Source organism: Salmo salar, chromosome ssa12, assembly GCF_905237065.1.
Source record: "Salmo salar chromosome ssa12, Ssal_v3.1, whole genome shotgun sequence".
NCBI lineage: Eukaryota > Metazoa > Chordata > Actinopteri > Salmoniformes > Salmonidae > Salmo > Salmo salar.
This window is the reverse complement of record NC_059453.1, coordinates 84,191,604-84,262,596: the sequence shown is the minus strand read 5'-3', so window position 1 is coordinate 84,262,596 and position 70,993 is coordinate 84,191,604. Positions and strand designations below refer to the sequence as shown.

Genomic DNA, 70,993 nt, shown 5'->3' with positions numbered 1-70,993 from the left:
TGCAAGATCTCATCTCGTGGAGTTGCAATAATCATGAGAACAGTGAGGAATCAGCCCAGAACTACACGGGAGGATCTTGTCAATGATCTCAAGGCAGCTGGGACCATAGTCACCAAGAAAACAATTGGTAACACTACGCCATGAAGGACTGAAATCCTGCAGCGCCAGCAAGGTCCCCCTGCTCAAGAAAGCACATATACATGCCTGTCTGAAGTTTGCCAATGAACATCTGAATGATTCAGAGGACAACGGGGTGAAAGTGTTGTGGTCAGATGAGACCAAAATAGAGCTCTTTGGCATCAACTCAACTCGCCGTGTTTGGAGGAGGAGGAATGCTGCCTATGATCCCAAGAACACCATCCCCACCGTCAAACATGGAGGTGGAAACATTATGCTTTGGGGGTGTTTTTCTGCTAAGGGGACAGGACAACTTCACCGCATCAAAGGGACGATGGACGGGGCCATGTACCGTCAAATCTTGGGTGAGAACCTCCTTCCCTCAGCCAGGGCATTGAAAATGGGTCGTGGATGGGTATTCCAGCATGACAATGACACAAAACACACGGCCAAGGCAACAAAGGAGTGGCTCAAGAAGAAGCACATTAAGGTCCTGGAGTGGCCTAGCCAGTCTCCAGACCTTAATCCCAAACAAAATCTGTGGAGGGAGCTGAAGGTTCGAGTTGCCAAACGTCAGCCTCGAAACCTTAATGACTTGGAGAAGATCTGCATAGAGGAGTGGGACAAAATCCCTCCTGATATGTGTGCAGACCTGGTGGCCAACTACAAGAAACGTCTGACCTCTGTGATTGCCAACAAGGGTTTTGCCACCAAGTACTAAGTCATGTTTTGCAGAGGGGTCAAATACTTATTTCCCTCATTAAAATGCAAATGAATTTATAACATTTTTGACATGCGTTTTTCTGGATTTCTTTGTTGTTATTCTTTCTCTCACTGTTCAAATAAACCTACCATTAAAATTATAGACTGATCATTTCTTTGTCAGTGGGCAAACGTACAAAATCAGCAGGGGATCAAATACTTTTTTCCCTCACTGTATGCATTAGGGCGTCCACCCATCAGTAAACAAGGGATATTGGTAAAATGAGACACATTTGCGTGTCCTTAGAAACAGCCTGTAAGAAGTTACAATAACACTATTCCTTGTGGTCCGATATGTAGAATAGGCAAAACTTTATAGACACATTTTTTATTGTTTTTTCCTTTCCTAAAACAATAATTGCCCACCTCATAGTGCTGAGCAATTCATCGAAATGTCAGTAATTTTTAGTTTTTTAAACTAAACAGACAAAATCTGTTAAATTATTTGAATTCCATTTAGTTGCTTTTTCTTTCTGTGAGCTCAATGTGCACATTGCACAGTTTCTCTAGAGATAAATCAGATCCAAGCCTGAACTGTGTGATGATGTAGGGAGTTGTAGTTTCCAACAGGCCAATAGTCTACATAGTTTAGAGCATAAAATGTGGTAAATAACTACAATGACCATAATCCAATGTGCATCTATTTGTCCGGTTCTCTGTTTCTTTTAGGCCTGCTACAGAAGAGACAGAAGAATGTGTGATCATGAGTTGATATGGAGAGAAGCTGTTGCTTCGCAAGGTATCTCTACCTGAAAAGAGTTGTTGCCAGAGATTTGAATGTTAATTTCTCTACCATAAGCCGCCTCCAACGTCGTTTTAGAGATTACACTGCTGCTACTCGCTGTTTATTATCTATGCATAGTCACTTCACCCCAACCTAAATGTGCAAATTACCTCGACTAACTTGTACCCCGCATATTGACTCGGTACCGGTACCCCCTGTATATAGCCTCATTATTGTTATTTTATTGTGTTACTTTTTATTATTTTTAACTTTTGTTTTTTTTGGTAAATATTTTCTTAACTCTTTCTTGAACTGCGCTGTTGGTAAAGGGCTAGTAAGTAAGCATTTCACGGTAAGGTCTACACCTGTTGTATGTGACAAATAAAGTTTGATTTGATTCTCATCGTATTTGCCGGTCCGAGAAAAAATATCCTCTTATAAACATTTAATGCAATTCTATGTCATTTTACATATTAGCTGAATATTTTTTAATACCACACTAATTACAGGACAGAGAGATCTTGGTGTGTCTTGGTTTTAACGAAACTGTCCCTGTTTGCAAATAATAAAATCTGAGACGTCATTAGGAATCTGAGCACGGTACTTTCAAAAGTTAGCCCTACCTTTCTATCTCAGACATAGTAGGCCTACTAAGCTTTAACTGCTGGCTACTCTTCTTCCGTGGCTTAACCCAACGAGAGGTGTTTCCCTAAAAGATGTATGGGTGTAAACATATTTTATTGTACATAAGTGAATAGCTTAATCAATTGATAGTGACAGAATTGACTGGTTCCCCCACAGCAACATGGCATGAAAAGGTCTTTTAGTGGACAGGTGGAGACGAAATGACTAGTAGTCCCGCAATACAGGCAGCTCTTAGTGTGAAGCCTGTATAACCATTCAGCTGGAGACAGCCTAGCTGCATGGGCTCGGGAAGAGGTGAATCGGAAGTCTTCGGAGGCTACCACACTGCAGTGGCCCAGGCGAGTGCCCTCCCGGACATCAGCATTATGATGTACGCTATCCTTGAGTGGTCCGATGGGAACGAAGAAGGCTGCAGCTCAAATGAGGGAGCACTGGGAGAGAAAAGCACGGCAGGTTCCGAAATCTCCAGCGTATCGCTCCGGAGGAGGTAAGCGGGGTTCTCCGGACACTGGGGTAGGCTGGAAGATTGCGGGTGTGAACCTCTGCCCAGTGGGGAATCTGTGGAATTGCTTCCGCAAGGTATCGAATGCCTGGTCATGGCGTTCTGTCAGGGTAGGCCTACACAAGACCGTAAAAGTAACTCCTCGTGTCTTCCAAGGATGGCTCCTTGCAGGGAGACAGCATTGTGGAGCTTGTCTGAGTCTGTTGGGTCAGTCATAACCAGTTCGTACTATCAGGTTTCAGGTATGACCCAGATGCAGACAGTGTCGAAGAAACAAAAGTGTATTTCTAGTACAGGGACAGGCAAACAACAGGTGAAAGGCAGGCAGAGGTCAGTAACCCAGAGAGGGTGCAAAAGGTCCAGAACGGCAGGCAGTTTCAGGGTCAGGACAGGCAGGGGTCAATAATCCAGTGAGGTGGGGCAAGGTATAGAACAGCAGGCAGGCTCAGGGTCAGGGCAGGCAGAACGGTCAAAACCGGGAAGGACTAGAAAACAGGAGCGAGAACATACAGGTGCAGGGGAACAAACGCTGGTAGGTTTCTTGAAACAAAACAAACTGGCAACAGACAGAGAACACAGGTATAAATACACAGGGGAATATGGGTGAGACCAGCAGGGGGGCGGAGACAAGAACAAAAACAGTTGCTGTCACACCCTGATTTGTTTCACCTATCTATCTACTAACCCTAACCTTAACCCGTATCCTAACCCGCCAGCAGTACTGTATCATTTTAGTCAATAACATTTTTGCAACGTAAGCTTAACTTCCTGAACATTCGAGACGTGTAGTCCACTTGTCACTCCAATCTCATTTGCATTAGCGTAGCCTCTTCTGTAGCTTGTCTACTATTTGTCTGCCTATCCCTGTTCTCTCTCCTCTGCACAGGCCATACAAACGCTCCACACCGCGTGGCCGCTGCCACTCTAACCTGGTGGTCCCAGCGCGCATGACCCACGTGGAGTTCCAGGTCTCCGGCAGCCTCTGGAACTGCCGGTCTGCGGCCAACAAGGCTGAGTTCATCTCAGCCTATGCTACCCTCCAGTCCCTAGACTTCCTGGCGCTGACGGAAACATGGATCACCACAGATAACACTGCTACTCCTACTGCTCTCTCCTCGTCTGACTACGTGTTCTCGCATACCCCTAGAGCATCGAGCCAGCGGGGTGGTGGCACTGGAATCCTCATCTCTCCCAAGTGGACATTCTCTCTTTCTCCCCTGACCCATCTGTCTATCTCCTCATTTGAATTCCATGCTGTCACAGTTACCAGCCCTTTCAAGCTTAACATCCTTATCATTTATCGCCCTCCAGGTTCCCTTGGAGAGTTCATCAATGAGCTTGACGCCTTGATAAGTTCCTTTCCTGAGGATGGCTCACCTCTCACAGTTCTGGGTGACTTTAACCTCCCCACGTCTACCTTCGACTCATTCCTCTCTGCCTCCTTCTTTCCACTCCTCTCCTCTTTCGACCTCACCCTCTCACCTTCCCCCCCTACTCACAAGGCAGGCAATACGCTTGACCTCATCTTTACTAGATGCTGTTCTTCCACTAATCTCATTGCAACTCCCCTCCAAGTCTCCGACCACTACCTTGTATCCTTTTCCCTCTCGCTCTCATCCAACACTTCTCACTCTCCCCCTACTCGGATGGTATTGCGCCGTCCCAACCTTCGCTCTCTCTCTCCCGCTACTCTCTCCTCTTCCATCCTATCATCTCTTCCCTCTGCTCAAACCTTCTCCAACCTATCTCCTGATTCTGCCTCCTCAACCCTCCTCTCCTCCCTCTCTGCATCCTTTGATTTCCTCTGTCCCCTATCCTCCAGGCCGGCTCGGTCCTCCCCCTCCTGCTCCGTGGCTCGACGACTCACTGCGAGCTCACAGAACAGGGCTCCGGGCAGCCGAGCGGAAATGGAGGAAAACTCGCCTCCCCTGCGGACCTGGCATCCTTTCACTCCCTCCTCTCTACATTTTCCTCTTCTGTCTCTGCTGCTAATGCCACTTTCTACCACTCTAAACTCCAAGCATCTGCCTCTAACCTTAGGAAGCTCTTTGCTACCTTCTCCTCCCTCCTGAATCCTCCTCCCCCTCCCCCCTCCTCCCTCTCTGCGGATGACTTCGTCAACCATTTTGAAAAGAAGGTTGACGACATCCGATCCTCGTTGCTAAGTCAAACGACACTGCTGGTCCTGCTCACACTGCCCTACCCTGTGCTTTGACCTCTTTCTCCCCTCTCTCTCCAGATGAAATCTCGTGTCTTGTGACGGCCGGCCGCCCAACAACCTGCCCACTTGACCCTATCCCCTCCTCTCTTCTCCAGACCATTTCCGGAGACCTTCTCCCCTACCTCACCTCGCTCATCAACGCATCCTTGACCGCTGGCTACGTCCCTTCCGTCTTCAAGAGAGCGAGAGTTGCACCCCTTCTGAAAAAACCTACACTCGATCCCTCCGATGTCAACAACTACAGACCAGTATCCCTTCTTTCCTTTCTCTCCAAAACTCTTGAACGCGCCGTCCTTGGCCAGCTCTCTTGCTATCTCTCTCAGAATTACCTTCTTGATCCTAATCAGTCAGGTTTCAAGACTGGGCATTCAACTGAGACTGCTCTTCTCTGTGTCACGGAGGCTCTCCGCACTGCTAAAGCTAACTCTCTCTCCTCTGCTCTCATCCTTCTAGACCTATCTGCTGCCTTTGATACCGTGAACCATCAGATCCTCCTCTCCACCCTCTCCGAGCTGGGCATCTCCGGCACCGCGCACGCTTGGATTGCGTCCTACCTGACAGGTCGCTCCTACCAGGTGGCGTGGCGAGAATCTGTCTCCGCACCACGTGCTCTCACCACTGGTGTCCCCCAGGGCTCTGTTCTTGGCCCACTCCTATTCTCGCTATACACCAAGTCACTTGGCTCTGTCATATCCTCACATGGTCTCTCATATCATTGCTATGCAGATGACACACAATTAATCTTCTCCTTTCCCCCTTCTGACAACCAGGTGGCGAATCGCATCTCTGCATGTCTGGCAGACATATCAGTGTGGATGACGGATCACCACCTCAAGCTGAACCTCGGCAAGACGGAGCTGCTCTTCCTCCCGGGGAAGGACTGCCCGTTCCATGATCTCGCCATCACGGTTGACAACTCCCTTGTGTCCTCCTCCCAGAGTGCTAAGAGCCTTGGCGTGACCCTGGACAACACCCTGTCGTTCTCCACCAACATCAAGGCGGTGACCCGATCCTGTAGGTTCATGCTCTACAACATTCGCAGAGTACGACCCTGCCTCACACAGGAAGCGGCGCAGGTCCTAATCCAGGCACTTGTCATCTCCCGTCTGGATTATTGCAACTCGCTGTTGGCTGGGCTCCCTGCCTGTGCCATTAAACCCCTACAACTCATCCAGAACGCCGCAGCCCGTCTGGTGTTCAACCTTCCCAAGTTCTCTCACGTCACCCCGCTCCTCCGCTCTCTCCACTGGCTTCCAGTCGAAGCTCGCATCCGCTACAAGACCATGGTGCTTGCCTACGGAGCTGTGAGGGGAACGGCACCTCCGTACCTTCAGGCTCTGATCAGGCCCTACACCCAAACAAGGGCACTCCGTTCATCCACCTCTGGCCTGCTCGCCTCCCTACCTCTGAGGAAGCACAGTTCCCGCTCAGCCCAGTCAAAACTGTTCGCTGCTCTGGCACCCCAATGGTGGAACAAGCTCCCTCACGACGCCAGGACAGCGGAGTCAATCACCACCTTCCGGAGACACCTGAAACCCCACCTCTTCAAGGAATACCTGGGATAGGATAAAGTAATCCTTCTAACCCCCCCCTTAAAAGATTTAGATGCACTATTGTAAAGTGGTTGTTCCACTGGATATTATAGGTGAATGCACCAATTTGTAAGTCGCTCTGGATAAGAGCGTCTGCTAAATGACAAAAAAATAAAAAAATGTAAAAATGTAACCCTACACTTAACCTTTACCCTAGCCCTAACCCTAAACTTAAGCTTTACCCTAGCCCTGACCTTAACCCTTACTCTAACCCTAACCTTAGCAAGCAGTTGCTTATCAACAGATAGTTTGTTTATAGTATGATCATCTGTCATATGACCATATGGACTTTCCAGACTATCAAATAAAGTGTGACCAATAATGCTTATTTAAGCATTAAGGCATGAGGGGGTGTGGTATATGGCCAATATACCACTGCTAAGGGATTTTTTTATTTAATTTTTTTATTTCACCTTTATTTAACCAGGTAGGCAAGTTGAGAACAAGTTCTCATTTACAACTGCGACCTGGCCAAGATAAAGCAAAGCAGTGTGACACAGACAACAACACAGAGTTACACATGGAGTAAACAAACAAGCCAATAACACAATAAACAAGTCAATGATACAGTAGAAAAAATAAAGTCTATATACAGTGTGTGCAAAAGGCATGAGGAGGTAGCAATAAATAGGCCATAGGAGCAAATAATTACAATTTAGCAGATTAACACTGGAGTGATAAATAAGCATATGATGATGTGCATGTAGAGATATAGGGGTGCAAAAGAGCAGAAAAGGAAATAAAAGGGAAACAGTAAGGGGATGAGGTAGGTCGATAGGGTGGGCAATGTACAGATGGACTATGTACAGCTGCAGCGATCGGTTAGCTGCTCAGATAGCTGATGTTTAAAGTTGGTGAGGGAAATAAAAGTCTCCAACTTCAGCCATTTTTGCAATTCGTTCCAGTCACTGGCAGCAGAGAACTGGAATGAAAGGCGGCCAAATGAGGTGTTGGCTTTGGGGATGATCAGTGAGATATACCTGCTGGAACGTGTGCTACGGGTGAGTGTTGTTATTGTGACCAGTGAACTGAGATAAGGTGGAGCTTTACCAAGCATAGACTTATAGATGACCTGGAGCCAGCGGGTCTGGCAACGAATATGTAGCGAGGGCCAGCCGACTAGAGCATACAGGTCGCAGTGGTGGGAGGTATAAGGTGATTTGGTAACAAAATGGATGGCACTGTGATAGATTGCATCCAGTTTGCTGAGTAGAGTATTGGAAGCTATTTTGTAGATGACATCGCCGAAGTCGAGGATCGGTAGGATAGTCAGTTTTACTAGGGTAAGTTTGGCGGCGTGAGTGAAGGAGGCTTTGTTGCGAAATACAAAGCCGATTCTAGATTTGATTTTGGATTGGAGATGTTTAATATGAGTCTGGAAGGATAGTTTACAGTCTAGCCAGACACCTAGGTATTTGTAGTGGTCCACATATTCTAGGTCGGAACCGTCCAGGGTGGTGATGCTAGTCGGGCGGGCGGGTGCGGGCAGCGAACGGTTGAAAAGCATGCATTTGGTTTTACTAGTGTTTAAGAGCAGTTGGAGGCCACGGAAGGAGTGTTGTATGGCATTGAAGCTCGTTTGGAGGTTAGTTAGCACAGTGTCCAAGGAAGGGCCAGAAGTATACAGAATGGTGTCGTCTGCGTAGAGGTGGATCAGGGAATCGCCCGCAGCAAGAGCGACATCATTGATATATACAGAGAAAAATGTTCTTATGCACGACGCAACATGGAGTGTCTGGATACAGGCCTTAGGCATGGTATATTGGACATATACCACAAACCCCCGAGGTGCCATTTTGCTATTATAAACTGGTTAACAAATGTAATTAGAGGAGTAAAAATGAGTGTTTTGTCATACTCATGGTATACAGTCTAATATACCACGACTGTCAGGCAATCAGCATTCAAATTATATTTTAATGGTGTCACCATTAATTTTATTTCCATTAATTTTGGAGTATTCAGTACGAAGAAAAACATAATGCAATGTTCAATTAAACCTAAACGGTGCTGTCCTGAACGACCAGTTTAAAAACGGGGAGGGGCCACACCTACCACATGGAGTAAACGTAGGCTATCTCAAAGTCTGTTCAAGAACGTTGAAGAAAGTTTTGGGGAAACGTGTCGTTCAGTACAAGCCGTTACACAACATAGTAAACATTCAATCAAACCCCAGAACTGACCTTCTCACAGTCGTTCTTCAAACAAATTGCCAAATGTGGTTACTTTCTGAGCTGTTAAAGTAGACCAACAGTTTAAAGTAATACAGAAATGATTGGTATTTCAGTTGTGGTTGGGATATATTGACCAAATTATCAGTAAAGTTTATGATTTCACAGCTATTTCTTTAAAAACATATCTCACGGGGGGTATTGCTCCAGACCCCCCTAGAAGGGTGATGACCCCGGAAACCCTTTGACCCCGACCCCCCCAATATGCAACACAAAGTTACACCCTCAAGCTTTTGGTCCTGTGGATACCACGCTGTGAACAGTTTGAAGCAAACCTGTGCACATGCGAAGATACAGTGTGTGACTGTGTGAGTCTCCCTTTAATTTGGCCAAAGAAAATGGCTCAACAGAATGAGACAAAACACTTGCTAGCTGGTTTAAACCTTCACAAATGCTTTCAACAGGATATATTGCAGCAATTACCAAGAAAGGCTAGTACCTACCATACTGAACAAATTACAGCAATAGGCTAATGATATTTATTTTACAACAAGCCAACTAATAACCTATCTTAAACTAAATACGGAGCACACAATTAAAAAGACAGATCGAACTTAATTTAGCAAACGGAAATGTCTCAACAGAATAAAACAAAACACGTTATGCTTATTTAAAACTTGTTTAGATTAATAAATAGGCCTACAGTAATAACAATGATATACAGCAGTGGTCACCAACCGGTCAATCGCCAAGGCATTCCTAGTTGATTACCAAACATTTCTGTAAAAAAACAACTACAAGGCTTTCGTTCCTATTTGTTTTTTATTCGTCTCACGCTGTTTGTGTTAGGTGCACCCGACATATTCCCATTGTGAACCATTTTCATATCTCTGAAGGTACAAACTCTGCCTTCCCGGGGGGAGCAAATCAAGTGCGCTATAGGCCTACCACTGGCCAATCGGATGGTTCAGATTAACATGTCTGCAGTAATGTAGCAGGCGTAAAAGAAAGCTACAGCAAAGTTGATACTGTGAGATTTCTAAACTTTTAAAACCATGACTAGAGAGAGACTGTCAATGAATAGAGCAAAGAGCTGCTGTTTTTATGACTGAGTTCATGTTTAAGATTTTACTCAGCACTGTCAACACTTTGTATTCAACACTTTTATAAGCTATAAAATGCGCGTTCTTCCTACTTCCACTCGCACTACAACCAGCACTGCAGCTGCAATGAATGACTCGAAAAGTGTATCGATAGGCTTGCGTTGTTATTATTAGCAGATTGGGTCTTTTTTAATATCGAGGAATGTTTCACTTTCTCTGGTCATAGGAGTAACAACATGAATTTGTGCATGAGGCAGAAATAATGCGGTGTGATTTGAGTTTTGCCATTAGCTGGAAGACGGTGTCCATTTTTGGTCAGTGTCAGCGGAGGAAAGGGAGAGTGGTGGGACGTTGACTGACCATCAGATGCAGGCTCCATCAGCACAGTAAAATGAAAAAAGTTCATTATTATTATTATTATGCTCACTCAGCTGTGCCTCACAAGTAATACAACAACTGATCTATTACCAGTGTGATCATATAGCCTACTTCAAATGTTGAAATATAATTTTAATAAAATGGTTAGAGAAGTACAAAAATGCATTGGCAGGGCAATTCAAGCAAAGCCAATATGCGGTGATAATGTTTTGGGCCTATAGCTTACTGCATAGGTTAATGTTGCATAGACTTACGTTATTTAAGTAATGTTAAAAAAAAATCTGAACTGTAGATCTCGGCTTGCATTTTGACTCAGAAAGTGATGTTGACTCAAAAAAGGTTGGTGACCACTGATATACGTTAATAATAATGATAATACAAATTATTATAAATACTATTTTTTTTTTTTTCTCCAAAATTGCATCCTACCTGAATAGCGAGTTGCACAGTAGCCTGCATTTGGTCGTACCAACTTTCTTCTCATCTTTGTCCACTACAATACTAAAAGTTGTCCATACGGAGGACATTCCTCTGGTAGGCTTTTCATTGTAGACATACTCTCTAACTTTCCTTTAACTTTTGCTCCTCTCTCTCCTCAGCAGCAGATACATGCTGATACTAGATATTAGATACTACTGCACTGTTGGAGCTAGGAACACAAGCATTTTGCAACATCCGCAATAACATCTGCTAAATATGTGTATGTGACCAATAAAATGTGATTTGATGCACATAAGGCAGTGCGCAAGGAGTGAGAGAATGGTGCTGAAGTGTGAAATCGGGATGTATAATATGCAACCGCCCCAGCTACAACTTCACTTAATCGGCTTTTAATTTATTTTATAGGCAAAAGCCGGCTAACGGAAACCCTGGTGTGCGTGTGCATGTTCCTGTGTGTGTGTGTGTGTGTTCCTCACCTGTTCCAATATTAGGTCTTTCTTTGGAGGAGCAGGGTCTGTGACAGTGAGGTGACTGAGGAAGCGCTGGAGCTCCACCAGGTTGGGAAGCTGGTCTATTAACACCTCTGTCAGGAAACCACAGCTACACACAAAATAAGTTTCAGTTTGAGTTAGACTTTTATTGTCTGCATTGTGGTATGTCTGATAGACCACCTATGCTATCCTGCACAGTTCTCAGAGCTCATAATTCTATCCTCACGTATGTTCAGGAAGGAGAGACAATCATAGAAATAATAAGAGAAAACACCAGTCAAAACAGAGCCGGGATACCTCATCTGTTTTCTAATCGGAGGGGAGATTAGAAAAGATTTTGAAGGACAATGATCTGAACAGACATTCTTCCTGAGCTATAGTTTTGACAGTTAGAGTTCAGAGGCCACTCTTGTCAGAAGCGTCAGTACTGGCTGAGGCTACTGTACCTTCAAGCGCTGGTTCTTGTTGAAGTTGTTGAAGTCATATTTCCTTTGGCAGTCTTCTTTCAGCACCAGGTAGAACAGAGCAATCCAGACCTGGCCGTCCAATTTAGCCATCTTCAGACAGAACCTTCTACCATTTTCCATTAATGTACTTTGCTATCTCTCCTGTAGAAGGAGACAAAGGACCACCCCTTCCCCGTGCACGCCCTAGATAGTCGACCGCTAGGGTCAGGCCAAGTAGGGGAGGTCACAGTGCCACTGGTTATGCAGACGTGGGGGGGTCATGAGGAGCGTATCAGCCTGTTCCTCATTGACTCCCCAGCGTTTCCGGTGGTACTGGGAATCCCTGGCTAGCCACGCACAACCCTCAGATTTCGTGGAGACAGAGGGCTCTTACGGGGTGGTCGAGGGAGTGCTCAGGTAGGTGCATAGGAGTTTCCATCGGTGCGACTACGGTGGAGAGTCCAGACCAAGTCTCCACGGTGCACATTCCCTTAGAGTATGCCGATTTGGCTATCGCCTTCAGTAAGACGAAGGCGACTCTATTACCCCCCCATCGACGAGGGGATTGTGCGATAAACCTCCAGGCCGATGCGGTTCTTCCTAGGAGTCACGTGTATCCTCTGTCTCAGGAGGAGACAGTGGCTATGGATACATACGTCACTGAGTCCTTGAGACAGGGATACATTCGGCCCCCGTCTCCTCGAGCTTTTTTTTCGTGAAGAAGAAGGAGGGAGGTCTGCGCCCGTGCATTGACTATAGAGGTCTAAATGCTATCACAGTGGGTTTCAGTTACCCGCTACCTCTCATTGCTACGGCAGTGGAGTCATTTCACGGGGCGCGCTTCTTCACGAAATTAGATCTCAGGAGCGCATATAACCTGGTGCGTATCCGAGATGGAGACGAGTGGAAAACCGCATTTAGTACCACATCGGGCCATTATGAGTACCTCGTCATGCCGTATGGGTTAAAGAACGCTCCCGCTGTCTTCCAATCCTTTGTGGACGAGGTCCTTCGGGACATGCTCGGGCAGGGTGTGGTGGTGTACATCGATGACATCCTGATTTGCTCCACCACACGCGCCGAGCATGTGTCCCTCGTGCGTAAAGTGCTTGGGCGGCTGCTGGAGCATAACCTATACGTCAAGGCTGAGAAATGCGAGTTCTTCAAATGAGCCGTCTCATTTCTAGGATATCGCATTTCCACCTCGGGGGTAGAGGTGGAGTGTGACCGCGTGACGGCTGTGCGTAATTGGCCAACCCCAACCACTGTGAAGGAGGTGCAGCGGTTCTTGGGGTTCGCTAATTATTATCGGAGGTTTATCCGGGGTTTTGGCCAGGTGGCGGCTCCCATTACCTCACTGATGAAGGGGGGCCGGTGCGGCTACGATGGTCAGCAGAGGCGGACAGAGCCTTCCATCGTCTGAAGGTTCTGTTTACCAACGCACCCGTCCTGGCGCATCTGGACCCCTCCTTGCCATTCATAGTGGAGGTGGACGCGTCCGAGGCTGGGGTAGGAGCTGTGCTATCGCAGCGCTCGGGCGTTCCTCCGAAGCTCCGCCCATGTGCCTTCTTTTCTAAGAAGCTGAGCCCGGCGGAGCGCAACTATGATGTGGGGCACCGGGAGCTGTTAGTCGTGGTCAGGGCTTTGACGGTGTGGAGACATTGACTTGAGGGGGCACGTCACCCTTTTCTCATCTGGACCGACCACCGTAACCTGGAGTATATTCGGGCAGCGAGGAGGCTTAATCCCCGTCAGGCAAGGTGGGCCATGTTTTTTACGAGGTTTCACTTTACCCTCTCGTACATTCCAGGTTCCCGGAACCGGAAGGCTGACGCACTGTCGCGTCTCTACGACACCGAGGAGCGGACCATCGATCCTACTCCCATACTCCCCGCCTCTTGTCTGGTGGCACCGGTGGTCTGGGAGGTGGATGCGGACATCGAGCGGGCGGGTCGGTCAGAACCCACTCCTCCTCAATGTCCCGTGGGCCTGAAATACGTTCCGCTTGGTGTTCGCGATCGCCTGATCCGATGGTCCCACACTCTACCCTCCTCGGGTCATCCTGGGGTGGAACGGACAGTGCGGGGCCTGAAGGGAAGGTACTGGTGGCCCACCTTGGCTGAGGATGTTCGGCGTTATGTCTCTTCCTGTTCGGTATGCACTCAGTGCAAGGCTCCTAGGCACCTGCCTCGAGGGAAATTACAGCCCCTCCCCGTTCCACAGCGGCCTTGGTCTCACCTCTCGGTGGATTTCCTCACGGATCTCCCGCCGTCCCAGGGGAATACGGCGATCCTGGTCGTTGTGGACAGGTTCTCTAAGTCCTGCCGTCTGCTCCCTTTGCCCGGTCTTCCTACGGCCCTGCAGACCGCGGAGGCCCTGTTCACCCATGTCTTCCGGCACTATGGGGTGCCCGAGGACATCGTATCTGATCGGGGTCCCCAGTTCACGTCCAGGGTGTGGAGATCGTTTATGGAGAGGCTGGGGGTCTCGGTCAGCTTGACCTCGGGGTTCCACCCCGAGAGTAATGGGCAGGTGGAGCGCATTAACCAGGATGTGGGCAGGTTCCTGCGGTCGTATTGCCGGGACCGGCCAGGGGAGTGGGCGCAGTTCGTGCCATGGGCCGAGATGGCCCAGAACTCTCAGCGCCACTCCTCTACCAACCTATCACCCGTCCAGGTGGTATTGGGGTATCAGCCGGTCCTGGTGCCATGGCAACAGAGCCAGACGGAGGCTCCTGCGGTGGAGGCATGGGTGAAGCTCTCTCAGGAGACCTGGAATGGTGTCCAGGAGTGCCTAAGGAGGGCTGGTGAACGTCACAAGGAGAGCGCTGACCGCCAGTGTATAATCCGGGGGACAGAGTCTGGCTCTCGACCCGGAACCTGCCTCTCCGCCTGCCCTGCCGGAAGCTGGGTCCGCGGTTTGTGGGGCCGTTCAAAGTCCTGAGGAGGATAAACGAGGTGTGTTACAGGTTACAACTCCCTTCATATTACCGTATTAACCCCTCGTTTCATGTGTCTCTCCTCAGGCCGGTGGTAGCTGGTCCACTGCAGGACGATGAGGTGCTGGAGGTCCCCTCGCCCCCCCTGGACATCGGGGGTCCCCGGCGTACACAGTCCGAGCCATCCTGGACTCCCGACGTCGGGTCGGGGGCCTGCAGTACCTCGTGGACTGGGAGGGGTACGGTCCGGAGGAGAGGTGCTGGGTTCCGGCGGCGGACATTCTAGATCCACCTATGCTACAAGAATTCCACCGTCGCCGTCCGGATCGGCCGGCGCCTCGCCCTCCGGGCCGTCCCCGAGGCCGGCGTCGGCGCGCGAGGGGAGGGGTACTGTCACAGTATCTAACGAAGGTGGCGCCCCTCCTCGGTCGGGCGGCGCTCAGCGGTCGTCGTCGCTGACCTATTAGCTGCCACCGATCGTTGTTTCTGTGTCTTTTGGTTTTGTCTGTCTATCTCGCACCTGTTTTGTGTTTGTCATTAGTGGGGGGTTATTTAGTGTGTATTTTCAGTTGGGGTTCTCGTGCGGGACTGTTTATTGTCCACTCAGGACAGTTGTGATTGTAAACTGTTATTGTCTATTATATTGCCGGGCTGCGCCCCGTGCGCTTTTTTTTCCAGTGCGCTTATTTTGGGAAGGTGTTTTCCCCTGGCAGACTTCGCCACGCGCCTGGTGCCCTACGGCTATTGCGTGTTACTATTATTATTAAAACATAGTTGCTCCGGCCCTCTGTCTCCTGCTCCTGATTCCACATCTCCACTGGTCCTAGACGGTCGTGACACTGGGAGACAAATTCACCTTTCAGCTGGAAAATAACCTAAAACACAAGGCCAAATATACACTGGAGTTGCTTACCAAGACAACATTGAATGATCCTGAGTGGCTTAGTTACAGTTTTGACTTAAATTATCTTAATCCTATGGCAAGACTTGAAAATGGCTGTCTAGCAATGATCAACAACCAACGTGACAGAGCTTGAAGAATTTTTTTAAGCATGTGCAAATATTCTACAATCCAGGTGTGCAAAGCTCATAGAGACTTACCCAGAAAGACACAGCTGTAATCACTGCCAAAGGTGATTCTAACATGTATTGAGATCAGGGGTGTGAATACTTCTGTAAATGAGAGACTGTATTTCTGCATTTAATTTACAATAAGTTAGCTAACATTTCCAAAAACATGTTTTCACTCACATTATGGGGTTAAGAGCATCATAATGTGAGTGAAAACATGTTTTTGGAAATGTTAGCAAATTTATTGAAAAAAACTGTGTAGATGGGTGAGAAACAAAATCAATTCAATCTATTTTGAATTCAGGCTGTAATACAACATGTGGAATAAGTCAAGGGGTATAAATACTTTCTGAAGGCACTGTAAATGACGTGAGCAAGATAAACACAGTCAGACAATGGGTCATTCAAATCGACAAAGCATCTTTATTATTGTAAGGAGTTGGTATTATCATTTTTCGGTACATTAATAAGCACATTTTACATTTGAGTCATTTAGCAGACGTTCTTATACAGAGCGACTTACAGGAGCAATTACGGTTAAGTGCCTTGCTCAAGGGAACATCAACAGATTTTTAACCTAGTCGGCGCAAGAGTTTGAACTAGCGAATGTTTGCTGAACTGGCACAATGCTCTTAGCCGCTAGGCTACCTGCCACATTCCTAATTTTTGTGGTCTTTTTAAATGATTCCATTCATTGTTCTGAATGAAACTATCCCACAATTATTGATTCAAAGTCTGGATGGAAAAACCTGAGAATGATAACAAGTGACATTGGTGACATACTACTAGTATAAAAATTCCTACATGTCTCAGCCTTTGAATGCACAGATAATTTCCAGAACATTTCAGATGAAGTCCACAGACAACAACGATAGAAAAGTCAGTTTAAGGCATCTTTGGCCGAGATTGATCCACATTGTGTCTCCTGGACAGCAGGCAGTTGTGTGGGTCAGATGAGAGACGAGCAGGAGGCCTCTGTTTCAGTACAATCGGACCTCGTGTCTGTCTTTGTTAGAGAGATGGCTTTCTCTATCAAAGTGAGTGTGGTTGCTGATTAAGCCAGGGTATCACTTCCAGCACACAATTATGTTGGGGTCATTCTCCAAGCGCTCGTCCAGCTCTTTGTAGCTCATTCCTGCAAATACAGGGAAAGGCGCTGCCATGAGAGATTAGAGTATAGAACGATTTCTCAAAATACTTATCCAGCCCGCTGTAATTATTAATCTTCCTAAACACATTTGTCATCACTATAAAACCAGCAATGTGTCATCATAAACGTCTTAACCTACCCGTCTTGCAGCAGATTTCGTCGTAACTATGGCAACCAGTGTAAAGGCGTGGTGGGCGGCTCCTCTCGTCTCGTGTCACCTTAACAGGATACTTCTGCAGACGGCGAATGAGAGCCTTCATCAGTCCATACTGGATCAGCCTCCTGTTTGAGCACCACATGATATAAACAACACTATTCTCTACACTTCTCCGCGTAGATGAAGATTAGCTATCTAGCTAAATCTGGTGCAATGGCATGTTGTACATGGTCCCTGACAAATAAACAAATAAATAAATATGGACATTGAGGTCCATGTCAACCACATAAACATCATGAGTCAACATGGATGATTGGTAACTCACCTCTCATCTACCCTCTGCAGCTGCTGTGAGTAGCGGGAGCAAAGGTCGCGAACTGTGGTGCCTGGAGTCAGACCACAGTACAGCTGGAACACATCCCTTAAACAGGCTCTCTTCTGTCCTGAAGCACACAGACAGCAGAACTTATCATACACTGACTGTAACAAATTCTAACTCGTTCTGACTACAACTTTCCAAACTGGCTGTTACCTTTCTTGGTGACATAGTTGAGACACTCCTCCTGAATGGACCTGTCATCTATCAGGCTTTGGACTGTAGGGGTTGTGCAGTACACATTGGAGTACTGGAGAGACACAACATACAGTGTGTAAGCAGGACTGTACACACACACACACCACATTTCAGATGAAGAAGACATTATGTAAAGACGGTATTGTTACTGAGGGTTTCATTACCTGAAATATTGATACCAAGGTTACAACACCATAATACCTGTAAAAAAGAATGTTATCTTAGAATCTATTCCATGGTTTCATAGGTAAATGTTGCATGTTTCATCATAAAGAATGTTCTCTTTGAATCTATTCCAATGGGTTCATTATCTGTTGCTTCATATTACCAGTTTTACAGCACTCACAGTAAATTCTGTACGGCGATCCGGACTAGATTAAGTTCAACATCCGCTTCTGCAGATATCTTCTGGATATGCCTGAACCCATCAATGTAGGCCAGGATCTACAACAGAATTCAACACATTTCTGACATCATTTTCATCAGCGCTTTAATCTGAGACAGGTGCATGATGACATCGCACAGTACTGGTCCAAAATTTGGACACACCTACTAATTCAAGGGTTTTTCTTTATTTGTACTATTTTCTACATTGTAGAATAATAGTGAAGACATCAAAACTATGAAATAACACATATGGAATCATGTAGTAATCAAAAAAAAGTGTTAAACAAATCTAAATATATTTTACATTTGAGATTCTTGAAAGTAGCCACCCTTTGCCTTGATGACAGCTTTGCACACTCTTGGCATTCTCTCAACCAGCTTCATGAGGTAGTCACCTGGATTGCATTTCAATTAACAGGTGTGCCTTGTTAAAAGTTAATTTGTGGAATTTCCTTCCTTTTAATGCATTTGAGCCAATCAGTTGTGTTGTGACAAGGTAGGGGTGGTATACAGATAAAAGGGGTCCATATTATGGCAAGAACAGCTTACATAAGCAAAGAGATACGACAGTCCATCATTACTTTAAGACATGAATGTCAGTCAAGTTTCTTTAAGTGCAGTCCCAAAAACCATCAAGCTCTAGGATGAAACTGGCTCTCATGAGGACCGCCACAGGAAAGGAAGACCCAGAGTTACCTCTGATGCAGAGGATAAGTTCATTAGAGTTTACTGCACCTCAGATTGCAGCCCAAATAAATGCTTCAAAGAGTTTAAGTAACAGACACATCTCAACATCAACTGTTCAGAGGAGACTGTGTGAATCAGGCCTTCATGGTCAAATTGCTGCAAAGAAACCACTACTAAAGGACACCAATAAGAAGAAGTGACTTGCTTGGGCCAAGAAACACAAGCAATGGACATTAGACCGGTGGAAATCTGTCCGTTGGTCTGAGTCCAAATTTGAGATTTTTGGTTCCAACCTCTGTGTCTTTGTGAGACGCAGAGTAGGTAAATGGAGGATCTCAGCATGTGTGGTTCCCACCGTGAAGCATGGAGGAGGTGTGATGGTGCTTTGCTGGTGACACTGTTGGTGATTTATTTAGAATTCAAGGCACACTTAACCAGCATGGCTACCACAGCATTCTGTAGCGATACACCATCCCATCTGGTTTGCACTTAGTGGGACTATCATTTGTTTTTCAACAGGACAATGACCAAACACATCTCCGGGCTGCGTAAGAGCTATTTGACCAAGAAGGAGAGTGATGGAGTGCTGCATCAGATGACCTGGCCTCCACAATCACCCATCCTCAACCCAACTGAGATGGTTTGGGATGAGTTGGACCGCAGAGTGAAGGAAAAGCAGCCAACAAGTGCTCAGCATATGTGAGAACTCCTTCAAGACTGTTGGAAAAGCATTCCAGATGAAGCTGGTTGAGAGAATGCAAAGAGTGTGCAAAGCTGTCATCAAGGCAAAGGGTGGCTATTTGAATAATCTCAAATATAAAATCTATTTGGATTTGTTTAACACTTTTTGTGGTTACTACATGATTCCATATGTGTTATTTCCTAGTGTTGATGTCTTCACTATTATTCTACAATGTAGAAAATAGTACAAATTAAGAACAACCCTTGAATGAGTAGATGTGTCCAAACTTTTGACTGGTACTGTATAGACAAATCATTGTTTCTCTGAAACCCTTGATGGGATGTCAGCCACACTGTAGCCACACTGCTTGTCAGCCACACTGCTTCCGATATGGATGAGGCGTGGGTCTATCTGTGTGAGCCACTGTCGGTGTGGCGGAAAGACCTACCTGTTGAGTGGTGAGATCCCACTGGGATTTGATGAAGTGGTCTTTGCACTGAGTGAAGACAGGCACGTCATACTCCTGCACGATCAGAGGGTCCCTGCGCTGCTCAATCAACTTCAGGTTGATTGTATTGGACTCATCTAAATAAGAGGGAGGGAACGAATGGTGTGTGAGAGAAAGAGAAAAGACTGTCTGACACATTGCTGAGTACAAATGCACACATACCGATGGGTAAGGTACAGGCTCCGGTAGCATTTAGCTCCTCTAACAACGTGGACATAATAGGTAGCAGTTTCTGTTTGCTCTCCTCGTTCGATATGAACCCACTCTCCAGCTGCAAAATAAAGAGAAATATTAACACTATGACCTGTATATCCCATAAGACATTCAGATCTTGTGATGTTTTCAAAAAGAGCACCAGCCTCTAGGGAGATCCTTTTACCTCCAGCGTTGTGAGGTACCCTGACAGCTTCTTGACAATCGGCTCAAGGGCACAGGTCTTGGTCCTTGCATCGCATACAAGGCCCAGGTTAAAGAGCAGAGCATTACGGCTGTACTTCTTGTGCTCGATGCACACCGGACAACCAATTAACTTCTTCCCCATGGCCGTTCTACATCAATCAAAGACAAGTCCATATTATGGCAAGAACCACTCAAATAAGCGAAGAGAAATGACAGTCCATCAGTACTTTAAGACATGAAGGTCAGTCAATTCGGAAAATGTGCAGTTGCAAAAACCATCAAGCACTATGATGAAACTGGCTCTTATGAGGGCCGCCACAGGAAAGGAAGAAATTGCAGCCCAAATAAATTCTTCACATAGTTCAAGTAACAGACACAAGAGAAAAAAATAAGACCTGTTGTTAAATTGGACCATGAATAAAAATATCCTAATGTAAATTCCCAAGTGTACGTACACAGTTATGAGTTTGTTCTGCAGTTCTGGTTTGGTAATGATGTACACCTGTACTGTGTCAAAGAGCTCCCGGGATATGTACTCCTCTGGAACCTGGAGGATAGAACACAATACAAAGATGGGAAAAGATAGAACACAGCCCCAAAAGATCCACAGATGACACAGTCTTTATTGCCCTCTCCCACCTGGACAAAAGGAACACCTACAGTATGTGAGAATGCTGTTCATTGACTACAGCTCAGCATTCAACACCACTGTGCCCTCGAAGCTCATCACTAAGCTAAGGACTCTGGGACTGAACACCTCCCTCTGAAACTGCATCCTGGACTTCCTGACAGCCCGCCCGCAGGTGGTGAGGATAGGCAATAACACAGCCATGCTGACCCTCAACACGGGGGCCCCTCAGAGGTGCATGCTTAGTCCCTTCCTGTATTCCGTTCACCCACAACTGCGTGGCCACGCACAACTCCAACATCATCACTAAGTTTGCCGACAACATCACTAAGTTTGCCGACAACATCACTAAGTTTGCCGACAACACGACGGTGGTAGTCCTGATTACCGACAACAATGAGACAGGTTATAGGGAGGAGGTCAGTGACCTGGCAGTGTGGTTCCAGGACAACAACCTCTACCTCAACGTCAGTAAGACAAAGGAGCTGATCGTGGACTACAGGAAACGGACGGGACTCTCCCATCCACATCGACAGGGCTGTAGTGGAGCGGGAGGAGAGCTTCAAGTTCCTCGGTGTCCACATCACTAAGGGTCTATCATGGTCCAGACACACCAACACAGTTGTGAAGAGGGAACAATGCCACTTCCCGCTCAGGAGACTGAAATTATTTGGCATGGGCCCTCAGATCCTCAAAAAGTTCTACAGCTGCACCATCAAGAGCATCTTGACTGACTGCATCACCAGTATGGCAACTGCTTGGCATCCGACCGCAAGGCACTACAGAGTAGTGCGTACGGCCCAGTACATTACTGGGGCTGAGATTCGTGCCATCCAGGACCTCTATACCAGGCGATGTCAGAGGAAGGCCCAAAAAAGTGTCAAAGACTCCATCCTCCCAAGCCACAGGCTGTTCTCTCTGCTACCACACAGCAAGCAGTACCAATCCACCAAGTGTGGAACCAACAGGACCCTGAACAGCTTCTACCCCCAACCAATAAGACTGTTAAACAGCTAATCAAAGGGCTACCCGGACTACTTGCATTTACCTTTTTTGGCACTAACTCTTTAGCAGTGACCACACACACTTACTGACACCCCCGACACACACACGTAAACTGATGCAACGCACACACTCACACTTTCATACTCACCACATAAGCTGCTGATAGTCACTTAACCTCTACCTATACAGTGCATTCGGAAAGTATTCAGACCCCTTAACTTTTTCCACATTTGTTACGTTAAAGCCTTATTCTAAAATGGATTCAATAAATAAATGTACTCATCAATCTACACACAATACCCCATAACGACAAAGCGAAAACAGGTTTTTCGAAACGTTTTCAAATGTATTAAAAATAAAAAACAGAAATACCTTATTTACATAAGTACTGAGACCCTTTGGTATGAGACTCGAAATTGAGCTCAGGTGCATCCTGTTTCCATTGATCATCCTTGAGACGATTATACAACGTGACTGGAATCCACCTGTGGTAAATATCGGAGTAAAACCCAAGCCATGAGGTCGAAGGCATTGTACATAGCGCTACGACCATGAGGTCGAAGGAATTGTACATAGCGCCACGACCATGAGGTCGAAGGAATTGTACATAGCGCTACGACCATGAGGTCGAAGGAATTGTACATAGCGCTACGAGACAGGGTCATGTTGAGGCACAGATCTGGGGAAGGGTACCAAAACATTTCTGCAGCATTGAAGGTTCCCAAGAACACACTGGCCTCCTTCATTCTTAAATGGAAGAAGTTTGGAACCACCAAGACTCTCCCTAGAGCTGGCCGCCCAGCCAAACTGAGAAATCGGTGGAGAATATATATATATATATATATATTTTAATCCCAGCCCCTGTCCCTGCAGGAGGCCTTTTGCTTTTGGTAGGCCGTCATTGTAAATAAGAATTTGTTCTTAACTGACTTGCTTCGTTAGATTAGAGCAGTAAAAATAAATGTTGCGTCACACCCGTGGTATACGGTCTGATATACCACAGCTGTCAGCCAATCAGCATTCAGGGCTGGAACCACCCAGTTAATAATCCATTTTAGAATAAGGCTGTAACATAACAAAATGTGTTAAAAGTCAAGTGTTCTGAATACTTTACGAATGCATTGTATGTACAGTACAGTACATAGGTACCTCAATTACTTTGTGCCTCTGCACATTGATTTAGTACTGGTACTCCCTGAAAAGCCATGTTATTTTCTAAACCCTATATATAGCCAGTTGTGGAAAAAGTATCCAATTGTCATACTTGAGTAAAACTAAATATACCTTAATAGAAAATTACTCAAGTAAAAGTGAGTTACCCGGTAAAATACTACTTGAGTAAAAGTCTAAAAGAATTTGGTTTTAAATATACTTAAGTATTAAAAGTACAAGCATAAATAATGACTAATTCCTTATATTAAGCAAACCTGAGGGCACCGTTTTAGTTTTTTACTTATTTATCGATAGCCAGGGGACCCTCCAGGACTCAGACATCATTTACAAACCAAGCATTGTTTTGTGAGTCTGCCAGATCAGGGGCAGTAGGGATGACCAGGGTTGTTCTCTTGATAAGTGTGTGAATTTGACAATTTTCCTGTCCTGCTAAGCATTCAAAATGTAACGAGTACTTTTGGGTGTCAGGGAAAATGTATGGAGTAAAAAGAACACTATTTTGTCAAGGAATGTAGCAAAGTAAAAGTTGTCAAAAATATAAATAGTAAAGTACAGATACCACAAAAAAAAAACTACTTAAGTAGTACATTAATGTATTTTTACACCACTGTATATAGCCATGTTATATTTACTCGTTATTCACTAGGTCACTATTTCTATTTTTGATCTCATCTTTAACTGTTGGAAAAGGACCCGTAAGGTAGGCAGTTCACTGTTAGTCTACCCGCCAGGTTGTCTACGAAGCATGTGACAAATAAAATGCGATTTGATTAGAAAGTTAGCTTGACACTCGTTGCAAAAACTGTCAAAACATATACTGTACTGTACACCTACCTGATAAGTAATCTTTGGTCCCAGTGTGGGGTGAAACTCACTAAAAAATATACACTCTATTCGACTCATCCCCATGAAGACGTTGTAAAAAGGACTTTAAACTTCAGGTAGTATAATAAAGAAAGAAAGCAACTCCAACTGCGTCAATCTCTTACTCAGTTCTCAGACAATGTGAATGCTCAATTGAAGATAAATATTTTTGAAGAAGACCTACAGTAGCTGTGTATCTAGTGGTTGTAAGTCACTCTTGTTACTGTAGCTAGGTAGTAGCTATGACTCCTAATTCCTAACAGAGCAGGGAAGGGTTGTTGTTGACAGTCTACCCTAGCTAGCTAGTCCAGCTAACTTAGCTCTCTGGCTAATGTGGAAACATACAACTGGATCCTCTTGTATTTCCTTGCAATTGACGACCAATCTGTGTAAATGTCATGCAAAAAATATACCACAGCGTAAATACAATCGAACAAGTGGTATGCTAGCTAGCTATATGGCTAACAACAACCTTGCGCTATCGATGAAACATGGTGGAGTTCCCGAACATAATTTACCCGTACTGCGCTTTACGGATGGGTACGTTCCAGGACACGCCAAACAAGTTGATGGATGTCAGATTTGGGAAATTAAATCTTTATAGTAAATGTTAAATATATGTAGATCCAGTATGAATTAATTTGAAGCATGTACTGCAATTTGCTTCTTAAAAATGTGGAAGATTTATATATTAATCTGATGCACTTTTATTCTGAAAAAAGGAATGATGCCCGGAAGTGAATACCCCTAATGAATGATTTAAATTGTTGGTTCTTTTGTATTTAATAGTTAGTACAGTCAACTTACTTAGACCACATTCAGCTGGTTTTACACAATATTCATTAATATAGTCAAACGCTTATATTGGAATTTCACATTAGCTACATTTTTTACCTTCTTTATGTCAACTGCTTCACGTGTTGGTCTTGTGTCAAGAGAAAGTGGAATACCATGTGGATACGATTACGAAGACGATTGAACGAGGTTTATAACTGCTTTAAACCACTTAAAGACGGATTTATTGGACACAAGGTAAATTAAGATGACCTTTCCTATAAAGTGTTGCACGTGGATTGCAAGCAACGTGCGTTGTTTACAGTATAACCATAGCTGGAATTAATTATTGAATGAAGCCTCGTAATATATCCTCATAATATTCTCTCTATCGCCGTCTCGCTCTCTCCCTTCCTCCAGTGGCTGTGCACGTCTCCGTGTGTGGCTGAATGCGTCCCAGCCTTACCTACAGCTAGCAGGCTCACGGTGGAGCAAGCTGTCAGGTTATGGACAGGCCATTTCCAGCAAAGAGGTGTCTCAGAGCCACATCTCTCCAGCCAGTACATCATTGCACATTTGCTTGGTGCTAAAACAGTGAGTTTCTGAACCCAAAATATGATCCTTGCAAATCGTTTGTTCACCTTTCCAGCTTGTATCCTTGTCAGTCTATCGGTCTCCCACTGAAGGAATCATCTAACCCTCAGGCTCTTCCCCTCACAGTTAGAGGGCATTGGACAGGACAGGCTGGCTGAATTCCTGACACAAGAACAGACAGAGCAGACATGGGAGCTCTGTACCAGACGTCTCACCAGGTACATACAAGCTTAGTCTAAACGTGCTATAGTCAGTGACAGTGCACTTGACCTATTCTTCTGTCTCTGTGAAAGGCTAAGAATTTCATTGGAAAGTGTAGCCTACATTGCGTGAACATGTGAAATGTGCTGTGTGTTCAGAATGCCAGTGCAGTATGTGATTGAAGAGTGGGACTTCAGAGATCTGACACTGAAGATGAGACCTCCCGTGTTTATCCCCCGACCTGAAACTGAGGTACACTTTTTTATTTAACCTTTATTTAACTAGGCAAGTCACTTACACACATACTATAAAACAAGTTGTTTGAAATACAAGGGACCATAGTCTCTTGTGATAAGAGTGCATTTACATATTTCATTCTGTGACTGTCGTCAGAATTTCCATTGCAGAGACATGACCTTCTGTCAAGCTGTGTGTGTGTGTGTGTGTGTGTGTGTGTGTGTGTGTTGTGTAGGAGCTGGTTGGCCTAGTGCTTACAGATCTCCAGATGAAGCAGGGGACTGGATTAAGTGAGGAGACCAGTTTCAGGTGCCTGGAAGTGGGTTGTGGCTCTGGTGCCATCTCCCTCAGTCTACTTAAGAGCCTCCCACAGGTGTGCTCTCCCGCTCTTTTACTTTCTCCCTTTCTTTCAAATCATGTTCCTTGATCTCTGAGCCCCTTCACTCGAACAACACTGCTATTTTAGTTTCTCTCTCCCAGCTCAGAGCTATTGCTTTAGATAAAAACAAGGATGCTGTGGATCTGACGAGAGAGAACTCACACAGGTAATCATGAAAACACAGGATATCAATTTTACTTTGATTAGCTGATTTTGATTAGCGACATTAATTAATGTTTTGTGAATATGTGCAAACCTGATTGGCTGTATGTTACAGTTTGGGGTTCCAAGACCGACTTGAGGTTCACCATATGGATGTGATGAGAGGTAAGGTCAATAGGAATGATGGGGGGAGGGATATTATAAAATCGGTAAAGGAAGATAAACCATACAGATGTTACATTCATATTTGCCAATTTCAAGGGTGTGATTTTATGTTATGTTCTAGATGCAAACATAATTGTGAGCATGTGCAGTCCAGTCTCCGCTTTGGTCAGCAACCCTCCGTACCTGTTCTCAGAGGATATGACATCACTTGAACCTGAAATCCTCAGGTGAGATGAGCAGTCGCACGCACACACAAACGCACGCACACTTAGAGTTCAAATGGAGGTATATGAACTCCAGTGTTCTGTGCTGACATCCTCAGGTTTGAGGACCATGCTGCTCTGGATGGGGGGAAAGATGGCATGCAGGTGATAAGACACATTCTGACTCTGGCTCCAAAGCTCTTATCAAACGATGGGTAAGGCACTGGGTGTATTTTCTGCATCTAGAACATAACATAAAATCACACCCTTGAAATTGGTCAATATGAATGTATCATTGCTATCTGTATAATATCCCTCCCCCCATTGTTCCTAGTGACCTTACCTCTCATCTTATCCTTATGGTGAAACTCAAGTCAGTTCTGGAGCCCCAAATTGTATTGGAAGTGTTTATGCAGGCCACAGTGTTTGTTTTTAAGGGAATAGTCACAGTAGGCCAATATTATTTTAGGTGTACCGTTTTGTGGCGCACACGAAGAAGCTTTCTGTCTAGTCACTCTGTTGGATCTATTGTAAAGCAGATCTCACCACTTTGATCTCTGTTTTTCAATGGTTTGAGAAGTTTCACTTCACTGTGTTTTCATTTCTTCCTGTCTTGCAGTCGTGTATACTTGGAAGTAGACCCACGTCATCCACATCTCATCCAGCAGTGGGTAGAGGAAAGTGTTGAAGGGTTACACTACTTGCACACGCATCGTGACATCACTGACAGGTCAGGAGTAAATCAGATTGCTATATCTTTGTTAAATAACTCCATTTACAAAATCTTCGATCAAGAAATGTATTAATATTGAACGCCCGATTCATATTCTCTCTGTCCCTTATAGGCCTCGTTTCTGCATCCTTCAAAAAAAGAAGTGCAACACAGATAGGACCAGCATTGAGAATGTGTGAGATATGGATCCTGTTTCACTGGCTTCAGACCAGCCTGCTACAGCCTCAACACCCACCATCTATCTGCCACGTACAGTACACACTACTGATCTCAAATAGTGTAGAAATTCACAAACACGCATAAATGGGCTACATTTATACCTGAGGACATTGTAGGTGCTAATGTGTGTTTGTGTGGCAATAAAGGAGGGTGACAGAGCGAGGAGTAGGCTGAAGGTAATTACTGAGAGGCTTTTCTTAGAACCCTCCCTCTCAGAATTTCACCCTCCCAGAAGGCATTCAGTAGTTCTACGAATCAAGGGATTCGCCCTCCCCGCTGACTTGGCTGCTGACTCAGATTCACTCTTACACAAAAGCACATTGAATCCAGCCTATACTGCCTCGTCGATTCTGCTGTGTACACACTTACCCGAGGGGGGTTTAATCTCTGTTATAAAGATAGCTTCAGATAACTGAGATTGGGCACACTGCCCATGCAACCCATTTTTTTTCTTCTGTGGATGTAGGCTATAAAGCTCTGTGGCATTTGACCCACCAAAAGACAACTGGACATTGAAGACAGGAGCAGTATAACTCATGTTGAATATTGTTTTAATAAAAAAAGGGATATGTACAGTGTTGGGGGTAAAAAAATGACAATGTTGACTAAACAAAAAATTCAACAATTTACATCTGACTGAAAAACAATTCACTGCTCAGAAACAGAAAGAAAACCTCTATCCCTCATAGCACGAGGATGCACCATGTGTTTTCCAGTGAATCACCTCTGTGAATTGGGGTGGTACACAGAACCCCACTTCCCTCTGACAAATCCAAAACCAGGCACCATTTTCTAGAAGGTTCTTTCCCAAACATGGTCTCATGACCAACCTTATGTCTGACGTGGCTCCATTAGTTGCCAGTGCAGTGATGTTGTTTCCAGCTGCCAGGGACCTCTTACTGACAGCGCTCCTCAAGGTTTAGTTGAACTGTTTCATTTAATTCAGCACCAGAGGACCCTCATACATGGAAGGGGTAGTCCTGCAGGTAGCGCACCAGTGGGCGTGGCAGTGGCAGCTGGTCCGGACAGCCTGTGCTGCGGTTGATGGTGAGGCGTGTGAGGTGCTGGAGGGAGGGGAAGGCCTGGGGCTTGTGCAGGGCCCGCTTGAGCTTCAGCACTACTGTGCTCTCCTGAACTGTCCTCTGGGCGGGCTGGGCGCCATGAGTCTCCTCCACCTTGCCCTTCTGCACCTTCCTCGTTGGTCCTACGTAGTACTGCACCATGCTAGGCACGTCAGGAAAGGACAAAAGGCTGGGTCGGGCTGGCGAGCTGGAGTCTAGCAGAAACCGGGCTCCACTGTACTGGATGCGTATGCTGGTGGGGCCACGGGCAGTCCTAACAGACAGGGTCAGCATGTACAGGGGATGGCTGCTGTCTCGAATCAGAAAGGCCCCCTCTGACGCTGCCTGGAGAGCTGCATGGGCCTGACCTGCTGTGATGGCTCCCCAGTACCAGCCTGCAGAGAGAGAGAGGTCAAAGTTTATTCACTTATTCAATGGTTTAGATTTTAGTAATAATCCTGGAGTAAGCAGTCGGCTGGATGAATTGAAACGCAAGTAGCTCTTGTTACCAAAAACATTAAATCCATAACAGGGGTTTAGGGAGCCTGTTGGATGGAGTTTACAGTTTGAATATTCAATTTGCATTACCTGAGGTATCAAGGTAGAAGAAGTTTTTGGCGATGGTGCGCAGGTCATTCGTGGGGTCCCACTGTGGAGGGGTGCTGTGAAGGCAGTGAGGTGAGGAGATGCTCCCTGTCCGCATGCCCACGGGGCCCTCTGTGGGGCTGCCAGACAGCAGTGGTCTGGGGCTGTAAACAAGAGACTACAACAATGAGCACAGGACAAGTGTAGGAGACAGTAGGGAACAACCAGGTGAATCTTTCATTACATTACCCACTATCCTGTTAAAGGATAAGTCCTAATATTGTCATAGGCTAATTAATCAAGGGGCGGACTGAAACCAGAAATCTGCCCTGGCATTGCTAACACACCGGGCAATTTTTTCCCTCGAGGCCCCCTCACTGCACCATTTTTCCCCCCTCCAGGACCCCTCACCGGACCATTTTTTTTCCCCTCCAGGACCCCTCACTGGACCATTTTTTCCCCCTGAGGCCCCCATTATTAGTCAAGTAATTGTCATTTTGCACACAAAAAAAACCAAGTTAGACAGGCCCAATGGGCTGAAAATGGACCAGCCCATCTGGCATTTGTCTGAAATGTAAGATGGCCAGTCCACCCTTGGCCTTAATGTTTTTTGGGGGGGTAAAATGTTTTGCTAGAACAAAGCTCATCATTTGGGAGTGGTGGCTTTACAAGACCTCAAATCTCAACATTAAATCTCAGATGGCTCCCTTCCTTGTAACATTGGCCAGACAAAGACCCCTGACATCAAGCAGTGTCACTGACTGAGTGTGAACTGATTCAGATGCTCAGAAACGGGTTAGACTTGTCACAATTGGAAGTATTATAATATATGAATTCACAACAGGGTTGGGGTCGATTCCAGTTTAATTCGAAATTCCAATAAAATTCTTGAAATCACGCATGAAGAGGAGAATCTGTTCAATTCAATTCGAATTTAAACAATCTTCAAGTTATGGATTTTGAATTGGATTAGAATTTAAACTGTTTGGACTGTTTGAATTGGAATTGTAAAAACATTTCATTTTTGGAATGTAATATTATAATTAATGAACCTAGTATCAAATGTATTGCAGGATTTGTTTTAAATTTCAACTTGTATATTTATATTTACAGTATAGCTAGGCTATCTGCACAACAGAATTTGTGCAATTGTTAGTGATAATATTTAATTGGGAATTGAGTTCTTGGAATTTAAATATTGGAATTGACAGTAATTGAATTATTTCAGAATTCTAAGAATGACCTGGAATTGTTATTGAATTAAATGGAATTTATAGAGAAACACTACTTTTGTCTTTGCCATTTGATTTTGAATATCAACATCAAAGCATGAAATGTTACATCAAACAGGGACATACAAATGTGAACTTACCCTTGAACACAAAGAATCATGATGGTGAGTCTTCAATATTCCACAATAGTTTAATTCCACAGCGGTTTTTACGAAAATATATAGCTGGTCGATACAAAGGAATGTTCTTATTTTATTCTAATTAATGTCTCACGCAAATGTTCAGTGAATAGAGACGCATCCGAAAATGAATAAACTAATAATCTAATTCAAAAGCACTAAAATAAATGTGAAATGTAGCAGATGAGTGTTGTCTCTAAAATGGGTTCTTAGCATGTGAGGGAGGGTGTGTGGGTTCGGCTTTTAAAATGAACCAATTCCAAGAATTCTACTCTGTGATTCTATTCTGAGAAGTGTTCAGTACACCGGAGCTTCTGACGTCATGCGCACCGCCACCGAGCGTGTCCACATTTTATTATTTGAAATCTGTTACTGTGAATGCCAGTGTAAAAAATAATAATAATTGCTCGTTCCTGGTGAGTCTAAATTCATCATAGTAATTCAGTCTTTCGGTCTTGCTGCGCTCGCTGCCAGGAATCGGACTTTACCGCTACCTTCCCCCTAGTCACTTTCCAAGAATCGGTGCGATTATCTCCGCCCACGAGACCTGCAGCCAGCCCTCTACACATTCGGGGAATTGAGTCACTAGAATAATGGGTATCCGAAACGAATAGGGTTTTCCCAAATAATATAGACATTCGTCAGATGAAAATACGTATAAACAGAGGGTGAACGTAGATTTAATTTCTTACGGGTACGGGATATCCAAGTGCGTGCACTCTTTTTTTTTATATTATAAAAAAATACATGGGAGCCTACTCTGCTGACTGACAAACAGATCAATAAAAACGCTGTCTGATCCATATATAATTGGCCTACGAAAAGTGGAGACAGAAATACAATATGACCTCCATCTAACCTGGAGGAGGAAATTATTGTAAAAAAAACTAAAGCGACACTGACCCATTGCACGGATGTCCACGCGCCACGGTCTCGGTCACTCATCTCCGCCGTGACAACATGTAAGTGTTCACCTCAACACTAGCGGTTCTGACAACAATTTTGGACCCCCTTGTGGCCCCCTTAAATGTGGAGTATGAAGTAATTATTAGACAGTGGCAACGCGGAGCATGGTCTTTTGCCTGCTAATGCAGTGAAGAGAACGATATGACAACAATAACGTCTAATGTAACTGGCCCCTCTAACAGTACAACTGGCCCCAGCTTGGCCCCCCCAGTTGAAATGGTCTAGAACCGCCACTGCTCGTCAAACCACAACTCAATTTGGAGCTTATACCAACCGATTTCCAGTCAATTCGCTAATTATTCATGCGGCTTATATGCAGTAATGTCAAATAATGGTATAATAGCCTATAGTTTTTTGGGCTTGTTTTAATTGTGATTGACTTCCTTTTAACTGGTATGGCATACCACACTTTATTTTGCCTGGACCATACCGCCTTACTTTCACCCCTGCTTATAAACAAATGTGATGTTAGGTCTGGTGTGGTGGCCTAACATTAATTTGCCACTGAAATGGCTCGTTATTTGTGATAGATTTGTTCAGTAGAGTAAGGTAAGCTTTGAAACAAACTGTTGAAAAGGTAATTGAATTCGTCATCCAGCTGGGCTGACCTGGCTGGAAACCCACTGTTGTACAGGCTTTTGTCTCTGACCAGCACCAATAAACCTGTTTCAATGAATCAAGGGCTTGATGATTGAATCAGGCCCGTAGCAGTACTAAACTGGAACTGTGTGGGGGACCAGTATTGAACGACAATACACTGTTGAAGAAATGTTGTGTAATATGTCAATAGATATGGATTTTTGGGGTGCCTTTACCTTATGTTAGTCTAAACATGTAAAAAGTGTCAGATGTTTTAATTAACCTGCTCTCAAAGGCATGTGGGCTATTAGGATACTCGCTATTTAAATTAAGAAATTCCTTGCCGATCTTAATTAACAGGCTCTAAGCTCTGTGGTATTTATGCATGGCTGCCTGTGCATGTTGACAATCTGTGCTTATGTTAAAAGATGGTCATTTGCTTCCTCAACAGGCCAGTCAGTGGTGCAGCAGTCTAGTCAGTGTCCTCCCTGTCCCCTCTGTGTGTCCTTTAATAGCTGCCACAAGAGGCTCTCTTGTAATCATGCATCATCAGTCCCATGCAGTTTGTGTTTTTTTTTTTACTTATCATTTCAGTGATAAGAAAAAGACAACATACTGAAAAACATCTCCATTTCATTTAGAATTCCTCTCATTATCATCTGTTTTTACAAACATGTTTGATGCCAAACATTTAGTGGCAACAGGCAAGGTATGGACAACTAGGGTTGCAAAATTCTAGTAATATTCCACAAATGCCCTGGTTTTCCAGAAAAACTGGTTGGAAGATTCCTGGAGTCACCAGGGAATAAGCAGGAAATCCAGGAATCCTCTAACCAGGATTTCCGGGGGGGGATGGGAATTTGGGGAAAGTTACCAGAATTTTTTTAAACCTATGGACAACACATCAGATGGACAGGCTTCTTCTGTAGGTCTATGTGACATTTGCAATAGAGAAATTTGGCTGAGGCATCTGTAAGACCATCCATTGGTCTTTCATGTTTGTCAGTCCATCTGTGTGTGTAACATATGCCTCTTGGAGGGAACACAACACCCTGCTACATCTCAACTCCCCGTGGAGTGAAAAAAAGTATGTGATCTTAGGTGCGGGGAAAGACGACAGAGGCAGAGAAAAATACTGTTACAGGGAATTTATTATTCCTTAAAACACGATAAGGTGGGGGGGGAAAGGGGCTGGACCTAACCAAAGCAAAGAAAATAAGTTAAAGAGTCCCCTCTCCTACCTTCCCACTACTTACCAAAGCTTTAGCACCAACTGGCTCACTAACCAAAATACAGGGGGTGGTCCACCCACATCTTACCTAGTGTGCATAGACAGATTAAATACTACGGGTTATGTATGCCTGCATGCATCTTGCCTAAACACTCCCAAGGTGCCTTCCCCTTCTCCCCCAGAACAAATGAAACAGAATAATTACTAATACTGAGTGAACAATTTCAATAACCAAAAACACTAAGTCCTATTGGTATACACATACCTCGGAAGGAGGGGCTACAAAACAACATCCACAACTTTTACTGACCGCCACAACAATCAACACAGGACATAAAAATAAGCTCTTTTTCTGACAAAGCAACACTGACTTTTATCAAGCTGGAGAAGGAGTTGGTAATTGAAGAGCCAGCCGTTTCCCCTGACGAGAGGGAGGGGTCAGAGCTCCAATCAGCGATGGGGCCAACCAATCAGCTGCAAACACAATCGTGTGTCAGAGCGTACTCATCTGCCAACACTAATGCCTGGGCCAATGTCGCCACTTTCTGTTCATTTAAATGAACTACAAGTCTATCAGGCAGGTTTCTTTTAAAATCCTCCAACAGCATCAAATCCCGAATATCAGCAAAGGTGTTAGCTTTGCTGGCTGAACACCAGTGATTAAACAGACTTTTTGTCCCTAGCAAACTCAAAAGTACAGTGAGAGGGTTTTTGTGGTTCCTGAAGCCCTGCCTATAAGCTTCAGGCACCAACTCATAAGCCCGCAACAGTTGTAACTTTATCTTACTGTAAACTGTCTTCCAGGGAGAGAGCAGCTACTAATTCCTAGACAATATACATTGCAACTTGAGCGGCCAAACTGCGAGTGGCCTATGCAGTGCAGCGGCCACATGCTCAAACGTAGAGAAATAGGAATCAACTTCCGACTCACGAAATGTAGGGACTAAAGCAATATTTTAACTCACTTCGAAGTGGGCTTGATGACGGACAGGTTGTCAGCGTCTAGCTCCAGTGGTCGGATCCTCACCTCCTTGTCTGCTTCTAGTTCCATTTTCCTAATTTCTAAATCAAACTCCAGCTGTCTAACGCGCTCTTTATCTTTTAGCTCTATTTCCAAACGGGCCAGCCTCACCTTTAGCCTAGAGGTCCCGTCTGAACAACCCGAAGCAGAAGATAAAGGGTCAAATCGGGGTAAGGTAAAGGGGGTACGAGCAACCCCTTCCTCCACGCCGTCCTCCGACTTGGCATCGGTAGGTCTACCCATCTCTCCTGAAGCCTCCCTCTCCTCATCTTTCAACGAGAAAATTAGTTCTCACTAAACCCTCCTTGACTATCACCAAAAGCACAGCCTTTAGGGCTTTCTCAGGGATGGAGAGTTCATAATGGTCAGCTATGGCGCAAAGCTCTACTTTATGCAACCCCACCAACCGAGGGCGCTTCAATAAAATTGGAGAAGGCTGAGGCAGCCATTTTGTACACAGCAGCCTACTGAACACACGTAAACTAAACAAGTCATCCCAACTCACAACCTTACCCCCACGCCTCAATCACAGAGAGCTCAGAGCAGCGGGGTCCTGTGAATTTAATAATCCCGGATGAGCTCCCATGATGTTACGTATGCCTCTTGGAGGGAACGCAACACCCTGCTACATCTCAACTCCCCGTGGAGTGAAATAAAGTATGTGATCGTAGGTGCAGGGAAAGAAGACAGAGGCAGAGAAAAATACAGAGAAAAATTCCGTTACAGGGAATTGATTATTCCTTAAACACGGTAAGGTGGGGGAAAAGGGGCTGGACGGAACCAAAGAAAAGAAAGTAAGTTAAAGAGTCCCCTCTTCTACCTCTCCTACCTTCCCACTACTTACCTAACCTTTAGCACCAACTGGCGCGCTAACCAAAATACAGGGGGTGGTCCCCCCAGGTCTTACCTAGTGTGCATAAACAGATTAAATACTACGGGTTATGTATGCCCGCAGGCCTCTTGCCTAAGCACTCCCAAGGTGCATTCCCCTTCCCCCCTGGGAACAAATGAAACAGAATAATTACTAATACTTAGTGTTTTTGGTTATTGAAATATTGGCATACACAATCCTCGGAAGGAGCGGCTACAAAATAATATCCACAAAACTTTTACTGACCGCCACAACAAATCAACACAGGACATAAAAATAAGCTATTTTTCTGACAAAGGAACACTGACTTTTATCAAGCTGGAGAAGGAGTTGGTAATTGAAGAGCCAGCCGTTTCCCCTGACGAGAGGGAGGGGTCAGAGCTCCAATCAGCGATGGGGCCAACCAATCAGCTGCTTGAGGAATCCAGGATTCCATTTCCTGAAATACACACATACACATACAAACCCACAACAACACAGAAACTGGGGAACGTAACAGTATATGTAAGGTTTTTAAAAGTGACACAGAGAGAGAATGAGAAAAACATTGATTTCCTTAGTTTTACACTATTGTTGATGTTAATGAATAGCATGTACAGTAATGACAAGCAAAGGGAGGTGAAAATAAAAATGACAGGAGAAATCTGTTCATGTTCTTCTCTTTTTCCTTCCTCGTGGCCAAACAAGCTGCCAGATGGCGTGGCAACTGGAGGATGAGGATTGAGGGCAGGGCTGGGCTGGGGAAGGCTAGGGAAGGCTTGGGCTGGGGTGATGACAAAGCTCTTTCCCTCTCTCTAACTCTCCAGCCTGCCCTCCCCATCCGCTGGACCCTTGATGAGGCGCTTACTGCCTCTCTTCTCTGCTGGGCCACCAGGCTTGGCGAAGGCCTGCTGGAAGGCATGCTGCTTAGGATGAACCACATCATACAGGAACTCCTCTGTCAACTCATCCCCATTGTCAATTTCCATCTGCACACAGACACAATAACACAGAGTAAATACACAGAGTTGATACAATAATACAGAGTAAATACAATAACACACAGTAAATACAATAACACAGATTAATAATACAGAGTAAATACAATATGCAGAGTATTAACACACAGTAAATACAGTAACACCGTAATAATACAGAGTAAATACAATAACATAGTAAATACAATAACACGCAGTAAATACAATACACAGAATAAATATAACACAGTAAACATAGTAACAACAGAGTAAATACAATAATTCCCAGTAATAACACATAGTAAATATTATAACAGAGTAAATACAATAACATTGAGTAAATACAATAACACATAGTAAACACAATAGCACAGAGTAGTAACAGAGTAAATACAATAACACAGAGTAATAACACAGTGTGAATACAATTAAAGAGTAAACACAATAACACAAAGTAACTACAATAACAGAGTAATAACACAGAGTAAATACAATAACACAGAGTAATAACACAGTGTGAGTACAATTAAAGAGTAAATACAATAACACAGAGTAAATACAATAACAGAGTAAATGTGCACTGCCACTCAGGCACAGAGCAATATTGTAAAAACAATATTGCTCTGTGTTGTAAAAACACAAAGACCACATTGTGTATGCAATATCTGAATTTCGGCGGATTACCTTTTTGGCAACCTCCAGATGGTAATCTTTCTCCACCTCATCCAGCAGTCGACTCTTTCAACTGGAGTAACAGCATCCGCTCTTTAATGCTACAGCTGTAACCTGGCATGGAGTAGATGAACACTGAGAGGAAGTGAAAGAGGGGGGTTGGACCTGCTACTCTTTGTTCAGTATTTATGGCATTATAATAGTGCACCATTGTATTTTTATTTAATTGAATTAAGGGAGAGAGAGAGAGAGAGTAGAATGATCAGGGCAGAAAACCAATGACTGAGACTGACCCACAGATTCCAAGTAATCCCTTTCATGGGAGTGTTTATAGAGGAAGAAGAGGTGTCTGGGCGTATCCGTGGAACCCTACAAGGCAGCTCATGGGCCTCTGTCGGGTCGGAATGGACCAGCTCTATCATTTCTTTCTCTGTGTCCAACTTCTGCAACACACATATTACACAGCTACCACTGAGATGACTGTGTATGGCTCAGGCAGTGTGCCTTGGGTCAGAATACATGGCTATTATCGCTGAGATTGTGGCCACTAGAGATATCAATCGTTTGTATTTGGTTGGCTAATGGCATTTCTATATGGCTCACCAGCTGTATGTAGTTGATGTGTTTCTGTGCAAGTTGTTGTAGAACCCATTTGGCATCCTCCTGCAGTAGGAAAGCAAGGCCCTGCAGTGTTTGGCTCTTACTCTCTACACTGGTCTCTGTTTTCACCTAATGGGGGTAGCATATACACAGACACACAACATTATTACTTAAAGGGATACTACAGGAGTTTGGAAATTCATCTACTTCCCCAGAGTCAGATGAACTTGTGGATACCATTTTAATGCCTCTGTGTGAAGGATGTTAGAGGTAGTTTCATTAGCCAATGCTAACTAGCAATTGTGCTAGCTCTAGTTAGCAACTTCCTTCAAACTGCACTCAGAGACATAAAAATGGTTTCCACGAGTTCATCTGACTCTGGGGAAGTAGATAAAGGGCTTCATTGCCAAAAAAACAAGTATCCCTTTACAAGAAAATGCAGAATAACATTTTTAACGAAATAGTATATATTGTGTTCACACAGGTGTGCAGTCTGCACGGACACATTTATGGACATGTGCTATGCTCTCTCACTTACACTCTCTCTAGTCTAGACAGTGCCAGTCACTGCCGTTCAAAGAGGAGGCTAGTGTTATTCATTCCCCTTGAATAATGATTACCTTGAATTTAGTTTACAAATATTTTCTAAATTATTTAAGTGATACATTAGAATTGTTGGGGTCAAACCAGTGTTACTGTTTCCCAGTTGTCGGTCATTGTCACGACTTCTTCCGAAGTCGATGCCCCTCCTTGTTCGGGTGGTGCTCGGCAGTCGACGTCACCGGTCTTCTAGCCATCATTGATCAATTTTTCATTTTCCATTGGTTTTGTCTTGTCTTCCTACACACCTGGTTCCAATCCCATTCATTACATGTTGTGTATTTAACCCTCTGTTTCCCCTCATGTCCTTGTCAGAGATTGTTTGTTGTTATGTGCTCGTGTTGTTGGATTGGTGCGCGATGGGTTATTGTACCCATGTTTATTTTATCATGTACTTTTGTTTTGGACTTGTTTTTACTTTATTAAACTACTCCAGTTACACCAAGTTTGTTTCTCTTGCGCCTGACTTCCCTGCCACCTATACACACACAACGTGACAGAATCTCTGACCAGAATATGAACTCAGCAGGAGAAGGTACATGGAGGTGGAGGAGCGCGTCCAGGAGCATGCGGAGAAGCTTCACCATCTGTGCGCCGCCGTGGATCGCGTTGTCCAGAATATGGACCGCTGGGAGAGACAGGGAGTTCTTCCAGTGCCTCCACCAGCCCAACCGGGGTCTATCCTGAGCACCCTGGAGTGGGCCAGCGTCGTGTGTGGAGAGGGAGATGCGGCGTTGGACCATTTTGAGGAGTTCACCCGCCGTTTTCGGGCAGTCTTCGACCACCCACCCGATGGCAGAGCGGTGGGTGAGCGCCTCTACCATCTGAGGCTGGAGACGAGGAGCGTCCAGGAGTTTGCCCTGGAGTTTAGGACCCTGGCAGCCGGCGCGGGATGGAACCACAGGGCCCTGATCGACCACTACCGCTGCAGTCTGCGCGAGGACATCCGTCGGGAGCTGGCCTGCAGAGACACCACCCTCACCTTCGACCAGCTGGTGGATCTGTCCATCCGGCTGGACAACCTGCTGGCTGCTCGTGGACGTCCAGATCGGGGTCTGGTGGTTCCATCCTCCCGCACCCCCTCTCCAATACCCATGGAGCTGGGAGGGGCGGTGTCAGGGAGACCGGAGGGGGTTCCCGCTCGTGCACCATCTGTGGCCGCAGAGGTCACACTGCTGGTTGGTGCCGGGTTGGTTCCTCTGGGAATCGAGGCAGCAGGCAGGGTGCTCTGGTGTCACCCCAGGTGAGCTGGCACCATTCTCACCCAGAGCCCTCTGTTGCACATATATTTGTGTCTGTCACTTTTCCTAAATTTTCCCCGTGTTCCAGCATAAGGCGCTAGTAGATTCAGGTGTGGCTGGGAATTTCATTGATCAAGCTCTTGCTCGTAGTTTAGGGATCCCCATTGTACCCGTGGATGTGCCTTTCCCCGTTCACACCTTAGATAGTCGACCATTAGGGTCAGGGTTTATCAGGGAGGCCACCGCTCCTTTGAGTATGGTGACGCAGAGGGGTCACACGGAAAAGATTAGTCTTTTCCTTATTGACTCTCCTGCGTATCCCTTGGTGCTGGGCCTACCCTGGTTAACTTGTCATAACCCCACCTTTTCTTGGCCACAGAGGGCTCTCACGGGGTGGTCGTGAGAGTGCTCAGGTAGGTGTTTAGGGGTTTCTGTTGGTGCTACTATGGTGGAAAGTCCAGACCAGGTCTCCACCGTGCGCATTCCCCCTGAATATGCCGATTTGGCTCTCGCCTTCTGTAAAAAGAAGGCGACTCAATTTCTACCCCATCAACGGGGGATTGTGCGATAAATCTCATGGTAGACGCTGCACCTCCCAGGAGTCACGTGTATCCCCTGTCACAAGCGGAGACGGTGGCTATGGAAACATATGTCTCCGAATTCCTGTGTCAGGGGTACATTCGGTTCTCTACTTCAACCGTCTCCTCGAGTTTCTTTTTTGTGAAGAAGGATGGAGGTCTGCGTCCGTGCATTGATTATCGAGATCTCAATTAAATCCCGGTGGGGTACAGTTACCCGCTAGCTACCTCTGATCGCCACGGCGATTGAGTCAATGCACGGGGCGCGCTTCTTCACTAAACTGGATCTCAGGAGTGCGTACAACCTGGTGCATATCCGAGAGGGAGACGAGTGGAAGACGGCATTTAGTACCACCTCAGGGCATTATGAGTACCTCGTCATGCCGTATGGGTTGAAGAATGCTCCATCAGTCTTCCAATCCTTTGTAGACGAGATTTTCAGGGACCTGCAGGGTGTAGTGGTGTATATCGATGACATTCTGATATACTCCGCTACACGTGCTGAGCATGTGTCCCTGGTGCGCAGAGTGCTTGGTCGCCTGTTGGAGCATGACCTGTACGTCAAGGCTGAGAAATGCCTGTTCTTTCAACAGTCCGTCTCCTTCTTAGGGTATCGCCTTTCCACGTCAGGAGTGGAGATGGAGAGTGCGTAATTGGCCGACTCCCACCACGGTGAAGGAGGTGCAGCGATTCTTAGGGTTTGCCAACTATGACCGGAGGTTTAGCCGGGGTTTTGGTCAGGTAGCTGCTCCCATTACCTCACTGCTGAAGGGGGGCCCGGTGCGCTTGCAGTGGTCGGCTGGAGCGGACAGGGCTTTTAGGCACCTGAAGGCTCTGTTTACCTCGGCTCCTGTGTTGGCCCTTCCGGATCCCTCTTTGGCGTTCATAGTGGAGGTGGATGCGTCCGAGGCTGTGATAGGAGCTGTGCTCTCTCAGCGCTCGGGTACGCCACCAAAGCTCCGCCCCTGTGCCTTCTTCTCTAAGAAGCTCAGCCCAGTGGACCGAAACTATGATGTGGGGGACCGGGAGCTGTTGGCTGTCGTCAAGGCTTTGAAGGCGTGGAGACATTGGCTTGAGGGGGCTAAACACCCCTTTCTCATCTGGACTGACCACCGCAATCTGGAGTACATCCGGGAGGCGAGGAGTGTGAATCCTCGCCAGGCAAGGTGGGCCATGTGTTTCACCCATTTTGTGTTTACCCTCTCTTACAGACCAGGCTCCCAGAACGTTAAGGCAGATAAACTGTCCCGGCTGTATGACACAGAGGAGCGGTCCATGGATCCTACTCCCATACTCCCAGACTCTTGTTTGGTGGCGCCGGTAGTGTGGGAGCTGGACGCGGACATTGAGCGGGCGTCACGTGCAGAGCCCGTTCCCCCTCAGTGTCCAGCTGGGCGTCTGTACATTCTGTCTGCTGTCCACGACTGGTTGATCTATTGGGCCCACATGTCACCCTCTTCTGGTCATCATGGGATCGGTCGGACAGTGCGCTGTCTTAGTGGGAGGTATTGGTGGCCCACTTTAGCTATGGACGTGAGGGTTTATGTTTCCTCCTGCTCAGTGTGCGCCCAGTGCAAGGCTCCTAGACACCTGCCCAGAGGTAAGTTACACCCCTTACCCGTTCCACAACGGCCGTGGTCGCACCTGTCGGTGGATTTCCTAACCGATCTTCCACCTTCGCAGGGTAACACCATGATCCTGGTCGTTGTGGATTGTTTTTCTAAGTCCTGTCGTCTCCTCCCTTTGCCCGGTCTCCCTACGGCCCTACAAACTGCGAAGGCCCTGTTTACACACGTCTTCCGGCACTACGGGGTGCCTGAGGATATAGTGTCTGATTGAGGTCCCCAGTTCACGTCAAGGGTCTGGAAGGCATTCATGGACCGTCTGGGGGTCTCGGTCAGCCTTACCTCAGGTTTTCACCCCGAGAGTAACGGGCAGGTGGAGAGAGTTAACCAGGATGTGGGTAGGTTTCTGATGTCTTATTGCCAGGACTGGCCGGGGGTGTGGGTGGCGTTTGTGCCATGGGCAGAGATGGCCCAGAACTCCCTCCGCCACTCCTCCACTAACCTCTCTCCCTTTCAGTGTGTGTTGGGGTATCAGCCGGTTCTGGCTCCTTGGCATCAGAGTCAGACCGAGGCTCCTGCGGTGGACAACTGATTCCGGCACACGGAGGAAACATGAGACACCGCCCACGTCCACCTTCAGCACGTCGGAGTGAGGCCACGGTGTTTGCACCGGGGGACAGGGTCTGGCTCTCGACCCAAAGCCTGCCTTGCCGGAAGCTGGGTCCGCGGTTTGTGGGGCCGTTTAAAGTTCTGAGGAGAGTGAACGAGGTGTGTTATAGGTTACAGCTTCCCCCCGATTACCGCATTAACCCCTCGTTCCATGTGTCTCTCCTCAGGCCGGTGGTGGCTGGCCCGCTCCAGGAGGCTGAGGTGCGGGAGGTTCCTCCGCCCCCTCTGGACATCGAGGGGGCCCCAGCATACTCCGTTTGATCCATCCTGGATTCGAGACGTCGGGCGAGGGGCCTTCAGTACCTCATGGATTGGGAGGGGTACGGTCCGGAGGAGAGATGCTGGGTTCCGGTGGAGGAGGTGTTAGATCCTTCCCTCCTGCGAGTTCCACCGTCTCCATCTGGATCGCCCTGCACCTCATCCTCCGGGTCGTCCCCGAGGCCGGTGTCGACGCGCTGCTGGAGCCGCGCATCGGGGGGAGGGGTAGTGTCACGACTTCTGCCGAAGTCGATGCCCCTCCTTGTTCGGGCGGTGCTCGGCGGTCGATGTCACCGGTCTTTTAGCCATCATTGATTCATTTTTCATTTTCCATTGGTTTTATCTTGTCTTCCTACACACCTGGTTCCAATCCCATTCATTACATGTTTTGTATTTAACCCTCTGTTTCCCCTCATGTCCTTGTCAGAGATTGTTTGTTGTTATGTGCTCGTGTTGGATTGGTGCACAACGGGTTATTGTACCCATGTTTATTATGTACTTTGGTTTTGGAGTTTGTTTTTACTTTATTAAACTACTCCAGTTACACCAAGTTTGTTTCTCCTGCGCCTGACTTCCCTGCCACCTACACACACGACGTGACAGTTATGCAGGGTTAATGTAGAAAGCATGGTCATTAGTTGAGGTAAATGTGTGACCCTCCTTATCTTAGTTGATGAGGGACTCCACCATTCTGTCCTCAGTATGTGAAAACACACATGTACTAATAATTAACCTGCTCGATGCCGGTTAATTAACCTAGTCGATGCTTGTCGTCTCACCTCAGCAGCTGTGAGTGGGGCAGGGCCGGAGCTGGTGGACACATGGCGTTGATACCCCTCCAGACTGATGTCCTCCTACTGAGAGCAAATAAGAGGTCAGCCATTTAGGGAAGGCTGAGAACCAACAGGTCTAACCTCATTAGTCAGGTGAGAGCATAACCAGAGTACGTCAGTTAAAAAAATGGCTTCTACTGTACCTCCGCTGTGCCAAACATCTCATCCTTCACATGACCACCACCAAACTCCTTCTTCACTGTGGCACGGGTGGCAGCATTCAGCATCTTCTGTCTCACCTGTAGTACACATTAATGGGTGAATGAGACATGGATCTGAGCGAAATGTGTTTGCTGTGAACATGATAGTATGTGTGTGTGTTGCACACAAGGTTATTATAGTTTTGTGATTTAATATTAGTTTTTATTTCTATTCATTTTAGATTTTATTTGAAATTCTGTTTAGTTTCAGTTCGTTTTCAGACTTGATTTACTAGTTTTCATTTAATTTTAGTTTGATTAAAACATTTCTATTTTGTTTTTATATTATTTAGTTTTAGTTTTAGTGTTAGGGACAGGAAGTAGCCTATACGTGGGAGCCTATTATGCATTGTAGGCCTATATAGTTATTTGGGGGGAGCTGTCCCTTCTTGCTACTGGGGGGTAGTAATACATTGGTCAGGACCATAGACCTGGATAGAAGTAACACATCTCTGTATCTGTTTCATGATGGCGTCTTTGAAAGCATGGGCAGCTCCATTGAGGCCATCTCTATCTTGAAATGGTCCATTTTCTTCTTCACGAGTAAAATGCATTGTTTCCCTCCTGATGACCCAGCTACACTATCATGACTCCAACCGGGTCATCAGGTCATGCCAACTGGATTATCAGGAGGGATCAGCCAATGAAGGTGGAAGTCCCGCCCATTTGACTAAATCAAAATGGTGAATCCTCAATGGAGCTGCCCATGCTAACACAGGCTTTTGGCCACTAGAGGACTTCATTCAACTCCATGGCCAAGACATAGGTTTGGTTAGGTTTAAATTATAAATCAATCCTAATTTGACTTGGATTTAAAGGATAAGCGCCAAGACTGGTGCAAGAAATATGGTGGAAGGAAACTCTCTTGCCCATGTTTACACCAATCCAATGCTTTTTTACCTTTAGTGAAAGTACCTTTATCTGACAGAAAGAGAGAGGGAAAAAACAACAAATGAAGTCATGGCACATTTGACATGTTATGTTTATGTTGCAGGCCCCCATCCACATCGACGGGGATGTAGCAGAGCGGGTCAGAGTGGGTCGTGTTCACCCACGACTGTGTGGCTGCGCACGACTCCAACACCATCATTAAGTTTGCCGATGACATGACCTGATCACTGACGACAATGAGACCACCTATAGAGAGGTGGTCAGTGACCTGGCAGAGCGGTGCCAGAACAACAACCTCTTCCTCATCATCAGTAAGACAATGGATCTGATTGTGGACTACAGGAACTGGAGGGCCGAGCACACCCCCATTCATATTGACAGGGCTGTAGTGGAGCGGGTTGAGAGCTTCACGTTCCTCGGTGTCCACATCACTAAGGAATTTTCATGGTCCACACACACCAACACAGTCGTGAAGAAGGCACGGAAACGCCTCTTCCCCCTCAGGAGGCTGAAAAGATTTGGCATGGGCCCTCAGATTCTCAAAAAGTTCTACAGCTGCACCATTGAGAGCTTCTTGACTGGCTGTATCAACTTTCTGGCATTCGACCGCAAGGCACTACAGAGGGGAGTGCGTACAGGACATCACTTGGGCCGAGCTCCCTGCCATCCAGGACCTCTACCAGGTGGTGTGAGAGGAAGGTCCAAACATTTTTCAAAGACTGCAGCCACCTAAGTCATAGACTTCTCTCTGCCAACGCATGGCAAGCGGTACCGATGCACCAAGTCTAGAACCAACAGGACCCTGAACAGCTTCTACCCCCAAACCATAAGACTACTAAACAGTTAACCAATAGAGCCCCACAGTGGAGGTGTCATAATACCAATAAAAACTAGCGGTCAAACAGGGAAATGGTTCCAATCGTTTTTCCACCATTCATTTTCATTTTTTTAGAACACTTAAAATAAGGGCTGTTTAGACTTACCCTGGCATGACGTTTTGATAACCTTGTAAAACTTGCACAAGACAGTTCACAGAATTGTCCATTTAAGACATTTTGTCAATTTATTTATTACTACATTTAGCTAACATTAGATAGTTAATCCAGAGATTCTTACCTTTGCCTCAATTTGGCAGTCTCATTCAGATCATCATGACATTTGTAGTTCTTTATAATAGCCACATTAGCAGCTAAGTAGAATTTCACTTTTTGGGGGGTAAATACAGGTGAATATATTGATAAAAGTCTTGTGTTAGAGAGATTTACATGGTTATAAAAGCGTCAAGCCAGGCTAAATCTACACAAAACACAGACCTTAAAACACAGTCATTTTAAAATCTTCTATGGAAAAAATGAATGGTAGAAAAAAGATTGGAACCATTTCCCTGTTTGACCACTAGGTTTTATGGGTATTATGACTCATACTGTGCTAGTCTGTTGCTACCCGGACTATCTGCTTTGACCCTTTTTGCACTAACTCTTTTGACTCATCACATACGCTGCTGCTACTGTTTATGATCTATCCTGCTGCCTAGTCACTTTATCCCTACCTATATGTACACATCTACCTAAATTAACTCGTACCCCTGCACATCGACTGTACTGGTACCCCATGTATATAGTCAAGTTATCGTTACTCAATGTGTATTTAGTCCTTGTGTTATTATTTTTCTCTCTGCATTGTTGGGAAGGGCCCATAAGTATGAATTTCACTATTAGTCTACACCTGTTGTTTACAAGCATGTGACAAATAAAATGTGATTTGATTTGACATATATCACTGACTAACCCCTTCAAATAGGGTTAATGAAAACAGCGGCAACAACAGCAAAAACATAAGCAATACAACATTGCTTCACAAATCTATCAGTTCACAGCTAGCCAGCTTGTGTGTGTTTCCGTTCAACCAAACAGGATTTTCTGGTTTATCTTCTGCGTTCCAGAGAGGTGGTCATTTGGTTTCTCAAGCCTGATGACAGTTGTCCTCGGAAAGAAAATATTGTCTCTATGAACGCTTGGGTTGCAGGGGCGTAAACCAGATCCAGTGCCACAGGGCACAGCTTTGGATAAACAGCCATCCTTGCCTGCCAGAACTGGAGAGGTGACTCTGTTAACATGCCACCCTTGACCTCTTCCAGGTATTTCCGCAGCTCACACGGGGCACTTAATGCCCAGCCAGGTTGACCTTCCGGTAGGACAGTGACCTCAGACACAATCTTTGATGTGAGGAAGCTATTGTTCTGAAGCACTGCGGTCGAGATGCTTGCATGAGTCATCGTGCTTGCATCTTCCTGGGTCCCTGCTGCTTCACGGCTGTACTATCTGATTTGCTGATGTACAAAAGACTCTGCTTCCCTAATCAGTGGCTACATCTCTGTTGAGCGAAGTGCCAGAGACACGCTTTGGTCCATCAGGTAAGCTGCTGCAGGGGTTGGATAAAAGTTGGCTGCCAGAGAATTCAGTATGCATGCGAAGAGCTCATGCAGTGACTTCAGGAGGACCTGTGCCAACTGTTTTGCAACAGAAGTTGAATGCAAGTGTGCCTCAAGGTTGAGAAGGCACGGCACCACATCAGACAGCGACTGATGTGGTGATTCAGATTGAAGTTGGTCGGTGTGGATTACGAACGGCTCCAACAACTGATTCAGATTGAAGTTGGTCGGTGTGGATTACGAACGGCTCCAACAACTTCAGAAGCTGTTCTAGCTTGGCCCAGTCATGCTTCGTGCTCAACTTAAGATTTATTCCCTGTTAGCTAGTGGTAGCTAGGGATAGTGATGCACAAGCAGGGCCCATTTGAAACATCGACATCCACTGGCAACATTTACCCGCTAGATTCAGAAGCTCGAAAACTCCATTTGATTTTTAACCAAAGTCTAGAAGAAACTAAAACTAAACATAATTTATGATGGTTTTTATTTAACTTAATTTAGTTTTGCATTCAAAGATAATAGTTTCAGTATAGTCTTAGCTTTTCTAAATGTTTTTAGTTGACATTTTTTATTTCAGTTTACTAAATTGTTTTTCATTTATTGTATCTTTTTTAGTTTCAGTTTTCATGTACTATAATAACCTTGGTTGAACGGTTACACATACTGGAGATTGGTCAGGCGACCAGGAGATGAATATCCATTCGTATCCCTGTGCATTCTGGGAGTTGAGGCGGTATAGGATGTAGCAGGGCTCCTTGTCGTCCAGCAGAGGAAGTAGGAAGTGGTTATAGTCATGGTCCCAGCTCTCTGAAAGTCCCCAGCACCAGCTGCTCTGAAAAACAGAGTACAAGTCATTACAGACCTTGACCCATGCTTTGAACATTATTACTCAGCTACACATACACGCAGGTTGGGATGTGTGAAACTTACTCCTCAGCCTGAAGTGTCCCCACTTGTGACACTGAATAGCTAGCTTTTCGTGTGGCGCTGACTGGTAAGATGCTTTGGGAGGGCGGTCACATGTGCTAGAAAAGCAGAGGTTTTGGGTTCAAGCCTCGGTGTGAGCCTAATCAGGGGGAAGTTGTACTCCCTAAGCAAGCAGCGTGACATCCTTTACAGTGGTGCCTATTGTCTCAGATCTACAGTTGCGCTTAGCTCAGCACTAAGGTCGTAGCACATGGTGATGTGTGAAACTTACTCCTCAGCCTGAAGTGTCGCCACTGAATAGCTAACTTTTTGTATGGCACAGACTGATGAGATGCTTAAGGAAGACGGTCATGTGTGCTAGAGAGTCCTGGGTTTGAGTCTCGGTGAGAGCCGAATCAGAAGGAAGTGGTACTGGCTAAGCAAGTAGCGTGACGTCCTTTACACACACGCAAAAACACATTCTCTGTCCACCGAAGCCACTGTAGTCCAGCCAATGCTCTTCTTTTTGCAGTGATATCAGACTTCATCTCTTTTACTCCATGCACTGAAGCCTCTTCTGTGGCTTATCTTTCCCCTACTCTTGTGCTTGGCTTAAATGAGTCTCAACACATCAATAACTATTCATCAGGTCTCGGGACCTATTCATCTCACTGGTGTATAGGGACCATTTCATGAGTTGAGTCTGTCAATGATTGACAGTAGCCCACATGGCAGTCCTCGATTGTGCACTCAACTAATTCTCTCTCAATAATATTGACAAGATCAGAAAAGGAACGTTGCTAAATGATCCAGGGTCACTAACTTTGGCATGCACGACGACAGCGGAGGCGCTGTGTTTAAAATGACACATTGGTGGTATTTACTAGAAATAGATCACTAATTACCAGGTCTATAAAATGAGGTCACAGACAAGATGCACACGCACTCGCATAGAATTACGAAACAACATAAAGTCCAATCACAGACAGACGATCAACACATGAAGACAAGTGCACACACACACAGCTCAGAGACAGCGCCAAATAGCTCAATAGCGCAGTGACAGCTCCAAAAAGCAGGAGACAGACAGGAGACCTCATGCATACTTTAAAAAACAGTCCAGAGAAACTTTAGACAGTACCACTGTACCCCATCTGCATACTTGCCCAACTGTTGGCCTATACACCTCCTGGAGATAGGCCCAGACATCAGACTAGACACAACCCTGTAAACTACCCAGAGACAGTCCAACTCGAGCCAGACTCCACACCCATATCAGTCATAGTCTCAGATGTCTACAGTTTGACTGATGGACCAGACAGTGCATCAGTAGGCCCACAAGATGTCATAAAAAAGCTGTGAACATCCCAGATGTACTTCATTAAATATCTGTTAACCTCACAGGCCAACCTGTTGTCTCATGGTATGTTTCACACATGTATAGTCTGGCACATAGAGGAAAATAAATCATGTCTGATGAATGTTAGACTTATTTTGTGTGACAGCTCAGCTCACGGATGGACCAAGGAACATCACAGTGTGTGAGAGATCTGGCCATTTGAGTGTTATGCCTGACACCTGGATGAACATCTCCACAGTGGTTTCATGCATGTAGCTGGCTGTTTATTGTTGTGGTAATCTAAGTGTTTTTTATACTGAAAAGCTACCCTGAAAGGATTATCAGAAAATAAGAAGCCCCCTTGCTCCTAATCACGTCATGTTACCTGACTAAAGTGAGTTTCTGCTACAGCTGCTGTTAGCGGCTCATAAGGTGCAATCAACAGTCAGGTTTTGTCATGATGAGTGTCATTAGACAGTGAGTCCAGTGAGGGCTCAGACTATATTTTCCACTAACCCTTCTGAATGGAAGTTTAATGTAACTTGATATCTTGACTGGATCATATACAGTGCCTTGCAAAAGTGTTCAGACCCCTTGGATTTCTTCACATTTTATTGTGTTACAAAGTGGGATTAAAATGGTTTGAATTTACTTTTTTTTGTCAACAATCTACACAAAATACTCTGTAATATCAAAGTGAATTGTCACGTCCTGACCAGTGAAAAGGGTAATTTGCCATAGTAGAATGGTCAGGGCGTGGCAGGGGGGTTGTTTTGTGTGTTTTGGGGTTTGTTTATTTCTAGGGAAATGTGTTCTAGTTTTCATTTTCTATGTTTCGTTTTCCAGTTTTGGCCGAGTATGGTTTCCAATCAGAGGCAGGTGTCTTTCGTTGTCTCTGATTGGACGCCATACTTAGGCAGCCTGTTTTCCTTTGGGTTTTGTGGGTGGTTGTTTTCCGTATAGTCTGTGTACCTTACGGAACTGTTTGTCGTTTGGTTATTTTGAAGATGAGCACTATACACTCTGCACCTTGGTCTAATCCTTTCAATGCTTGTGACAGTGAAAGAAATATCCAAGTTTTATTTTTGAGAAAAACTATTCTGAATTAAAATAAAGTATTTGCGTAAGTATTCAGACCCTTTGTTGGCGCAAGCCTAAATTAGATAAGGAGTAACATTTGGTTTAAAAAATATCACACAAATTACACGGACTCACTCTTTGTGAAATAATAGGGGTTGACATGATTTTTGAATGACTAACCCTTCCTCTGTCCCCCACACATATAACATCTGTAAGGTCCCTCAGTCAAGTATTGAATTTCGCACACAGATTCAACTACAAAGACCAGGGTGCTTTTTGAAAGCCTTAAAAAGAAGGGCAGTGATTGGTAGATGGGTAACAATAACAAATCAGACATGTAATATCTCTTTAAGCATGGTCAAGTTAATAATTATGCTGTGGATGATGTATTAAACCACCCAGACACATCAAAGATACAGTCATCCTTCTGAAGTGAGCTGCAGGACAGGAATGAAACTGCTCAGGGATGTTACCATGAGGCCATTAGTGATTTTAAATCAGCTATAGAGTTCATTGCCTGTGATGGTAGACAACTGAGGATGGATCAACAACACTGTAGTGACTCACAATAATGACCTAAATGAGAGAGTGAAAAAAATACAAATATACAGAATAACAAATATTACAAAACATGCATCTTGTATGCAACAAGGCACTAAAGTAATAGTGTAAAATAACACAGCAAAGGAATACACTTTTTGGCCTACTGTGAAGCCTCATGTTTGGGGAAAATCCAACCAAACACATCACTGAGTAACTGCCTCCTTATTTTTAAGCACGGTGGTGGCTGCATCATGTTATGGCTATACTTGACATTGGCAAATACTGGGGAGTTTTTCAGGATAAAAAGCAATGGGATGTAGCTACTGTAAGCTCTGGCAAAATCCTAGAGGAAAACCTGCTTCAGTCTGCTTTACACCAGACACTGGGAGATGGATTCACCTTTCAGCAGGACAATAACTTACAACACAAGGCCAAATCTACACTGGAGTTGCTTACTAAGAGACAGTGAATGTTCCTGAGTGGCCAAGTAAGTTACAGGTATTACTTAAATCTGCTTGAAAATCTATGGCAAGTTTTGAAAATTGCTGTCTAGCCATGATCCCCAACATCTTGACAGAGCTTGAAGAATTTTGAAAATAATAATTGGCAAATATTCCACAATCCAGGTGTGCAAAGCTCTTAGAGACTTGCCCAAGAAGACTCACAGCTGTAATCGATGCCAAAGGTGTTTGTAAGTAAGTAAGCATTTCACTGTAAGGTCTACACGTGTTGTATTTGGCGGATGTGACAAATACAATTTGATTTGTTTCTAACATATTGACTCAAGGAACTGAATACTTATGCAACGACTATATTTTAGATATTACATTTTAATTCATCTTTAAAAAATATTGCAAGTGTTCTTCCACTTTGACATTACAGAGTATTTTGTGTCGATTGTTGACAAAAAATGACAATTCAATCCATTTTAATCCCACTTTGTAACACAATAAAATGTCTGAATACTTTTGCAAGGCACTGTAAACCTTGACAACTTGCCCACCATCACAAAGTTGAGGAAAGCAGTCAGTCTCTCTTGCAATTCCTTTCAACAGACTGAATGCATCATCTGACCAAACACATTGTGAAATGTTTGTTCTTATTCAACTCAATGACATCTCCACCAGCGTCATACACACAATCAAGTGACTGAACAGCAGAACAGCGAACAACATGGATAACTCACACACACCTTCACAAATACACACATCATCATACAAAACACACAGTTAGATCAGTTTAATCACATAACACTGGCAATTCAGGAGAAATAATTCAAGATATCCAAATAATATACATTTTGTTGCGCTGCCTTACCAAGACCCCTCCCGTCCTAGATCCCTCCTGCCCCTGCAACCTGACTCCACCGCTGTCCCCTGGGTCACTCACCGTCCTGGATCTGCACCTGGATGAGGCGGATAGCTTCACCCCTTGCCCTGGCCAAGAACTCCCCTAGTTCTGGCGTCACGACGAGAACCAGAAACATGGCAGTTCATCACAAAGTATGTCCCACCCGCCGTGTGCTGTAGGGGGGAGGGGGGTTGAGAGACAGAGACGGTAGAGCCAAGCCAAGTCCCAGAGCAGATGATGGAGATTTAGCCCAGCCAAAAAAAGACACACAATGGGGTAACCTGCGGCAATAACTGCACTGATAAAGCCTGCGTGACTAAGCACTGGTCTGAGTGAGTGTGACTGTATGATGAGGACACAGCCTAAGTAACTACGGCAGGATCATGTGTGTTCAGAGAGGCAACCTGATCCCCTCTCTCCCAAATTTAGCTGCTACTGACTGTCCAGCCTGTCCATCATCCTCCCCACCCCCAGCCCACCAGGGTCTGCTTGAGAGACGAACTAGTGACCAGAAAACCTTAAAACCACACTCACCTGAGCCCCTGACCCAGTGGCATTTCTGTTAAACTGTTTTCAACAATATTTGATTGTAATTTGGTGCACTGTTCAGTGGTGGAGATAAGTAAATGGAGGACTGAAGACTACTGACAAAGACTGCAGAGATATGTGTTTAATGGACGTGTACGGCACACAATCTGTCACAAGGGAACATTTGTGTTAACGCACAGTTACCAACAATGAAGAATAACAATGGTCCAAATATTGAACCTAGCGGCATCAAGTGATTGAACTTAATGGCCTTTTTTGTAATTCTGATTTCAATAATTACTCAGAAAACCAATTCCAAGGCCTTCGTGCAAACTCAAGCATTTTAGTTTATCTAAGAGAATGAGATGGTGAATTAGACCAAAGGCCTTGGTAAAAAATCTATATGGCCCCTATGACATAAACAGATTAGCTGAGTTCAGCTGCTGCAGGCCATTCGCTGGTGTGGGTTTGTCTAATACCGAAAAGAATTCAGATCATACATCAATCCCATGCTTCTTGCACTATGAGTATCAACTGCATTCAATCCCAGTGTATGTGCTACTACTGTATGTCCAGGGAACAGTTTTAAAATGTTTTTAATCCAGATCAAAACAATCATGTGTTGAGTGAAATCCTGTTCATCAATTGGATTCTGTTTCCCCATAATTGTTAACTTTTTTTCTGGACATTTTGTGCGTGCAATTAGGATTTAACTAGACATCCTCCACTAGTCTAGCAAATTCGCACACGCTTGTCTCTTTAAAGAGCCAGGAAGGATTTTGTGTTGGCATATCAAACAGAAGTCAAAACGAAACCAAACTATAAGAATGTAGTTGTAATATAATCCACTGTAGACTATGACAGATTTTGTTGACAGTATATTTTTCTTAGGAACATTGAGAGCATGTACTTCATGGACTACTTTTTGATCTGAATAGAAGTAATTAGTTATAAATTATGAATATAGATGTATCTTTTTGTGAAGATAACTTGGTTGTAGTGAGCTACTGTCACTGTAAGTGGTTGACAACATCTAATTAGGGACACAGTAATAAAAACACAAACATTTTCATCCTAATTCAATGTTCTGAGAAACTGGCCCACGGTTAGAATCTATTTCAAGAACTCTGTTTGAATTCCCTGAAATGCCTGACTACCATTACCCCTAATGCAATTCTAAAATTAGGAACCACAAGCGCCTTTTTGCATTCATTGTAAATTGAAATTTCTCACCTTCCAAGAATAGCATGACTGCTTCAATCACTGACCTCTTCCTAGTTTGTTTCCCTTGAAGTCACAGATGACAATTAACTAAATTGTCATCTGTGACTTCAAGCAGCAGGTTTCAGAGTATTGCTGCCAATTGACCTTGTTCAGGGGTAGACATACTCCTTTCCAAGAAGACAGTGGTAATGCAGTCTAAAGTAAATATTGTGGTTTTATCACGAGAGGTTGAATTTAACTGTGGAAACGAGCTTACTTGTTGATTCTCACCCTACGCCTTGACATATTTCCATCTTCATTAAATGCATGTTAACTTTTATTTAGGCAGGGAATCCCATTGAGACCAACGTCTCTTTTACAAGGGATCCATGCATGACTTGGTTGGTCAATCATTCCCATGTTCCTGCTTGCCTTGTCATAAATCATCCATAACTCAGTAATGCGCACTGTTCTTTGAGGCTGGGCAAGTATTAAGGGAGGGGGTCTGGAAGAGCTATTGATTGTCAGAGGAAAAGGGTTTACTCCGTCCAAAATCTTTCCACTAAAATTAAACCACTGAGGAATTCGAATTTGTTCAACAAATGTAATTGCAAATGTGCTAGGTGAAGCTTCTTCAATATACGTTTCATAATAATTGTTAGGTTGTTACGAAATAAATAAGTGGATGCACGTTGCATTTCGGCAACAAAAAACATATTGGAGTTGTGCCCGTTCTCACACACACACACACACACAAACGTTTGCCCTTTCATTAGCTAAAATGGTCCCACCTGACCTCGCATCCTCCCGCCTGCCTTACATTTTTGAGGATGTGTATTTCCATTGTTAGAGCGGTCACACGACGATCTTGTCAATATAACAGAATCTTTGATAATATGTGAGCCTAAGATTGTGTTAAGAGAGGTTAGGCATAGACACAGATAACACTTCACCAGCTGAACACACCCTCCTGTTGATATTAACCTGTCAGTTGAGACAAGTCTACAAACAAACTTCATATTAGGAATGCACTGTGGTAGTACATTATAAATCACCAGGGGTGTATTCACTAGGAACCAAACGGGTAGAGACATATTCAAATTTGTCCAATTGAAACTTTTTTTGTTGCGAATCGTTTTGCAACTGTTTGCGACGGTCTTGGTCTGAACAAATACACCCCAGCTGTCCTAGACTAGGTTAGACTAGCCTGCTGGTGCTAATGATGCCGTGTGGTTCACTGTCTGGGTGTAGTAAACAACCTCTGATTAGGAAGACACACATAGAAGTCCAACACTTGTTAGAAAAAGAAAACATTTAATGTTACAAGTATAAAAAGAACACAAAAATCTGACAATTTATATTCCTGAAGTTCTACATATTTACAATCAACTTGAATTGGCAACACACACATAAAGAGCTGGATGTGCTGACGCCTGCTGGTTTTAAATGGGATCTCACGTTGCCTGTGGCTTCCATAGCATCTCGCTCTCAATCAATCATCAATAGTGGGGAGCCAGAATGCCTGCAGAGGACAAAACAGATTTACTGAGCATTCTACTGTATGTGAGACTGTGTGTTTTCAACATAACTAATCTTACCATGTTTGAACAGGCACTAGAAAACGTCATGAATTTGGGGTTGAACTGAAGGCAGGTGACGGGACCCGTGTGCTTCCCATCCAGAACAGCCACCTTCATCCCACTCTCTGCATTCCACACGTGGATCTTCCCATCCTCAGAGCCTGAGAGACAACCATCGTCAGACCACGGAAAAACAAGAGGAAGCTTAACTACTGTTTTAGTGTGTGTAATGTTTCCAGGTTAGGTTTAATTAGCAGTTCCAAATAATTACTACCAAATTATTCTATGGTAGAATGGGAAGACAATTGGAACTTTCATGTCTTACTTTACAGAACATAGAGCCTGTTACCTCACGTTCCTTGTGGACTTACCAATCATAATAAACTGAGAGTCAGGAGTGAAGGAGGCCTCCAGCGTCACAGCTTTACTGTTGTTGTAGCCCTGTAGGATAGAGGAGAGTGTCTATAAGTATAGGCCTATCATTTACTTCTTGAGCAACTTGCTCTTGTTGCGAAATGTATGTCAGTTCAAGAGTCTTTGGATTAAGTATCTAACAGTGTCTGTCTAGGTTTTATGTGTCTGCATGAATGCGTATGATCTCTCACCCCAAAGGAATGCATCACAGCGCCCTTGAAGGCATCGAGGAGGCGGAGAGCACCCCCATTGGTTGAGACAAGGATGAGCTTCCCATCATTGCTGAACTTGAGTCCTGTCCATTCACATGTACGATCGTACTGTAGCTTGAAGGTAGCAAAAGGACCCTATAGACAAGCCAACACGAAAGGTTACTCTGAAGACAACCATCTACCACTGACCTGCATTCACAGCTCTCAATAAACATACAACTATAAAACAGAAAGCCCTGAAAATTACTGTTACCTTGTCAAAGGATCGCAGGTCGTACAATTTGACCATCTCGGAGTTCACACCAGCAGCAAAAATCAGACCCTCAGGATCAAAGGAGCAAACTGGCTTCCCCTGGAGGTGCATCAGGCCCTGGTAGTGACAGAGACAGTCACAGGAAATACATTTAATCCAGCGCAACAGTCCATTTAGAACAGGGATGCAAACTGGCAAGGGTTCAAAAATGACTTCTTTTGTGCATATAAATTTGAATATTTTCAGGGAATAACAAGTACATATTTGAATAATCTCAATACTCTGGAAACATGTTTATGGTGGGCTGGCATTACTTAAATGATTACAGGGGTCGAATGTAATCCACAGAAGTGTATTGTTCCATATCACAACGTGTTGCTGTACTCATGAGCGGCATGATTTTCAAAGTCTGAAGCAGGCCTTTAGGCCCATTTGTGCATCTCACTGTGTTTTGGTTATCTGGATCTCCATTTGCCTTTCGTTTAACGTTAACGCAACTAGCCTAAATATAGATTGTGTCATGCCTTTATCGATCAAATATTTTATTTACTAGGCCTACTTGGTACCGCTGCTTTATTCTGTTTGCATTTGCAGTTGTCGGAATTCTAAGCCAAACTGCTATATAGTGTTTGTTTGTTTGCATGAATAACAAGGCTACTTTCAGCATTTAGTTTGCATTATTTTGGTAAGACAGCTGTGTGTACGGCTGCATTCATATAGGGTAATTCACCTATTACAAACAGCCCATCTATCTTGTAGGAAAAGGGGGGGTACCTAGTAGAAGTTGGCCAATTAATTTGGGCCAATTTCAAGTTTTCAAAACAATCGGTAATCGCCATTTTTGGACGCCGATTACATTGCACTCCACGAGGAGACTGCGTGGCGGGCTGACCACCTGTTATGCGAGTGCAGCAAGGAGCCATGGTAAGTTACTAGCTAGCATTAACCTTACTTAATAAAAAAACTATCAATCAATCTTAACATAATCACTAGTTAACTACACATGGTTGATGATATTACTAGGCTAACTAGCTTGTCCTGCGTTGCATATAATCAAAAATCATAATCAGTCGACCTCTAGTGCCTAGTCATTTGTCCAACTGAACGTATTCAACTGAAGTGTCTTCCACATTTGACCCAACCCCTCAGAATCAGAGAGGTGTGGGAGACTGCCTTAATCGACATCATCGGCGCCCGGGGAACAGTGGGTTAACTGCCTTGCTCAGGGGCAGAACGACAGATTTTTACCTTGTCCGCTCAGGGATTCGATCCAGCAACCTTCCGGTTACTGGCCCAACCACTACGCTCCTGCCGCCCCATTAGCCTATATTATTACCAAAACGGCCTTGCTTTAGTGTGTAGGGCGCTGTCCATTGTGCTGATACAGCGCAGCATAGATAGACTACAGATTTCGCACCGACCTGTCACTTCAAAAGCACTCAATGGTCAGAGTCTCGCCATTTGAACTGTGTTTATTGTGGTAGAGCGTGATAGAAGCAGAATTCAATAAAATTCCAATGCAAGAAGTCCCAAAAATTGTGCCCCTCACTCACTTCAACCACCCCCTTTGTCACTATATCCTCATGCCAGGGCTGGAGAGAAGCAACTGAGTAGACTAATGTCTGGTTAGGGGGATGCTCACAGCTGGCTGCTCACAGCTGGCTGCTCACAGCTGTCACGTGATATTATTGGATGGAGCACTCATTCTGATATATATCTGACATCACGCTCTGAGATTCTATTTGTAGGATGCGTAAGGATTCATTCTGTGTTCAGTCATTCATTTGGATATGAGAAACATACCCCATTATTATCTGGAAATAGCCCACCCAACTACTTCATCCCCATGTGATTTTATTTTTTGGCTCCTTTGCACCCCAGTATCTCTACTTGCACATTCATCTTCTGCACATCTATCACTCCAGTGTTTAATTGCTAAATTGTAATTATTTCACCACTATGGGTTATTTATTGCCTTACCTCCCTAATCTTACTACATTTGCACACACTGTGTATAGACTTTTCTATTGTGTTATTGACTGTATGTTTATTTATTCCATGTGTAACTCCATCGTTTGTGTCGCACTGCTTTGCTCTATCTTGTCCAGGTCGCAATTGTAAATGAGAACTTGTTCTCAACTGGCTTACCTGGCTAAATAAAGGTGAAATAATAAAGAAAATTGGCGGGTGGTAATGTTCACTTGCCAGCTTAAATACTAACGTATCTAGCTAACGTTAATAACTGTGTGTGTAATCATTTGCGCTATTGAACCATACGTGCAACTATAATTTGCTTCTTATCAACTATAACCTCAGCATCATTTTCAACACAGGTCGCTAAACTCGAGTTGCATTCCAAATTTTCCAGCCAGGAACAAAGTTTGTTGCGTGGAGTGCGTGATGACACAGCCGCCAGAGAACGTTAATGAATCTCAATTGCATACTCCTCGCGTTCTCTCTCCTCAAAAACCATTGGATGAGAAATCCAGAGGTCCCACCCCTCTGACCTTCTCCTCCAATGGGTTTTGAGAAGGAGGCGAGGATGAGAGGAGTATGCAATTGAGATTCTCCCAGGGAGAAGATTTGTTTGCGCCTCTTTTATAGCTCAATGGGTGATATATGCACTTTCTTTAACAGATCTACAATATTCCCATGGATGACCTATTGAGATCAAAAAGGTGAATATCACAAAGTGGCAAGTTTACATCCCTGATCTAGAGTCATCTGCAATGTCAAGGAGTAGTCAAGGTAGACTGCGATATGACGTAGAAAGCAAACAGCTTTGAAGCGCAAGGCTCAACTTCTCTGCTGTTTTGGTCCCGTGGCTACCACATTGTAAAAGCGTGAAGCGAACTCATGCACATGTGCAGATACCGTGTGTGACTGTGAAAGCAAAGTTGTGCATCTGGTCCATCGCAATATCTGCAGTCCCGCTTCATGGCAATGTCAACCTCTAAGACCTAGTGAGTAAAGGGAACCCACCTGGCAGTTCGGAGACCGCAGGTCCCATAGCCGGATTGTCTTGTCTAAAGATCCTGAGATAAACGTGTCATCCACAGGGGACATGGAGAGAGCCGTCACTCTGAAACATTCGTGTTAAAGGTATAGAAACATCTACCTTGAGAGAAACACCTGATGTCTGTTAAAAAAAATACAATACTCAAGTAATAGTACAGTAATGTAGCCTAAACTACCCCTCAGTTAATTGGGTTTCTCGGTCTCAATCCTCACCTTTTGTTGTGTCCGGGGAAGTACCGGATGTACTTGTTGTCATGGAGGGAGAGGTACCGGATAGTGTCTGCAATTATCATAAAGGCATGGGGTTATGGCCCGAAGACAGCATAGCATTCCCATTCATCACCACAGACAACTTGAGAGCAAGTAGACCTTCCGATCCTGGAGGCGATGGGCACTGGGCAGGTCAGATGAGTAGACACCACCCTAGGCAAGGCAGTGGCTTGTACAGTTAGCTCCTTTATCGGGCAGAATCACGGACCCTCAAACTGTACAAACAACTACCTCAGACCAGGGTGAGTATGGCCGCCCCAGGCTGAGATTAACCCGGTGAGGCTCTGTCAGGAAATCTCCATGAACAATCTTCTATATACATACAATAATACACTCCTGAAATGTGCCTGGCAAGAGTAACATGGACAACTGCTTATTATTAACAGGTATAGGCCTACTGATCTCAAATCACCTCACTAACATACCATCAATTTTGTTGGAGCTGTAGACCACGGTGTTGGCTGCATGTGTGTACCTGATCAGATCCACTCCATACTTCTTACTGTAGAGGGTCCGCTTGGGTCTGGACCAGCACAGGATGGAGAGGATTTTTTTTTAAGGAACCATGTTAGATTGCTGGCACAGAAACTTCTAGCAAAGCCAACTGCCTCTGAAATCCCAATAACAATCATAATATGGGCGGTTAAAGCAGCCACATATAGTGCTAACCTCAACTAGCACATACAATTGTTAAATATTGTTATGTATTTTACCTCCACAATATACAAACTACACGCTTGTGGGAAATAAGATGAAATACAATTGATAGTTTTGTTACCAAGCTAACAACCCAGACCTGCATCCGCTCAAACTCTAGATCGTGTCTTAACTCGAGCCCGAGGATTTTGCATACCGCAGTAGGCCTCACTAGTACTAACGGAGCAGATCCTAGTTACAGCACAGGGGTCGGCCTACATCATGCAGTTCGGAAAAAAACTGTCGATTAATATTAATTCAATGCATGTCTTACTTTCCCTCCTGGCAGTCGTATAAAACCAGGGAGTCATCGTCGCTGCTAGAAATAATGGTTTCGCCGTTTGAGCTGAAATCAAAACAGTTGATTTTGTCTGAATTTTCTCGGAAAACCTTTGCAACCCTGAAGCTCCGCAGCACATTGTCCGTCAGCTTCATGATGGGCTCTTTGAGGGGGCGCAGACCCTCGTTTTCTACTTGATTCTATTATCTGATCATCTATTTATGTGCTGTTTAAATAGGAGCTTTATTGTTTTGTAAAAATACAAATAAATAGAACTGTGTGTTTCAAAAACTGTAAAGAAAGCCCTCCTGGTACACTTGTTACACGAGTCATGTAAAAGCACCACCTTCCATAATTCGGCTTCCCGCAAGTTCCACAGACACGCTTATTAACTCTCGCGATATACAACAACTATCGCGGTACAGTCAGTTGATGTTTTGTACATAACCATAAGAGCACAGACTATAAACAAGGAAGACGCAATCATAACGCTTTTGGATACAGACAAAAATGGAGCAGAGAAATTCTCACATTTACAATAATTGTAACTACTTATCAGTCATACAATAACACGTGCTCTGACTGTCAAGACAGAATAACCGAAGTAGCAATGCAGGTGAGTTTGAAGTCATTGGGTTATGTAAATCGACCCCTAGCCCTGGGGTGTATTCATTACGCCGATTGCAAAACGATTTGCAACAGAAACCGCTTACACTAAACTAGTTATGTTTTGTTAAACACAAGTTGTAGTTCAGCTGTCTTCCTCTTAAAACAAATGTGTCAAAGAAGTTAAGGAAACCACAGGGACTTCACTCCACTTTAGAGCAATGGAAGCATTTAAGACAAAACGCTTTGCAACTGAATACACCCCAGGGCAAAATCCACATATCCAATCAGAGGGCAGGGTAGGGTATTCCCATAATATCTATCCAATCATTTTCAGATACACTGAAAACGTGTAGCTCCGAGAACATGGGTTAAATGGCTACCTAGAAATGTATTTTTTTTTTTGTGGTGGTAGTTGTCATTCAGAGAGATATTTGCCTCCCCATCACATTACCAGGTTGCAGGTGATAGCCTCGCCAACGACAGGTGATGAGCACATGGAAAACAAATTGTGTACTGTGCTTCCCATCTTGACGTTAGTGACGTACAAGTAATAGCTAAAATAAATGAAACACTTGAGTAAATGAGGGATACAAAGTATTGTTAGGGTTTGACCAACTATTTGTTTGCATAACCAATATAATACAACTATTTAAACCAATATAATACAATTAGTTGTGGTGCATAACTTATGAATACTAATGCTAAACAAGAGGTTTATATTGTATTAACATAGATTGAGCGACATATAATAGACATGACTAACTGGAGGGTTGCTGGCTAGTAGTGTAGGCTGAGTAGACTCGTGACACACACACACAATGCCTGGTTGTGGGGCCGCTCAAGGACAGGTGTATGTGAGGAACTGATAGAGGGGAGAATGGCTGTAGCATAAAAACAGGCACTGTCCTTGGGTGTCTGACTCTCGGTTACACACACGAAGATAAGCTAGAAGACAACTATGCCTGGCAACAAAGATGCGTCTAGAGGTTGGGACCAGCCTGCACGCCAACGATAGGCTGGAGTAAGTCTAAACCACACCCAAGCCTCTACTATGACAGGCCCTCAGGGAGAGGGAACTAAGTCTGTCAAGAAGTATTTAAAGTAAAACTTGTGATGTTATTCCAGTTCTCTGTTTTGCCCTGCGAGGTGTTACAGGGAGCCCGTATATACGAACCACCTATTTACCCTTCAAGGGTTTGCATTAATTAAAGTACAAAGAAATCAGAAGTTACTATGTGCTGAATATTTTGTTCCGATACCAGATTCGAATTGACGCAACTTAACATGGTGACCCCGACGGTCTGGTAGAGGGGCTTCGCTGAGTATTGATCAGCTAATTGGACATCGCTCTCGGGGAACGGTGTGTTTCACAAAGAGTCCGGACAACTAAAAACAGGTAAGCAGACACCTATTGTTATAATAACTAAAGATCTGCATATTGGCTTTAACCAAATTAATTTTGTGAAGCACCTGTTCGATGTAAGTGAACCAAATTATGAATTATTATGAGTAGATAAGAAATATTATAGAGTCATTATTGTGACATGCAAACCCATGGTGAATGTGTTGTTATTACCTTGGTAACTTGGAGTATTGTTCTACCGGCAAGATCCGTGACACTGTAGGGCACGATTAGGACCGGAGAAAATACTGAAATCTCCGGCTGGGATCGTAACTTGGAGGGTCCGACCCGGGGATATAGGGAATAATTGAAATAGCAATTGCTGCCGGCGAGGTTTGTAACTACGAGAGTACGACTGGGGTCGGAAAATTTTAGATAAGAATACTGGGTGACCGGCGAGACGGCGGAGTAATTCTTAGGAATGGAGGTGAGGTTGTAGGCGTGATAAAAGGGGGCTAATAAATTAGGAACTTAAAGGCAAGGGAAGGATAACATAATAGCAGTTAAAGTTAAGATTATATGCCTACTTTAGGTGTAAAATAAAAGGAGATATTTAGCTGGTTGAATTTAGTAAACTAGAAGGTTAAAGATAAAATAGTAATAGGACAATAAAAAGGCTGGAGATAAAATTATATGTCCAAATTAGGTGTAGAATAAAGGAGATATTGAACTGATTGAATTTATTAACAAAATGGCATCAAAAGAAGAAAGAGTGGAAAAGGAGGGGATGGTCAGATCTTCCGGAGGAGCAAATCTAGGTCTGATTATCCATTGAAGAAGGGAAACCTAATATGGCGGAGTGAGATACAGATATTATTGTCAAAAGTTACAAGGAGCAACAGATAGTTGCATACATATGCGACCTAATGTCCAATCAAAAGTCACCTCTATAGATAAAGTTTCAAGAAAGAGATACACATAGATTGTATAACATATATACACATTGGGAAGTTTCCACAGGGGTAAGAGGATAATTGCGTGTGAGATGGATGAGGGTCAAAAGCCATATACATGTGAGACCTAATGGATCTATCAAAAGTCATGAAATAAATTATTCTGGGATCCTAGAGGAAATTACCAGTAGGAAGGAAAATACAGCACACACATAGAGATCAATAGCAAGTACACACAGATTGTAATTGAATCAGAGTTAAAAACAAACAAAAAAACACATAGAATAAAATATAATTTAAGATTCATACGAATACTCCTTCTTAAAATTCTAGAGTGGGAAAAGGAGTAGAATAACTACGATAGTAATTTAACAAACAAACACCTTAAAGGAGGTGCAGGAATTAACGGGAGATGAGCGATACATGGAGTTAAAACCTCTTCAGCGTCTCATCCCGTTAGCGGAATCAAAATCCAGCGAAAAATCATATCGCCATTAGCATGACAAAATTTAATCATTTTTTTTTTTTTTTTTTTTTTCAAATTATATCGTTTTATAGATACACCTCTCCTGAATCGACCCACGTCGTCCGATTTCAAAAAGGTTTTACAGGAAAAGCAAATCATTAGATTATGTTAGAGGAGTCCATCGTAAAAAGCAGCAACATAGCCATTTTCCGACCAACCACATGCATCACAAATAACCAAAAAACAGCTAAATGCAGCACTAACCTTTTACAAACTTCATCAGATGACACACCTAGGACATCATGTTACACAATGCATGCATTCTTTTGTTCAATAAAGTTCATATTTATATATGAAAACAGCATTTTACATCGGCGTCTGACGTTGACTAACTATTTTCCCGTCAAAAGCATCCGATGAAACAGTGCTACAATTTACTGAATTACTATTCGAAAACATGTTTAAAATGTAATATTGTCATTCTAAGATTTATAGATGAATATCTCTTGAACGCACCTGTCATACCAGATTTAAAAATAACTTTACTGGGTAATCACACTTAGCGATAAAAGGGGATGCGATACTCAGAAAATGAGCTAGTAAATACAGCTCGGCGCCATCTTGGAACAATCGCATATCACATCTAATGTTGTATAATATTGTCAATAATCCCTTACCTTTAGTTGTCTTCATCAGAAAGCACTTCCAGGAATCCCAGGTCCACAACAGATGTATTTTCGGTCGAAAAAGTCCATCCTTTATGTTCCATTAGCTTGCTGTTGTTAGCGCGTCCGAAGGGTGTATCCAACTACTCTGCCGTGCGCGCCACAGCAGTTTCGAAATAATCATTTTTTTCACATTTAGGTTCGTTCAAACATGTCAAACGTTGTATAACATAAATCTTCAGGGCCTGTTTCAACAAGAGAGCCAATAAGATTCGAGGGGGATGATTTCATTGTGTTTCAAAACGTTTCCAAAGGTGGGGGTAGACAGGGCCGCCGGCGTCATAATGGTGATGGCCCTCCCGCTGTGACCAATTTCCAACGAGTCTCATTCACTGAGTTTCGACAGTAGAAGGCTCAAAACACTTTGTAAAGACTGGCGACATCTTGTGGAAGCAATAGGAAGTGCTCAGTGAACGATATCTCACGGTGTGAATAATAGGCGACGACGTGAAGTTGAGTCCACAATTCAGAATTCCACTTCCTGGTTCAATCGGTCTCAGGGTTTTGACTGCCATATGAGTTCTGTTATACTCACAGACACCATTCAAACAGTTTTAGAAACTTTAGGGTGTTTTCTATCCACAGGTATTAATTATATGCATATCCTAGCTTCTGAGTCTGATTAGTAGGCCGTTGAAAATGGGCACTAATTTTTTCCAAAATGCGCTGTGGCGCCCCCTATCCTAGGGTAACGTCAAGAGGTTAAATGATATAAAATAAATATTTATTTCGGTCCAAGGTGGAGAAGGAAGTATGAATTTGATGGAAGTTTGGATGGGTTAAAGTTGGGACTAATGGTAAGAAAGATGCATAAGGTATGTGGAGCCGAAAGAGAGATAGAGTTGGAACATTGGTTTTAATCTTGCGATAGAGGAAAGGCAGAACGCGGTTTGAAAAGAGGTAATGTTTTTCCCTACGGGTGAAAAGAGGAGAGTGGGGTGTGAGCGCTGGGCTATGTTTGGCTGGAAGGAAGCATTTTGTGACGTGATAAATTCTGGTTATTGATTCGTGGTATTGATTGTTTAGTAATACCAGTGAATTGAACATTGCATGGAAAACTGTCAAGTCATTAAAGTGAATTACAGGTGGAGTTAATTTTATTTTTACAGGGACGGTGCACATTAAACACAGTTGTGTATAATGGCAGGGTATTCCTAGCAAACAGAATGGGCCGGTTTGCAGATAAACTGAAGGGGTTAAGGTTTTAAGTAATCTTGGGTTAAATTAGTCAAGTAGTATGTTAAAGTATGGGAGTTTGATAGGTTTGAAGTACAGTATTGTATCCAAGGGTAGCGCATGTTCAATTAAGTTTAAAACTAATGATTGGGGGGAGTACAATGGAATTATAAGTATTATTAGGTTTTGTTTGTAGTTAACTTTTGGGTTTTTGAATCGGTGTAGTATGAGGAAATGCTGACCAAGTGGTTATTTTATGGAAAAAGGAGCGCTTAGCTGTCTTTGGAAAAATACCTAGGGACAGGATATCTTAAAGGGGTATACACACATGGCATTTTGAAGTTTTGTTTTCTGAGTTTTAATTAAACACGTGAAATTCTTTTGATAGGGAATGTTCTGGGAACTTGAGATACAAAATGTGGATAAAGTTCTTGGCCGTCATTTATCTAAAGTAGTAAGAAACACGGTTCTGAAAGGGTGGTATGACTTTTGACCCCTCTGGTGACTTTTCCTTTTGTGGTCTGATCAGCCGCAATGAAAGGCCATTTGGATGGTGAATTTAAGGTCATTTGTGATACTGACTTTAAGGAAATTTGTAGAACTGATAATTATGATGGAGTTAAAGTTCTTAGACGCAGTTGATAATTTGAACCAATGAGAAGACTGAATGACGATAAGGGTACAATAATTTTTCTTTGTGGAGTGGTTCAGATTAGTCATTTTTGATCTGATTATGTTAGTTGAACTCCTATAATGATTTGTTTAGATATGCAGCAATATTGATACATGGCTATACATGATACATGGCCATGTATAAATAGGGGGAGTATGGTAGGGCAGACGATAGAACAGGTTAGGATAATTACTTAACAAAAGTTTTGTAGAATATCCTTTCCAACATTTGGAAATGGACTTATTGAACTATTCCGAATTGAGGGGAAGAAGGGGTGTTTAACAATAACAGATAAGTATAGCAAATGGGTAGAAGCGTTCCCAACTTACTTGGTGGACATGATTATGGTAGCTAGAATATTAGGTCAAGATATTATCCCTAGAGTTGGTTTACTGGGATCTATCTCTTTAAATGATGGATGACATTTTAGCTAATCAGATAAAGCCTATAGAATGCCAGAGTTAGGGAGAATAGAGATTCCAGAACAGGTAGACATAGAAGTTGAAGTAATACTAACAGAACACATGAGAAGACTGTTTGTTAACCAAACCCGTATGTCCAAGAATGTGTGTCCAATTACAGGAGAAGGTGATTCACTCAATCCAACCAGGAGACTGGGTGTGGATCCAGTCCCTGAGGAGCAAAGACTGGAAGCAGCCCCGTGGGGAGGGCCCATACCAGGTTCTGTTAAACCTTTGCCATTAGAAAAGCTGAGAGTCACTTGGGTCCACGTTATCCACTGCAAGAAGGTATGTACACATATGAGCACTGCTGATCACACACAGAGTTAGGAGAAGAACCGAGTACCAACAGGGTCCGGGGGTTACCTCCTTAACGAAGATTTCCTATCCCGACCGTTCATCACTGTGTGTGCTCCTAGAGGTGTGAGTATGGGGTGGTACCTAGCAGAGAGACTAAGGGCAGGAGAGGGTTGGCGGTTTTTGGGAAGAGTAGAGACTCTGAGCTGCATCATAGTCTAATCTTTCTGATACATTCAGATCCACCACCTTCCGGTACTAATCATAGGATACCGTTGTTATTGAGAAGAAGTAGAAGATAAACTATATAATAAATGGATGAGTGACATACAGAATAAGGAATCAAAGAAGATCAAGATATAGAATTTAAGGTAAACATTAAACAATTTCCTGGGGAAGCAGACAACTGTACAGGAATTGGGGTTGGTCAGATTGAAGTACTCAGCCAACCCACCTCGGTTCACCTTAACTCCTGATGAGTACCAGTGTTATGGATACAAGAATGGCACCGAGAACTTAGATGATTTTAATGGCTGAATGTAATCGTTAATGTGACTGACTTAGGTTTGAAAGATGAATAGAAAATTCTTAACCTCACTGCACCTATAACTGATGAAGGGTGGGCTAGTACCAGCAAAGGATGCATACGACAGAAATGACCACAAAGGGTGGTTAGGAACTTGCGCCCTGGGGTTATTGGTCCAACCAGTTCGAGTTAGTCATCAGAGGCCAGTTATAGGAGGCTAAAGTAGGCACAGGAGGAATTTTGACCAGGATGGGATTAGCTTTGTCTAGATGGATGCTATTGGCATCCTCAGGGAAGTTCCAGATGAATACAAAGCTATGAATCAAATATGTGAAGGCTTTAACACTACATTATTTTGGTGGTTGACCATAAAAAATGTGGAAGGGATTAATGACATCTTTTATAATCAACAGAGATTCATGAATGAAAACAGGGATGCAGTAAAGAGGTTCTCTGACCAATTATCCACCACCTCCCTCATGACCTGGTAAAAAAGACTGACTCTCGATATGTTACTGGCAAAAGAGGATGGTGTAGGTAGAATGATTAGGTTCATTGCTGTACGTACATTCCTGATAACACAGCTCATGTTTGGGAAATGGAAAAGTGTTGTAAGAACTGTATTATGGGCAGCTTTCACCTGTATGAGTGTGTTTGTGTTGTGTGGTTGTTGTTTGGTCCCCTGTGCGAGAGGTCTCATTTCCAGAACTCTAGAGAGATCGATAACGGAGCAGATGGTGAGATACGGACCGAGTCAAAGTTCAGATCAGTGGGACGACAAATACCTCCCGCCGAGCCTGGTGGAGGATTCATTCAGTTATGAGGAGCCCATGATAAGATGAGACCATCTTTAGAGTTTCCTGAATTAGTTTGATTTTGTGTGAAATTTCTAAATCCAATAAAAATAGATGTGTTATAATGTATGTGAAATATTTAGCTAATCGGATGGATGTAATGAAAGGTTTGACTAAAAGATTTCACTCAGAAACCTTATGACCTGTTGAAATGTATTGGAAATACAGCTATATTAATGGGTTAAAAACTATATTCCAATACTGTGTGAGTAAGACACTGTTACCAGAATGAGCAGGGCAGAGTTGATAAGACGACCTTGGGAAGGGAACAGGAGAAGAAGCCTCCCTAAGTTAGGGAGAGTAACAACGGCCTGGGAACGGCTGGTGGGCAGAAGATTAGAAGACAGGAGGCAAGGTTGATAAGGAATGTATGTGTACTGTGGGAAAAATACAGCCGCCTAAAGCTGGGTTGAGTTCTTTACTGATGTGTGTGTAACAGAGATTTGTTAACTATACTTGCACTGCACTGACAGGTATGGCTGAGCAACTAGAGGCTACCACTAGAACCGCTAGACAAAATAGATTGGAGTTGGGTATGATATTGGCTAATAATGGGGGGTGTATAAAACGTTTGGTGAACAATGCTGTACTTTTATCCCTAATAACACCAGCCCTATGATAGCATTACCAAAGCCCTACTGGGACTTGCCAAGCTATCTGCTGAAATGAAGGGTGTAGCGGGGGTATACGAAGAGAATTGGCTGAATACCTTTTTTGGTAAGTACACATCTATGGTGGTTACTGGATTTCTGACCCTAGTGCTTGTGTTCTTATTATTGTTGTGTTGTCTGTATAATCCCTTGCTTGAGAAAATATCTTACAGAAGTTGTCAGAGCAACCGGAATGATGTCTTTGATGGAAGTGACCCCAGTGGATACTGAATCAACCTCTGGCCAAAAGACGGGTCTGTCTGAGGACGATCCTTGGTTTACTGTTGAGGAAGGGGTCGAATAAAGCTTATCTAAAATGTTCTCATATGTATTGAATGTAGTGGCAGGTGGATGTAAGGGTTTTAAGTTCTGGGACAAAGAGTCTGTCCCATACCTGCTAGGTGTAGCCACTGCCGCAGGAAGGTTTTCTTTTTATAACTTTTTTAAATAATATGTTCTGAATTTATCCTGTGTACTATTTGTCTTTCCTTATGTGAAGGTTTGAAGTTCCTGGGTGGCTGGTAGTCAACCTAGTACAAGTGAGGTGTAGCCGGAAGGACTTGAGGGTTTTTTAACTAATCATCTAATCATTAAAATGGGATTTTAAAATTGTGTTGAGTGACACCCTAGGGGGTGTCAAAAGGGGGAATCTCAAAATTTCCCTGAAATTTAAGAACTTATGTATTTACACCTATCAGGTGTGAAAAGGGGGATTGTTAGGGTTTGACCAACTATTTGTTTGCATAACCAATATAATACAACTATTTAAACCTATATAATAAAATTAGTTGTGGTGCATAACTTATGAATACTAATGCTAAACATAAGAGGTTTATATTGTATTAAGATAGATTGTGTGACATATAATAGACATGACTAACTGGAGGGTTGCTGGCTAGTAGTGTAGGCTGAGTAGACTCGTGACACACACACACAATGCCTGGTTGTGGGGCCGCTCAAGGACAGGTGTATGTGAGGAACTGATAGAGGGGAGAATGGCTGTAGCATAAAAACAGGCACTGTCCTTGGGTGTCTGACTCTCGGTTACACACACGAAGATAAGCTAGAAGACAACTATGCCTGGCAACAAAGATGCGTCTAGAGGTTGGGACCAGCCTGCACGCCAACGATAGGCTGGAGTAAGTCTAAACCACACCCAAGCCTCTACTATGACAGGCCCTCAGGGAGAGGGAACTAAGTCTGTCAAGAAGTATTTAAAGTAAAACTTGTGATGTTATTCCAGTTCTCTGTTTTGCCCTGCGAGGTGTTACAGGGAGCCCGTATATACGAACCACCTATTTACCCTTCAAGGGTTTGCATTAATTAAAGCACAAAGAAATCAGAAGTTACTATGTGCTGAATATTTTGTTTATTGAAAGCAGGTGCTTCCACACAGGTGTGGTTTCCATTAGTTAATTAAGCAATTAACATCCCATGCTTAGGGTCATGTATATAAAAAAAAAGGTCCAGTTTCCCATTTAATTTAAGGGTGGTCTCAAAATAAACATAATCGGGTTAAAGGATGTGTGTGTCAAGTCACCAGATCTCAACCCAATTGAACAACTATGGGAGATTCTGGAGCGGCGCTAAGACAGCGTTTTCCACTGTCAACAAAACACCAAATGATGGAATTTCTCATGGAAGAATGGTGCCGCATCCCTCCAAAGAGTTCGACATTTGTAGAATCTGCCAAGGCGCATTGAAGCTGTTCTGTCGGCTTGTGGTGGCCCAACGCCCTATTAAGAAATGTTATGTTGGTGGTTCCTTTATTTTGGCAGTTAGCTGTATGTGAGTGAGGTTTGAATATTCAGCACTCATCCACCCTGTCCTCATTCCAGTCAATATTTTTAATACCTAGTCGCTCAAATTGAATACTGCTGTGTGTTT

At 44.2% G+C, this 70,993-nt stretch overlaps 4 protein-coding genes and 1 pseudogene across 12 annotated transcripts; 1 reads left to right on the top strand and 4 right to left on the bottom strand.

Annotated features, from left to right (window-relative positions):
* Positions 1-16,002: 16,002 nt before the first annotated feature.
* Positions 16,003-24,989, bottom strand: tusc4 (Tumor suppressor candidate 4). Of its 6 annotated transcripts, none has more exons than XM_045690432.1 (12): positions 23,787-24,311; positions 22,152-22,264; positions 20,602-20,693; positions 20,127-20,295; positions 19,910-20,018; positions 19,688-19,824; positions 17,830-17,927; positions 17,648-17,684; positions 17,442-17,535; positions 17,235-17,352; positions 16,892-17,034; positions 16,003-16,758 (listed from the first exon to the last, which is right to left on the bottom strand). In XM_045690432.1, exons 2-12 carry the CDS (start codon positions 22,227-22,229, stop codon positions 16,670-16,672), a joined length of 1,164 nt encoding a protein of 387 aa, XP_045546388.1. In that variant the 5' UTR covers positions 22,230-22,264; positions 23,787-24,311; the 3' UTR covers positions 16,003-16,669.
* Positions 24,562-28,061, top strand: hemk1 (HemK methyltransferase family member 1). 3 transcript variants are annotated; one of them, XM_014133704.2, is made up of 11 exons: positions 24,562-24,848; positions 25,011-25,184; positions 25,311-25,402; positions 25,544-25,637; positions 25,858-25,995; positions 26,103-26,167; positions 26,279-26,328; positions 26,450-26,555; positions 26,651-26,746; positions 27,151-27,261; positions 27,377-28,061. In XM_014133704.2, exons 1-11 carry the CDS (start codon positions 24,768-24,770, stop codon positions 27,441-27,443), a joined length of 1,074 nt encoding a protein of 357 aa, XP_013989179.1. In that variant the 5' UTR covers positions 24,562-24,767; the 3' UTR covers positions 27,444-28,061. The 3 variants fall into 3 exon arrangements, with proteins under 3 accessions (XP_013989179.1, XP_045547821.1, XP_045547822.1); XM_045691866.1 differs by having other exon boundaries at positions 24,826-24,848; positions 25,295-25,402; XM_045691865.1 differs by lacking the exons at positions 26,279-26,328; positions 26,450-26,555; positions 26,651-26,746.
* On the bottom strand, positions 28,018-35,196 carry LOC106565979 (cytokine-inducible SH2-containing protein). Of its 2 annotated transcripts, none has more exons than XM_014133706.2 (3): positions 33,688-35,196; positions 29,133-29,293; positions 28,018-28,939 (listed from the first exon to the last, which is right to left on the bottom strand). In XM_014133706.2, exons 2-3 carry the CDS (start codon positions 29,245-29,247, stop codon positions 28,443-28,445), a joined length of 612 nt encoding a protein of 203 aa, XP_013989181.1. In that variant the 5' UTR covers positions 29,248-29,293; positions 33,688-35,196; the 3' UTR covers positions 28,018-28,442. The 2 variants fall into 2 exon arrangements, with proteins under 2 accessions (XP_013989181.1, XP_013989180.1); XM_014133705.2 differs by lacking the exon at positions 33,688-35,196 and adding an exon at positions 30,502-31,048.
* Positions 35,197-35,289: 93 nt separating this feature from the next.
* Positions 35,290-52,269, bottom strand: LOC106565975 (twinfilin-2-like; annotated as a pseudogene).
* Positions 52,270-54,945: 2,676 nt separating this feature from the next.
* Positions 54,946-60,997, bottom strand: wdr82 (WD repeat domain 82). Its single transcript, XM_014133700.2, has 9 exons — positions 60,369-60,997; positions 59,824-59,921; positions 59,342-59,408; positions 59,093-59,192; positions 56,111-56,227; positions 55,837-55,992; positions 55,603-55,672; positions 55,250-55,392; positions 54,946-55,173 (listed from the first exon to the last, which is right to left on the bottom strand). Exons 1-9 carry the CDS (start codon positions 60,527-60,529, stop codon positions 55,144-55,146), a joined length of 942 nt encoding a protein of 313 aa, XP_013989175.1. The 5' UTR covers positions 60,530-60,997; the 3' UTR covers positions 54,946-55,143.
* Between the last annotated feature and the right edge of the window lie 9,996 nt (positions 60,998-70,993).

Excerpts from the sequence above, each read along its gene's own strand:
- tusc4 (XM_045690432.1), bottom strand. The coding sequence starts at position 22,229 with ATGATCAATGGAAACAGGATGCACCTGAGCTCAATTTCGAGTCTCATA. Across the intron at positions 20,694-22,151 it reads TCAGTACTTATGTAAATAAG|GTTCCAGAGGAGTACATATC; the intron begins GTATTTCTGTTT and ends TCTATCCTCCAG. Across the intron at positions 16,759-16,891 it reads CGAAATCTGCTGCAAGACGG|CGCCTTTCCCTGTATTTGCA; the intron begins GTAGGTTAAGAC and ends CTCTCATGGCAG.
- hemk1 (XM_014133704.2), top strand. The coding sequence starts at position 24,768 with ATGTGGATACGATTACGAAGACGATTGAACGAGGTTTATAACTGCTTT. Across the intron at positions 25,403-25,543 it reads TGTACCAGACGTCTCACCAG|AATGCCAGTGCAGTATGTGA; the intron begins GTACATACAAGC and ends CTGTGTGTTCAG. Across the intron at positions 26,329-26,449 it reads CCATATGGATGTGATGAGAG|ATGCAAACATAATTGTGAGC; the intron begins GTAAGGTCAATA and ends GTTATGTTCTAG.
- LOC106565979 (XM_014133705.2), bottom strand. The coding sequence starts at position 30,521 with ATGATTCTTTGTGTTCAAGG. Across the intron at positions 29,294-30,501 it reads ATGATTCTTTGTGTTCAAGG|CCCCAGACCACTGCTGTCTG; the intron begins GTAAGTTCACAT and ends TCTTGTTTACAG. Across the intron at positions 28,940-29,132 it reads CTTCTACCTTGATACCTCAG|GCTGGTACTGGGGAGCCATC; the intron begins GTAATGCAAATT and ends CTCTCTCTGCAG.
- wdr82 (XM_014133700.2), bottom strand. The coding sequence starts at position 60,529 with ATGAAGCTGACGGACAATGTGCTGCGGAGCTTCAGGGTTGCAAAGGTT. Across the intron at positions 59,409-59,823 it reads CAGCTCCAACAAAATTGATG|ACACTATCCGGTACCTCTCC; the intron begins GTATGTTAGTGA and ends TGATAATTGCAG. Across the intron at positions 55,993-56,110 it reads ACCTGCGATCCTTTGACAAG|GGTCCTTTTGCTACCTTCAA; the intron begins GTAACAGTAATT and ends GCTTGTCTATAG.